The sequence below is a fragment of the Portunus trituberculatus genome, chromosome 36 (assembly GCF_017591435.1).
Source record: "Portunus trituberculatus isolate SZX2019 chromosome 36, ASM1759143v1, whole genome shotgun sequence".
NCBI classification, from domain to species: Eukaryota; Metazoa; Arthropoda; class Malacostraca; order Decapoda; family Portunidae; genus Portunus; species Portunus trituberculatus.
In genome coordinates, this window is record NC_059290.1 from 8,021,594 (window position 1) to 8,084,093 (window position 62,500).

A 62,500-nucleotide genomic window follows, 5' to 3' on the forward strand; every position below is an offset into this window, starting at 1 on the left:
CTTGGAGAGTTGAAGCAGGTGAGATTTACGGGAAGAATTGACGTTATCTGGATTTGGCCTTGTCCTTATTGTTCCGCAGTCATCTACGTCGTTGTCATTTGTGATAGTGGACATTAACTGTGAACTACTGCTACTACTGCTGCTACTGCTACTGCTACTGCTACTGCTACTGCTACTACTACTACTAAATAATAATAATAATAATGATAATGATAATAATAATAAAAATACTACTACTACTACTAATAATAATAATAAAAATAATAATACTTTTCTTTTCTTTCTTTTTTCTACTACTACTACTACTACTACTACTACTACTACTACTACTACTACTACTACTACTACTACTACTACAAAGAATCCCCCTAAACTACACAAAACTGAACATACAAACCCTTTTAACTGTTTCGAAGCAAATGAACCGCGTCTCAACTCAACTGGGACGCGATTCACGGGTCACTTGGGGAAGGAAGAGGCGCTGGTCACTTTAGTTCCCGTGGGCGGCGTGAGTGGGTTGAGAGGCGGTGCAAGGGTGGCAGTATTGTGGCCATGAGGGAGTTACTGCTTCTCATGGTGGGTGGTGATGGTGGTGGTGGTGGTGATAGGACGTATTTGGTGTAGGTGTGTGGGGTTAGTGAGTGTGTTTGCGTTGGCTGTTTGCCTTCGGTTCAGGAGACGCCCTTTGGAAACCGTAAGCTCTTGTGTCCAGCCTCTCATCCTCTTCTGTTCCTTCTTATTCATCCTTTCCATTTTAATTCAGTGGTTTTATGTGTATTTCATCATTTTTAGCGTCATTGTCTCTTTATCTTTCGTGCTTTGTTACTGTTTCAACTTTCTATCTTGATTCTAGTATTTTTTTTTTATCCTTCATCTCATATCTAACTTCATTTTCTTAAACTTTTGTGCTTTATATTCCTTTTTTTTCATCTTTCTATCTTAATTCTGTGTTTTTTCTTCATCTTTTAACTTTTATTCAACTCCTATTCAGCGTCTTTTCATTAACATTCATGCTTGCAATTCTTTTTTATCAAGTTATGCTGCTGCTCCTCCTCCTCCTCCTCCTCCTCCTCCTCCTCCTCCTCCTCCTCCTCCTCCTCCTCTCTTCCTCAGTTATCACCATTGTTTTCCCTTCGCTGATCCACCCCTTCCTCTTTCTCCTCCCTGTTGACTCTCCTTTCATCTCCTTTCAAGGGGGCACTGCGGCGTTTCGTGCTGTGTACTGACTGGAGTGGCTAGTTCGTATCCCGGCAGGTCGTTAGGTCGTGGCAGTGAAAGGAGGCGGTGCGGGTCGTCTCCTCCTTGAGTCGTAAACGTCATGAAAGGATGAAGACGTTTGTGAATTGACCACTATGCGTATCGCGAGTCTGGTCAGGTTTCACTGTAGCTGTAGGGGTGTTGATCCGTCCCTCTCCTGCCCCTCTTCTCTTTTTCTCTCCTCCTCCTCCTCTTCCTTCTATTTCTATCGTATTCTCAGTTTTGTTACCCTTCATTCCTTTCTTCTGTTTCCTTCTTTCATTTTTATTCTTCCTTCCTTCCATCCTCCTTCTCCTCCTCCATTTTATCTTCTATTCTCAATTTTGTAACCCATCTTTCTTCTTTATAATTCCATACCTCTTCTTTTTCTTCCACCTTTTCTTTCTTCATTTCTTCTATTTCCCTTCCTTCTCTTCTTTAGTCTCCTCTTCACTTTTTTTTTCATTCTCTCCTATATTCTTCATCCTTTCATCTATCCTTCCTTCAGTCTCCTTCTCACCCTTCTTTCAAAACTATTCATCCACCTCCTTCCATTTCCCCACTTTTTACCCCCTCCATCTCAGCACTCCACTTCTCTAACCACCTGCAGACCTTTCCTTCCACTTCTCTCCCCTGTAACCTTCCGTCCCTCCACTCCTTAACCTGGTCCATCAGCCTCCAACCTCCTTCCAACACTTCCACCTAGGGCAGGGCAGGGTGGAGGGTGGAAGGGTCATGTTTCTTCGCCTTATTTGTCGGTGAAACTGAATGGAACTCTCGCCTTTTCTTTCTTTTTACGTAGACAAGCCGTGTGTGTGTGTGTTGTGTGTGTGTTTGTGTGTGTGTGTTGGGGGTTGTGTGTGTGAATGGGAGAGCGAGGGAGAGGGGGATGGATAGGGAAAGTTGAGAGAGGATATGTTAGAATGTGAATTGGAGAGAGAGGGAAGGATGGATAGAGAGAGTGAGTGGAAGAGTGTTAGAATGTGGAATGGGAGAGGGAGTGAGGGAGGGATAGGGAAAAAGTGATTAAAAGTGTGTAAAATGGGTTAGTGTTTAATTGAATGTGTGAAGGGATAGAAGAGAATGTGTGAAAGATGAAGTGAAGGATGAAAAAAAAAAATGAAATAATGAAGGAAAACAATGACAGTGTGAACGCGAATGATAAATGAAAAAGGAGGAAGTGAAAGAACGAATGGAAAAATAATAAAGTAAGACTAGAAAAAAAAAATGAAGTAGGAAGTTCTTTAATTTGATGAGTAATCGAAATAGGAAAAGTGAGAAATGATAGAAATTAAGATACAAATACACTAGAAATTCCCTCGAGCCACTTACGATAAGAAGAGAAGCAATAGTTTGGCAGTGGTAGAGCGAAACGAGACTGAAGCTTCGTAAAGAGACTCCAACTACAGTGATATAGAATCTCCTGTTAGCGAAAATGGTGGTTAAAAGTAAGGGCAGCTGCAGGAACCGTTACTAGACAATGAGCTGCTGTTTTGTATTAGCTCTTGTTAGTGATAGTTGAAGTAAGGGCAGCTGCAGGAACACTTAATTAACTTACACGTGGCAAGACTCGCATACTGCAACGCTTTACTCTCGCTACATTAACCTGGTCCTCAACTGTTCCTGTTAATAATGTAGGAATCTTGTTAATCTGTTATGGAACTACAAGAAAACGCATTGAGAAGCCTTGTAACTTTAATTAGAGCCTTTTGAAAGTTACATTGGGAACCTGTGCAACTTAACTAGAGCCTTTTGTTAATTAAAGCCATGCAACGTAAACTATATAGCCTTTTGTTAACTAGAGCCGTGAAACTTTAACGAGATTTGTTAATTAGTCTTAAAAGTAACACTGAGAAGCCTGGTAATTTAAACTAAAGTCTTTTGAAAGTAGCATTATGAGCAGAAGGTGTTTCTTGGTAAGTCTAAACTCGCAAGGTAGTGAAATTTTGATGATCTCGTCACTAACACTATAAAAAGACAAAGAACGCGTGTAACAAACTAGAGCCTTTAGAAAGTGACATTGGAGATAGTTTCAGAGGAGCTCTTTACATTTGGCAAGGCAGTGATGGGGAGGTTATTTCCTTTTATTTATAATTTTTGGAGGGGGAAGGCAGTGATGGGCAGTGAATCAAAAGTACAAGTCTCTCATGGCCAGTGTAGTGACCCACCCCGCCCTTAGAAAATCTGCCGCCCTGTATATTAAACTAGAGCATACGACCACACCTTTGAATCACACACACACACACACACACACACACACACACAGGGCGGCACTTTCGCTCCCCGTGTGTAGAGGACCACCCCTTTTTATCTCCGCGGTGTAAAAAGTGCGCGTTCGTTGTCCCACATTACTTTTAGGACGATAGGTAATGGGCAAGGAAGGCAGGTAGAGCGACAGGTGAGAACGGCTTGAACGACCTTGCCTTCTGAGACCTGCTGCTCCTCCATTTGATGACGTACAGCTGATTCTCTTTCACTCCTTCAGGTATTGCTAACTTGCTCTCCCTGCGGCCTCGCCTTCTTCAGATATTAGTTCAGGTATTGGTAACTTGCTCTCCCCTCCGTCGTCGCCTTCAGATTATTTCAGGTATTGCTTAATTTAACCTTCCCTCCGTCATCGCCTTCTTCAGGTATTAGTTTAGAGATCGAGTTGAAATGCCTTACTACGACTACCACTGTCTCCTTCGTCAGATATCGCTAGCTTTCTCGCCCCTGCTTCTTCGCCTGCTGCAGGTATGATAGACTAGAAAGACCAATATTACCATTATTACGACTACTGCTACGTCTATTACGACTACTACGACTCTATTACGACTACTACGTCTATTACGACCACTATTACGACTACTGCTACGTACTATTACGACTACTGCTACGTCTATTACGACTACTGCTACGTCTATTACGACTACTGCTACGTCTATTACGACTACTGCTACGTCTATTACGACTACTGCTACGTCTATTACGACTACTGCTACGTCTATTACGACTACTGCTACGTCTATTACGACTGCTACGTCTACGACTGCTGCTACGTATTACGACTGCTGCTACGACTATTACGACTGCTGCTACGACCATTACGACTGCTGCTACGACCATTACGACTGCTGCTACGACCATTACGACTGCTGCTACGACCATTACGACTGCTGCTACGACTATTACGACTGCTGCTACGACTATTACTCTTACTGCTACTACTGTTACTACTACTACTACTACTACTACTACTACTACTACTACTACTACTACTACTTATTATCACAAACTGGCTTCACAATCGCTCTAGTTAATGTAGAAATCTCGCTAATCTCATCGGAACTATATAAACACTACCATTCTTCATATATTGTAAACTCACGCCCTTCTTCACCCCCTCCTTCAGATATTGGACAAAATTATCATTCACCTCTGCTACTCCGTCTTCCCCTTCTACAGGTGCTGGCGGTGAGCTCCCGGGGTGTAAGTCTTGCGCTACACCACGCTGTGATACTGGAAGCGAGTCAGAACACTCTTTACGCCCCTGACACCACCCTGCAAGCCCACACACACACCAACGTCTTCGGGTACATCCACCACGCCCACGCCACCACTGCCACCACCCACGACCATGCGCCAGTCAAGCCCGCCAACATCCTAGAGCACCCCGCTGTGGACTACCTAGGGCGTGTGGTGCAGACGCCCTCCCAACCCCCTAGGGAGTCAGTGTCGCCTCCTGCGGGATCTCAAACGCTTCTAGGTGAGGCTGACTGGGTTGGTTTGGTGAGAGGTGGGGTGAAGTTAGGTTAGGTTAGATTAAGTGATTTTTTTTTTTTTTTTTTTCTCAGGTATGTGTTTTTTTTAGGTATGTGATGTTTGTTTTGGGGGTTTGAGGGTTGGGTTAGGTTAGGTTGAGTTGAGTTGAGTTTTTTGGAAGTTAGGAAGGTGAGGTGAGGTGAAGTTAGGTTGAGTGAGTGAGTGGGAGGAGGTTAGGAGGGTTAGGTTAGCTTAGGTTAAGTTTAGTGAGTGTTTGTTACGAGGTTAGGTGAAGATTGGTTAGAAGCTAGGTGGGCATTGGGTTTAAGTAGGTGAGTGGAGCCATCGGTGGATAAAGTTATAGCTTCGGTTCTGCGTTAGTTAAGTGGGTGGGTGTTTGGAGGTTAGGTAAGGAGTTTGGTGGGTGAAGTTAGGTTTAGAAGTAAGGTGAGACTGGGCTTAAGTTAGATGAGGGAAGCTATCAGAGTGGGTAAACTCAGCTTGGGTTCTGCGTTAGGTTAGGTCAGATGGCCCTATACCTCCTTTCTATCCGCCTCCATACAAGTTAGTTGAGGTTCATGAGGATTGTTAGATTGTTAGGTTAGGCCAAATTAGGCTCTATAACTCCTTCTGCCATCCAGGATAGTTAAGTGAGGTCGATTAGGCTTGTTAGGTAAAGTTACAGTATTAGGTGAAGTCAATTAGGATAGGTTAGTTATAGGTAAGCAAATCTGAACCAAATCGTGTACCTCCTCCTCCAGGCGGGTTAGGTAAAGTTAGTTTAATTAGGTCAAGTTAATGATGTACAGGCTGCCCTAAATCCTGTTACCCCTTCGCCCTCTCCCACAGGCAGTGACCCCAACGTGTCCCCTTACTGGGCTGACCCTGATGGACGTCCCCCCTCCCAGCCACCCTCCGTGCTGCCTGACGACCTGCTACCCAACACCCCGACCTGCAGGTAACGCCCCTTTGCACCTGACCCTGCCTCTGCCCTGCCTTTACCCTGCCTTTACCCTGCCTCTGCCCTATCTCTACCCTATCTGTATCCTGCCTTTTGTTTCCCCTATACCCTGCCTATTTCTTGCCTGTGCCTTGCCTCTGCCGTGCCTCTGCCCTGCATCTGCCTTGTCTATACCCTGCTTTTACCTTGCCTATACCCTCCCTGCCTCTGCCTTGCCTGTACCTTTCCTCTGCCCTGCCTATGCCCTGCCTCACTGTATTACCAGTCTTAACACCACTAAGGGCTGAGCGGGATTCGAACGTGTTAAGTCATTTTGCGAGACTCTGTAACTACGTAACATTTTAGTTCTGTTTGTTTATCCATTGTTGCTTTTAATCCTCCTCCTCCTCCTCCTCCTCCTCCTCCTCCTCCAATGTTATCTACTTGTAATCTTCCTCCTCCTCCATTATTAATTCTCCTCTTCCTCCTCAGGGATGTCCCAGTCTCCTGCAACGTCTCCTACAGGTACCGCACGATTACCGGGCGCTGCAACAACCTCCTCAACCCCCACCTGGGCACCTCGGGGCAGCCCATGAGTCGCGTCCTGCCCCCGGTCTTCGGTGAGTATCCTTTACTTGAGTCACTCTTAACACTGAATCATAGAAAACTGTGACTGGAAAGGGTGATTTGTGTATTTCATGTGATTTTCTTTCAGGTGAGTTTTTTATTGTCATATTTTCAGTCAATTGCAAGTTATAATTTGGACATAAGCAAAGAGAGACTTCAGTTTTGTGTTTTTCTAAGTGGTTTGTATATTAAGGAGTGTGATATAAATGAAAGCGAAAAAAAGTGTTACAGGAATTGTTTAACAGTCAGACGATAGCCAATTAAGCTTCGCGAGACAGGTAGTTGTGAAGGAGATCACCAAAAGGCCTAAGCTATGGGAGGCCTATAGATGGCTGTAGATTACTATATAAAGATCTTTAGTGTAGGATAACGTCTTTATAATGCAGGATAACATGTTTCTTATACGTTAACAAACATTACTATAAATGACAGTTTTCGCCTAGAAAGTTTGAAAGTAAGAGTGGAATTAGCAATAAATGACCTTGAGCCCTCCACATCTGTCTAGCAAGCACACCTGTGGCTGCCTTAAATGGTGCGGCCAGGTACAGGTCCCCGGGCAGGTGTAGACAGGGTACAGACAAGGCCACACCTGGATAAAACTGGACAGTGTAACAATTTCACTTTTTCGGGACTTGGCAAGGTCACATTGGGGTGCGGGGCTGGGAGGCGGTGCTTGAGTGTTCATTATAAGCCTTGGAGGGGTGCAGGCTCTTCTATAACTATATTATTAACTGTGTTCATAATAGGTCTCATCTGGTTGAGAGGTTTGGGAGTGAACGGTTGGCCAAGTCACCGGTAAGGGTCTGGCAAGGCGACGAGAGAAAGGGGACAGACAGGCAGGCACGTAGTGGTGACCCAGTGCCGTGCTGACCGCTTTGTTGTAAGGAGAACGTTTTTTTGAAGTGCCAAGTGAGGGGAGGGGTCGAGGTCACCACATAATAACAGGTGTGGACGCTCGGTGCTGCTGGTGCTGCCGCCGTCCCACTCCCAGGACACGTGGTAGTGGTGTTGGTGCCACTGCTGCTGATGATGTCATGGCGAAAACTTTCAGGACTAAGGACTAGATTGAGAAGAGAACCAGATAATGAAGTGTTGCCAGATCAGTGCCTCGCCTTGAAAATAATTTAGGTTAAGTAATAAAGGATGGATAGAATAAATGACGCAATTCTTCCATGATCTGTACTAATGCCGGGAGAAAAAGGAAAAACTGAGCGAAGAATTCCGTAGATGTGACTGACTGACAGACTGACTGACTGACTGACAAAACTAACTGAAAACACCACAGAAAGAATCCTGCTGACTCGATCACAAATAACAAACAACCTCGAACCTCCCATCCCTCCCTCCCTTTTTCCTCCATCCCTCCCACCTACTTTTTTTCCTCCACCCCTCCCACCTTTTTTCCTCCATCCCTCCCACCTTCTTTTTTTTTTCCTCCACTCCTCCCACTTTCTTTTTTTTTCCTCCACCCCTCCCACCTTCTATTTTTCCTCCACCCCTCCCACCTTCTTTTTTTTCCTCCACCCCTCCCACCTTCTTTTTGCCTCGCACCCTCCTTCTCTCTTTTCCTTACTTCCCCTTTCCCTTTTTTCCCCTCACTCCTTCTTTCCCTCCATCCCTCCTTTCTTACCTCCATCCCTATTACCTTTCCTCCTCCTACCTGCCTGCCTCCACCACCCTCTACCGTGCCCGCCATAGACGCTGCATGGATGAGGCTACAGTCAGCGGCCGGGGGTCTACTGCCCAACCCTCGGCGCGTGTCCCTGCAGATGAGAGAGGTGCCGCCCAACCCCTCCACCTCCCACAACCTCCTCCTGATGCAGCTGGGTCAGTTCGTGGACCATGATCTCAGTGTGGTGCCGACGCTCAAAGGTAAAGGGCGCGATGGTGAGGTGTGCAGGTGATGATTGGGCAGGCTTGATTGCGTTAGGGTGTTGTGCTTGTATTAGGGTTGTTGATTTTATTGTTTTCTGTCTGTCTCGCTCGCTTTGTTTCTCTGTTTGTCTCTCTCTGTCTGTCTCTCTCTCTCTCTCTCTCTCTCTGTGTCTCTCTCTCTGTCTGTCTCTCTGTCTGTCTCTCTCTGTCTGTCTCTCTGTCTGTCTGTCTCTCTGTCTGTCTCTGTCTCTCTATCTGTCTCTGTCTCTCTATCTGTCTCTCTCTATCTGTCTCTCTATCTGTCTCTCTCTATCTGTCTCTCTCTATCTGTCTCTATCTCTGTCTCTCTCTCTCTGTCTCTATCTCTCTCTGTCTCTGTCTCTGTCTCTCTCTATCTCTGTCTCTCTCTGTCTCTGTCTCTCTATCTCTGTCTCTCTCTATCTCTGTCTCTCTCTATCTCTGTCTCTCTCTATCTCTGTCTCTCTATCTCTTGTCTGTCTGTCTGTCTGTCTCTCTCTGTCGCATTTTTAAGACAGTTTCTCCTTTCAGTCAACGAGAAATCTTGTCAATCCATCACAAGAACTATACAAATATTTTTACAAACAAGAGTGCCTTCAACTAGAGCCTTTGGAAAGCATTGATGATGAAAGTAAAGCTTAAAGCCCTTCCAAACACATCCCCACCTGCCTTCCCCATGCCCCCTGACTCCTCCCCTCCTTCAGGACGCACGCAGGGCCCAGAGAGGCGGTGCGAGGAATGTGACTCATGGAGGGACCGGCACTGCGCCCCTGTCCCCATCCCTGCAGATGATCCGCACCTTCAGCACCGCGATTACTTCAATAAGCGCCTGTGTTTGCCCTTCGTCAGGTAGCTCTTCTTGTTATTTTTTTTTTTTTTTTCCATTATTTTTCTTGGATTTTTTTTTTTCTATCTTGTTTGTTTATTATGTTTATTGTTTTTATTTGTGCCTGTTTCCCCTTCGTCAGGTAGGTCTTTATTTTTCTTTTCCTTGGGTATTTTTATTTATTTTTCTATTCTTTTATTTATTTATTTTATTTGTTTATATATTTGTTTACCTTTTTTTTTTTTGCGTCTGTTTGCTCTTCGTCAGGTAGGTCTTCATTTTTTCTATTTTATTTTTGTACCCACCCTTTTATTTTCCATTTTATTTTGTATTTATTTTGTCTTGGGTAGCTTTTCATTTATATTTCTTTTTTATTTATCTTTCTTAGGAGGTGTTTTTACTTCTATTTTTCTTTTTACTGTATGTAAGAGGAGAAAACTGACCGAGGGCAACATAAAACGAATAAAAAAAGGCCCCACTTAATTGCCAGTCCCCAAGCAGATCCGATTGAGTTAGGCAAAAGAAAGGGATAAATGTCTAAATCTTAAGGAAGTTCAGATCAGAAGTAGATGGAAATGCAGAAACAGGCAGAGAGAGAGAGAGAGAGAGAGAGAGAGAGAGAGAGAGTTTTTTTTTTTTTTTTACATTACAAGGGCACTGGCCAAGGGCAAACAAAGTGTTGGAAAAAAAAATCCCGCTGGTTGCCAGGCCCTGTTAAGAGGAAAGTAGAAAGAGAAAAACAAAAAATCTAAAAGGAGGGTCCAGTTAACGTAAGAGGTGTCTTGACACTCCTCTTTGAAAGAGTTTAAGTCATAGGCAGGTGGAAATACAGACACAGGTAGAGAGTTCCAGAGTTTACCAGTGTAGGGAATGAAGGAGTGAAGATACTGGTTAACTCTTGCATTAGGAAGATGGACAGAATAGGGATGAGAAGAAGTAGAGAGTCTTGTGCAGCGAGGCCGCAGGAGGGGGAAGGCATGCAGTTAGCAAGTTCAGAAGAGCAGACAGCATGAAAACAGCGGTAGAAGACAGATAAAGATGCAACATTGCGGCGGTGACTTAAAGAATCAAGACAGTCAGTTAGAGGAGAAGAGTTGATAAGACGAAAAGCTTTAGATTCCACCTTGTTTAGTAAAGCTGTGTGTGGATCCCCCAGACATGAGAGCCATACTCCATACACGGGCGGATAAGGCCCTTGTACAGAGCAAGCAGCTGGGAGGGAGAGAAAATGGACGAAGACGCCATAGGACACCTAACTTCTTGGAAGCTGATTTAGCAAGAGTAGAGATGTGAAATTTCCAGTTTAGATTTTTAGTGAAGGATAGACCGAGTGTGTTTAATGTAGAGGAGAGGGAAGTTGAGTGTTATTGAAGAAGAGAGGATAGTTGTCTGGAAGGTTATGTCGAGTAGATAGTTGTAGAAATTGAGTTTTTGAGGCATTGAACAAAACCAGGTTTTCTCTGCCCCAATCAGAAACAAGTGAAAGATCAGAAGTTAGGCGTCCTATAGCATCTCGCCTTGAGTCATTTAATTGTTGTTGGGTTGGGCGTCTGTTGAACGCTGTTGAATAATGCAGGTGGTATCATCAGCATAGGAGTGGATAGGGCATTGAGTCAGATTTAGGAGATCATTGATGAATAATAGAAAGAGAGTGGGTGATAGGACAGAACCCTGTGGAACACCACTGTTGATAGTTTTAGGGAAGAACAGTGACCGTCTACTACAGCAGCAATAGAACGATCGGAAAGGAAACTGGAGATGAAGGTACAGAGAGAAGGATAGAATCCGTAGGAGGGTAGTTTAGAAATTAAAGATTTGTGCCAGACTCTATCGAAGGCTTTCGATATGTCAAGGCCGACAGCAAAGGTTTCACCGAAGTCCCTAAAAGAGGATGACCAAGATTCAGTTAGGAAAGTAAGAAGATCACCAGTAGATCTGCCTTTACGGAAACCATACTGGCAATCAGAGAGAAGGTTGTGAGCTGATAGATGCCTCATTATCTTCCTATTAAGGATAGACTCAAAGGCTTTAGAAAGGCAGGAAATCAAAGCTATAGGGCGGTAGTTAGAAGGATTGGAGTGGTCACCTTTTTTAGGGACAGGTTGAATGTGAGCAAACTTCCAGCAAGAAGGATAAATAGAAGTAGAGAGACACAGATGAAAGAGTTTGACCAGGCAGTGAGCGAGTTCGGAAGCACAGTTTTTGAGAACAACAGGAGGGACTCCATCCGGACCGTAAGCCTTCCGAGAATCAAGGCCAGAGAGGGCCAGGAAAACGTCTTTATAAAGAATTTTAATTTTAGGGATGAAGTAGTCAGAGGGTGGAGGAGTAGGAGGAATATGCCCAGAATCATCCAAAGTTGAGTTGGTAGCAAAGGTTTGAGCGAAGAGTTCAGCTTTAGAAAAGAAGAGACAGCTGTAGAGCCATCTGGATGAAGTAAAGGAGGGAAAGACGAAGAAGTAAAGTTGTTAGAGATATTATTGGCTAGATGCCAGAAATCTCGAGAGGAGTTAGAATTGGAAAGACTTTGACATTTTCTATTGATGAAAGAGTTTTAGTAAGTTGGAGAATAGATTTGGCATGATTACGGGCAGAAATATATAGGGCATGAGTTTCAGCAGTTGGATGGCTACGGAACCGTTTGTGAGCCGCCTCTATCATTGACAGCACGAGAACAAGCAGAGTTAAACCAAGGCTTTTTAGCTTTAGGGTTAGAGAAAGTATGAGGAATGTATAGCTCCATGCCAGAGATAATCACCTCTGTTATGCGCTCGGCACAAAGAGAAGGATCTCTGACATGAAAACAATAATCATCCCAAGGGAAATCAGAATAGTACTGCCTTAGTTCCTCCCACTTAGCAGAGTTAAAATGCCAGAAGCACCTCCGCTTAGGCGGGTCCTGAGGCTGCACTGGAGTGATAGAACTGGTAACGGAAATTAGATTGTGGTCGGAGGAGCCCAACGGAGAGGAAAGTTTAACAGAGTAAGCAGAAGGGTTGGAGGTTAGGAAAAGATCAAGAATGTTGGGCGTGTCTCCAAGGCGGTCAGGAATACGGGTAGGGAACTTCACTAGCTGCTCTAGGTCATGAAGGATAGCAAAGTTGAAGGTTTGTTCACCAGGTTGGTCAGTGAAAGAAGATGAAAGCCAAAGCTGGTGGTGAACATTGAAATCCCTAAAATGGAGATCTCAGCAAAAGGAAAGTGAGATAAGATGTGCTCCACCTTGGAAGTCAAATAGTCAAAGAATTTTACATAGTCAGAGGAATTAGGTGAGAGGTATACAGCACAGATGAATTTAGTTAGAGAGTGACATTGAAGTCTTAGCCAGATGGTAGAAAATTCTGAAGATTCAAGATTGTGGGCACGAGAGCAAGTGGTGTCGTTACGCACGTATGCGCAACATCCAGCTTTGGATTGAAAATGAGGATAGAGCAAGTAGGAGGGAACAGAAAAGGGCTGCTGTCAGTAGTCACAGACAACTGTGTTTCGGTTAGGAAGAGAAGATGAGGTTTAGTAGAGGAGAGGTGGTGTTCCACAGATTGAAAATTAGAACGAAGGCCACGAATGTTGCAGAAATTGATAGTGAAAGTATTAGATGAAGTGTCAAGACACCCAAGGTCGACAGCAGAGGGGCAGTCCGACCTGGGGACATTTATGGTCCCTCCCAGAGGGGACTCTGAGGCAGGGCGTGGTGAAGCCATTATTAAATTTTGATTTGAAGAGAGTGTAAAAGTGTAAGGTGTTGTAGTGTAGTGTAGGAAGTAGTAGAAGTTGTCTTTAGAGGGCAGGCTGCAGCTGCTCAATTGTATAAATGAGACCACAAAGGGAACCGGGAAGAGAGGACACGGGGAATCACTCAGTCTGCAGCACTGCCTACATCCCCGTAAGTACCTCTCCTGGAGTATTCCACCGGGCAGTTAGCGAAGGTGTTTTCGGTGTTTTTTTTTTGTGTTTTTGGGTGTATTTTGGTGTTATAGGTTTAATTAGCGAGGAACGGTGTTATTTTGATGTTTTGGTGTATTTTGGTGTTAGTTTCGGTTTATTTAGCGATGAAATGGTGTATTTGGGTTACTTTGGTGTTTTTGTGTGTTTTTATAGATTTAATTCGCGAGGAGTGGTGTATTTTGGTGTTATACGTTTAATTAGCGAAGAAATAGTGTATTTTGGTGTTTTATGGTGTTTTATGCTGTTATTTTAGGATTAATAAGCTATGAAGGGTGTTTTTTGGGTGTATTTAAGTATATTTGGGTGTGTTTACGTGTATCTCTGGTGTTTTTTGTTGCCATTTTGGTTTAATCGATAGGTATATTGTTTTAGGCTTCCAAGTTTCTCATTATCCATTACCATTTTTTTTTTCATTCATTTTCCTTCTCGCCCTTATATTTAACTCCTCACTTTTCATTCCAACGTTTACTGTAATATTTTCTTCGTACTTTTCCTTTCATTCCCTTTTTTTTTTTTGTCATTTTTCCCAGTCCTGATACTCATCCTCTACTCATCCGTTCATTCCTCATACACCCTCATTCCTTCTTCATTCCTCATATCTCATACTCCTTCCTTCATTTATCATTCCATCGTTTCTTCATTCCTCATACTTTGTCATTCTTCCCTTTCTCATTTTCACTTTCTCATTCCTTCATTCCTCACTTCCTCACTCCTTCATTCGTCATCCGTCGTACTCCTTCCTTAATTTCTCATACATCCTCATTCTTCCATTCCTCATTCCTTCATTCCTTATTCATCATTCCTTCCTTCATTTCATTCTTCATTCTTTCATTCCTCCTACTTCCCCATTCTCCCATTTGGTATTCATTCATTCCTCTTACATTCTCATTCCTTCATACCTCGTACTCCTTCCTTCATTCCTCATAATCCTTCCTTCATTTCTTAATTCCTCATACTCATTTCTTCATTCCTCATAGCTGCATTCCTTCGTTCTTTCATTCCTCATACTCCCTCATTCTCCGATTCTTTATTCCTTCACTCCTTCATTTGTCACTCTCATACTCATTCCTTCGTTCCTTCATTCGTCTTATTCATCCCTCAAAACTTCTTCCTCCATCCCTCATTCCTTCATTTTCATTCGTCATTCCTCCATTCCTCATACTCCCTCCTCAAACGCACATAGACACTGACACCCCATCTACGTAATCCTTCGTCGGCGCCTTCTGCAGGAATACGACAGCAGCGCAGACCCGTCCATCCTCAACGAGTTCTCCACGGCAGCCTTCAGAGTGGGACACACCATGGTGGCTGACGACCTCCTGCTCCTGAATTCCAAGTACCTCCCTGTCGCCTCCGTGCCCCTCGTGACGACCTTCCATAACACCTCAATGGCCCTGCTGGTGGGTGGAGTTGTGTGTGTGTCAAGAGTAAAGCTGGCTAAGGGGTCTCGTCAATAGGGTAAAGCTGGCTAAGGGGTCTCTAAGCTCACGGGTTCGAATCCTGTCCACGAGTGTAAGAAAGGGAGAAACTGATAGACTTGGCAATGAAGGGAGGAATAGGAAGTTAGGAAGGGAAGAAAGGGGTATGTTAAGAATGCATTGTTAGTAACCATTCCTTTTTGTAGGTTGGGCTTCCTCACTCGGGGCAGCGGTGTCCTAGCGGGTGAGCTTTTAGATAGGAGGTACCCCAAAAAGTATCTCCTTTAGCCCATAAATTTCCGTAAAAGCCTAAATGGTATAAAAAAAAGGCCCACTTACCAGTTACGATTTCCCGTGCAGGTCCGAGAGTTGGCTAAAAGAAAGGGATGTCTTGAAGTAAGAAGAGGAATAAAGTAGTAGAATAATAGTAGTAAAAGGAATAAAGGGAGAAAGGGAAGGTAAAGGAGAAGAGTGAAGGAGTGAGGTTTGGTGGAATGGAGAGATTGTGCTTAGGATGTATGGATGGATAGATAGATGGATAGAAGTGTTAGGTTAGGCTGATAGCAAGTAAGATGAAAATAGAGAGATTGGTTGTACCCCTTTCCTTTCTCATTTTGATTTACTCCCATTACTTCTCTCAATTTTCCTCCTCCTCCTCCTCCTCCTCCTCCTCCAGCCGGGAATGTGTGACCTGGTCCTGCGGGGTCTGATAGGGACGGGGCTGCAGGCTGTGGACCTTCACGTGGTGGACTCCCTCACTGACAGACTGTTCGAGGGCCAGCACATCCCGGGGCAAGACCTCATCGCCAGGAACATTGCGAGAGGTACTGGTGGTGGTGGTGGTGGTGGTGGTGGTGGTGGTGATGGTGGTGGGAAAAGAAAGGAGACAAGAGGAATAAGAATAATATTAATATCAAAGTATACGTCAATCAGTGAAATGTTTTTAGTGTGTTTTAAAGGTGAAATGTTTATTAATTACGAATTTTATTGAATGAAAACGGTGATTTATTTATTTATTTTTTTTTTTTTTTTTTTTTTTTTTTTTTAGTAGCAGAAGGTAACGGTGTGAATAAAGTCGTTTAAAGATACAAGTAAAAAAGCTGAAATTTTAAAACGAAGCAGAAGGTGAGGGTCGAAAAATGTCAGCACAAAAATACAAATAAGAAAACACGAACACATTGTGAACAAAGAAAAACTTCAACCACACACGTACATGAAACTCTCACGTACCTCTTCTGTACCAGGACGGGAGCACGGCCTGCCGCCCTACGTCAAATACCGGGAGGCATGCGGAGGCCCTGTTCCCACCACCTTCGATGATCTGCTGAGTGTCATGTCCCGCCAGGCCGTGCACGCCCTCACCAAAGCCTACGCCAGGGTGGAAGATGTGGATTTGTTTGTAGGAGGCCTGGTGAGTGGAAGAGGACAAGTGGAAGGTGGATAGAATAAAACCTTGTGATTTTGTATGTGAAGTTTGTTAGTGTTTGTCATTGATTGGTTTTGCATGGGATTGGTTACGTAGGAGGATTGGTGAGTGGAATAGAAATTGGACAAGTGGAAGAAGGATAGGTGAATTACAAAATACTGATTTATTTTGATTTTTTTTTTTTTGTATTTCGTATTGTTTGAATAATATGTGGATCTGTTTTCAAGTGCTTTGTTTCGTGGGACAAGTGGAGGAACAGAAGTGGAAGGAGGATAGAAGTCATTGATTTTACATTTATTCAGTCTGCATTGTATTTGGATTACTGGTGTTTGTCTTCACATGTACCGGTGATGTGTGTGGCGTGGGCGTGGTGGTAGGCGGAGTATCCAACGTCCGGGGGTATGATAGGACCGACCTTCGCCTGTCTCATTGGGTACCAGTTCTTCAACCTGAGACGAGGAGACAGGTTCTGGTGAGTGTCGGTCTGTTTCCCTCCCCATCTCTTTCCTCCTCCTATCTTCCACAGTCTGCTTCCCTTCCTGTCTTTTCCTCCCTGCTCTATTTATATTACAAGGTAAGAAATTTATCTGTCAACATAATCTATCCTTCTCCTTTTACTTTTTACCTAAATAGTGACAAAAAACGCTACAATTGGAGTTTAAGCATCAACTTTATCTGTATCCTCCATCTTTTACACAGAACCTTCCACAAAATAAACTCCAGAGCATTAAGCCATCTGTATCCCTCTTATCTTTTACACAGACCCTTCTACAATGTAAACTCCAAGAGCATTTAAGCATCGTTATCTTTATCCTCTCCTCTTTTACACAGTATAAACTCAAGAGAATTTAGATATCAACGTTATCTATATTTTTCTTATCTTTTACACAGACCCTTCTGAAATGTAAACTGTAGAGCATTTAAGCATTAACGTTATCAATATCCTTATCTTTTACCCAGTTAGTGATAATACCCACATCTCTCTGCTTCACTCCGTCAGGTATGAGAACGTGGACGCAGGCTTCAGTTCCTCCCAGCTGCGCGCCCTTCGTAGCTCCTCCTCCCTCGGCCGTATTCTGTGTGATAACATGGACGAGAAGAACGAGAGGATGCCCGCTAACATTTTCCAGCGGCCGGCTCAGAGAGGGTTGGTTTGGTTTGGCTTGAGGGTCTAAGCTCCCGTGATCCTGCTTCAAAACTCTTATCCTGTGCTATTTCTTTTATTTATTTATTTTCTTGCCTGTCCTCCTTTTTCCATCTAATAATCTGGTAGTCTCGTTATATTCCTTTATTCGTGTTTTTTTTTTTATCTGCCCTTGTTTTTCTTTATCTCGCTCTGATTTTCATTTTTTTTTTTTTTTTTTTTTTTTTTTTTTTTGCCTGCCCTACTGTTCCCATCTAGTTATTTGGTAGTCTTATTTATTTATTTTTTTATTTCGTGTTCTGTATTTTCTGACAATTTTTCGTCAATATCTCTAACTTTCATTATTGTCTTCACTAAACTATCAAGACCTCAAAGGCAAGACCAAACCGTCCAGAAACTTTAAACTTTCCACTGTATTTGTTCTTCATAACCTTTCCTACCACTTGAGTCTATACAAGCATAGTAGAAATTGATTTGTATTGTAACTTTAAACTTTCCCGTTGTAGTTCTATATTTCATAAGCTTTTTTCCCCCACTGACCATATATAAGCATGGTAAAATAGGTTTTGCATTTTAGTTCCTTCACTCATTCCTCCGCACCTTTTTCAGCATACTGTTAAAACTCTTAGCCTTTCTTCCCACTTGAGTCTCGAGAAGCATGGTAGAAATAGATTTTGTATTGTAATGTTCCTCCACTCGCTTCTTCGTTCATTTTAGTATACTGTTAAAACTCCCAGCCTTCACACTGAGTCCATCTAAACAAGGTAGAACTAGATATTGTATTGTTAATGTTTCACTATTTCGTACGTTTCTCAGTATACTTTTAAAACTCCCATCCTTCCCACTGAGTCTATCTAAGAAGGTGGAACGAGATATTGTATTTTTAATGTTCCTTTGGTCCCTCCTTCGTATATTTCTCAGTATGGTGTTAGAACGGTTTCCTTCCTCCCTGACAGGAATCCTCTGGTGCTTTGCAATCACTTAACGCCCCTGGATTTGGCGCCGTGGAAGGAGTACCCCATCAAGGAGGAGGTGGACTGCCTTTACCTGGGCCACACCTACACCTACGGGAGGCCGGCTCACATCTCCCCTTGCCTCACCTGTCGCTGCCACGATGAAGGACTGGTAACGCCTTCAGTTTTCCCTCAGTTTCCTTTCACTTTCTCCTTTATTTTTTATGGAAGATGGGAAAACTTTTTAATGCCGAGAGGAACATAAAGGGTAACAAAAACGAACAAAATGGCTCTCCCATATGCCAGTCTCCGAGAGCAGTGGTTCTCAAACTGTGTTCCGCAGAATCCCAGAGTTCCGTAAAGACCATTCAAGGGTTCTGTTTCAAAAATCTGTTGATAAAACTTTACCTTTATTTATTGATGCAAACAGAAGTGAATGAAATCAAATATGAAAGGGATGGAATCCTTTGCATTTTGAGAGAGAGACAGAGAGAGAGAGAGAGAGAGAGAGAGAGAGAGAGAGAGAGAGAGAGAGAGAGAGACTGAGAGAGAGACAGAGACAGAGAGACAGAGACTGAGAGAGACTGAGAGAGACTGAGACTGAGAGAGAGACTGACAGACAGACAGAGAGAGAGACAGACAGAGAGAGAGAGAGAGACAGACAGAGAGAGAGACTGACAGAGAGAGAGACTGACAGAGAGAGAGACTGACAGAGAGAGAGACTGACAGAGAGAGACTGACAGAGAGAGACTGACTGACTGAGAGAGAGACTGACTGACAGAGAGAGAGACTGACTGACAGAGAGAGAGACTGACTGACAGAGAGAGAGACTGACTGACAGAGAGAGAGACTGACAGAGATTGAGACTGAGAGACTGACAGAGATTGAGACAGAACCACTGCCCTAGAGAGTTAGCCAAAAGAAAAGGATGTCTTAAAGCCTTCCATCTGCTTATCCCTGCTTCATCCCCCCGGGGGCCCCCCCTTTCAGCAGGCGTGTACATCCTCACGCACTGCAGCATTTCAGTCAGTCGTCTGTACACCGCTGCGGCGTCACACCCTGAGTCTTGTTTCTCTTGTCAGCTGCGGTGCCAGCCTCACCTGTCCGGCTGCCAACACCCCGAGCATGACGAGCACTGCAGGGTGGTGTGCTGAATGGGGACAGTTGCACGGGGCGTCGTGGAGAGAGCACCAGCGTGTAACGAGGATTGAAGAACACCGCGTTATAACTAAAATAATGAGTGGCAAGCATGGCTGTAGTGTCAAATAGTAAATGTAGAATATTATCAAGAAAAGTTGTTAAAATTTAGATAAAAAGTGAGAATGAGCATCAAATCTTGAGCTTGTCAAGATTAATACTAAAACAAATTAATATTTTCAGAAGTAGTGAGCATGAAGATAAAAAGGTCAGAATGAGTAGCGAATCTGGAGGTAGTGTTAAAATGATTACTATCGAAGTCAAAGTGAGTCGATAATGTTAAAATGATTACTGTCAAAGTCAAGACGAGTATCGAACGTGTATCTTGCCGCCAGGAAGGTTGTGTGTCACAGTAACGTTGAAATAAAAGATCTAATTTGAGTGTCCATGTACATTTGTAAGAACGATTAAGTTTAGAACTTGTGCATTATTAGAACTTGATTCTAGCTGGTGTTTCTGTCCATTGTTATTAAGTTTGTAATAAATACTGTTCCCGTTTACGTGTGTTTAAGACGGGTGATGGCGTGGATGACGGGGGGAACTGACAGTGGGGAGACAGAAAAGCAAGGGAAGAGGCAGAGAGAGAAACAAAGTGGGAAGACACGGAAGGAAGAGACAGGAAAGGAAACGGTGGAAAGACGGGGAAAACAGAGACGGGGAAAAACAATGGAAAGACAGGGGGAAGGAAGAGACTGGAGGAAACGATGGAAAGACGGAAGGAAGAGACGGAGGAAACGTAGTGGAAAGACTAAGATAAGGGACAGTGGGATGAGGAAGGATGGTTGTTGTGACTAGTGTTGAATGAAATAACACTAAATCAAGATGGAAGTGAATTGGTTTAGTGGGAAAACTTGTGAAGATCAAACCTGAGTAGTGACAGCTTGATCATTGTGGCGCCGTCAAGTAATTCTCAAAATCGCTACTTTTGGAGGGACTTGCACCATCGATAGGATTTTCATTAGGAGGCCCCTTGAAATATTCCTTCAACACTAGATATCTATTGCTACAGGTCTGCTTTTATTTCACTTCACAAACACACCCTATCCCAACCCTAGGAGGCGGGGGGGAGGGAGTATGGAGAGAGAGAGAGGAAGGATGAAGTCTTTAGCCAATGACCGCTGCCAGGAACAAGGAAGACAGATGCCACTTTTTGTTGGAAATGTAAGTAAGAAAACTGCTTCATCAAGAGTAGGAGCCGACAGTAGTACATCCGCTCGTAGTAATGAGAGGATGAGCAAAGCTTCCCTTAACCCCTTCAGCACTGAAACGCACTTCTATCGAGTTTTGTGTGTGATTACACGATTTTATTGACATTAGGAAAGGTCTGGAGAAGATTAATGGACACAGTCTTCTTTATTTTATTCCTTGCATGAGTATCTGAAGCTATATGAAATCCCTAAATTGTAAGTAGAATGAATAGAAAATCGCGTCATGGTACTGAAGGGGTTAAGAGTACCATTAGCGCCGCGCCGCGAGTCACTGGAGGGTTGATGGTTCTTTAAAACACTTCACCATGGTTCAAACGTGCTGCTGAGCGTCATTAACACAAAATACATCAAGCTCCCCTTCGCTTTGTTAGTAGAGACGGCGGTATAATAGAGCCATTGAGGGTGAGAAGATGGTGGTGGTGGTGGTGGTAAAAAAGACTTCATCGACTGAGAGACCTGCGCTACGCCACTGAGGTCATATGGCTCCACTTGTGTTAAAAGAACTGAGACAGTGTGTTCATGTTGCCTCTGCCACAGAGTGTAACCAGCGTGTCAAAGATTAAGCATTAGCGAGCACTCCGCATTAAGAGGGCGTTGCGAACTCCTCATGAAGAACGTTTGTCAGCAGCAGCAGTGCCATGGAGGAAGCAGGAAAGGTGTGGCACAGTGTCAAGCAGGGAGTGGTGAGGAATGGTTTGTTTATGCTGCGGATTCCCTGATAAACGAAGGATTCTGGGCAACGTGGTAAGTCTGAAACTAGGAATTGCATTTTGGATTATTGATTAGTTAACGTCAAGAGAGAGACGTGGTGTTTGGGCTGCTTCCTCTGCTTTATGAGGACTTACACTTGGAGAAAGTGGAACTTTATGCCATGTTCCATTAAATTCAAGACAGAATTTGAGTAATTGTCACTGTGACCAAGAAGGAACTCACTGTGTGATTCTCAGCGGTGGCGTGACCAAAGAACCACCTCATTGTTGAGTGGTGAACAGACACCTTCCTGGCAGGACTTGATTCGCCTCGTCTTTTGAACCACCTCAGGAACATTGACTTGAAGTTCAAAGTACAAGTACAGGGCAATGTGATTTCATGGCATCAAATGAAACATTCCTCTTCAAAAGATCATATGGATAAAAGATCAGATTTGTTCCTAAAGGATAAACTAGAAATATGAGTAAAGAAAAATCAATTGATGATTGTCAAACACAGTAGAAATGCTGCGTCTGTCGTGCACACTCACGCTGTGCTGCAGCGCTGCCACCTCAGAAACCCGACCGTGTCAGGTGCACACTTTGTTTGTTGCCAAAATCAGTTATTCTTCATCTTAAAAATGTGCATTATTAATTAAACTGAATCTTGTCCTACAGAATTTGTAAAGAATGTAAGAATGTCACGGTGTGTGTATCTCCTCTAGTCAGCGTTGGTTCAGTGTGGCGGTGGTGTGGTGTCCATGTGTTAAAGGTTTGGTCAGTGGTTCAAGCCCGCCATTCAGAGCTCTTCATGCTGCCGCCAACACTGTCCTCAAGGTCCGCAGATATTGTGATTACTTTTTTTTTTCACGCAATGGCCTATAGCGCCTGTAGGTAACTTGAAGAATATAGAAAGCGCCGTTCAGCTCCCGCCCATTAGTAGCGCTGGCAATTGTTAAGGGTCTTTTTTCACTGATGATACGGCAGTTTTTAAAGCATCATTAGAATCATGAACACTCGCTTGACACCCCCAGTCCAGTGACATCCACTCGAGCTGTTATAACGAGTCGAGAGAGGGCGCCGAAACCTTCGCGAATGCTGCCCCGGCTCCCCTGACTATCTCACCTCCTGACTCGATGACTCGATGAGCGGCTGGCCCCGGTGGCAGGCAGGCAGTGGTAGTCTGGCTTGCGGCGTGTGTTGATCTACTGGTTATTACTGAAGGAGGGACGGGCTGTGTCATTGACAACGTGATGGTCCTCTTGCACCTGGTGAGTGTGTGTGTGCAGGACTGTGGCAGGAGTGGTTTGTGTGCTTTGCGTTTTTAAGTACAGATTATTTTTTACTTACTTTTGTTTTTTCGGTTGAGGGTGGGAGTTGTGTGGATGTGTTAGTGTGGTGGTATGTTGTGTGAAGGAGCAATTGTTTGTGGGTTATATTATGTTGGTAACCGTGGGTGTGGGGGGGGGAGGGTGTCCATACTTATAATACTGGTAATTGCCTTTAATTGCACGATCAGCCAGTTTACAGTGTTGTCCAAAAGAAGTGTCATGTCTCAAGCCACTAATGATTTGGGTTTTTAATTAGTTAATCTTCCACTTGTTATCCACTCAGGTGGTTCTCCTCAGCGCGTGGTGGTGCCCTGCCGCCCCCGCCGCGCTGCCTGTTCGCTCCGCCAATGAGACGCCGCCCACCGCCAGTGCCTTCGTCAATGACTCGCTCGTGAGGCATGAACGCTCCAAACTGACCACTTACGGTGAGACGTGGTGGTGGTGGTGGTGTTGCGCCGAGTGTTGGAATTTGTGTGATTTCACTAAAAGGAGACAACACCTGTCTTGTTATGAGTTGTAAGTTTATTACACGTGAAGTTGTTTGGAAGTTAACTCCTTTATCTTGCTCCCCTCAGGTGGCAGCGTGGGCTTGTCACCTTATTACGCCGACCTGCAGAACCTTCCCTCGCCCACCCCGCCCATGCTCACCACCGAACTCACGCCGCCGCCTCCGAAGTGCATGTAAGTACACCACACTACACAAGTGTCTCCGACAGCGCGGCCCTCCACACCCCGCAGCCACCACGAGAGACACCCATGCAGTAACAGCTGTTGACAATAGTAACTGAATGACATGGCGCAGTCTGTGCACTCAAAAAAAGAAAAAAAAAAAGCCCATTCAAAAGGTTATCAATTTCTTTTAATCGCTGCAGACGGGAAAGTTTACACCGACGTACATTACATAACGATCTATTTGTTAGATTATAATTGGTGAGTCATTGGTGAGGGTGACGATAGCTTCCCCTTCACTCCACAGGGACAAGGAGACAACATGTGACCCGCAGGCCCGCTACCGCACCATCTCCGGCCGCTGCAACAACCTGCGCAACCCCAACGACGGCACGCCTGGCCAGGCCATGCACACCCTCCTCCCACAACGCTACGGTCAATAACGCTCTTACTCTTTCTTATTAAATCTTTTTGCTATTCATTTATTCAAAGTTTCTTTATAGATGTTCTCAACTTCTCAGCTTCCTTATAAATCATCACTTTCTTATCAGATCATCTTGCTTTTTTTTTTTTCAAATAAGCTCACTTGTTCACCTTTATAAATGTCCTTAACTTTTCAATTTTTCTTATAAATTCTTCTCCCCTTTTCTTTAACGAATTTTCTGACCTTTATTAAATAATTTCGCATTCCCAACAAAATTTACTTTTCTTAATCGTCTCGCTCTTTAAAAATGCTCTTAAATTCTCACTTTTCCTTACAAGTTCTCGCTATTTTTCCTTTCTTAAATTTACTGACCTATATTAAATAAATCCTCGCATTTCCTAATAAATCTCTTCATAATCTCGCGCTTTATGAATTTTCTGAACTTTTCATGTGGCCTTAATAAACTCGCTTAACTTGTCACTCTACCAATATGTTCTCACTATCTCGTCTAAAACCTTTATTAAGTCCTCTCCTAATAAAAATCACTTCTTGATCGTCTTGCCCTCAGACTCCCCCGCAGTGTTCCGGATGAGGGCAGTGGGCGGGGGTCTGCTGCCTAACCCCCGCCACGTCAGCCTGCTCATGAGTCTCGCCCCGGAAGGCTCCACAGTGCAGGCGAATTCCTTGTTTGTGCAAATGGGACAGTTTATTGATCATGACTTCTCGATCACCACCACCGTCAGGGAGAAGACGCCCGCTGGTGAGTGCTGGTGTACACTAATGCTGCCTCTTGCTATTGCTGCTATTCCAAACTATTTCCTGGAGCTATTTACTATTTCATTAACTATTTCCTTGTGCCATTGTTACCATTTCACTTCATCCTATCGACTATTTTTAATTATTTCCTGCTGCCATTGTTACTATTTGTTACCTATTCATAATTATTCACTAGCTATTTATAACGATCAATTACCGTTTCCAACCGCTGTCTATCCCACTGCCTATTTTGAGCCCTTGTTGGTTGTATCATCAACCATTTATAAATAACTATTTAAGTAAACTACTGCTACTGTCATTGCAACTGTTACTACTACTACTACTACTACTAACCAACTTCGCTTCCTTTCCACTATTACTTTTTTTTTTTTCCCATTCCATGTAAGCTTAACTTCCTATGTAAACTTCAGTTCATTCCTCCACCCCACACAATGAACTTTCTCCTCTTCACTCTCCCCCCTTTCCACCAACCCCCTCACCACCCCCACCTTACCAGGTAAAAGCGTGGAGGCGGACTGCAAGGCGTGCTCCTCATGGCACAAATCAGCCTGCGCCCCAATCCCTGTGCCGCTCAAGGACCCCCGCCAGCCCACTCACCTGCCAACGGGCGAGCGCAGGTGTCTCCCTTTGACCAGGTAACAGGACCGTGCTTTAATTGTATTTGTTGTTTCTCTAACGTATATAAATTCTCTAACGTATATAAATTCCCTAACGTATATAAATTCTCTAACGTATATAAATTCTCTAACGTATATAAATTCTCTAATGTATGTAAATTCTCTAATGTATGTAAATTCATAGCAAGACCACAGCATAAAAATAACTATTGTGTGTTTATTTTGCCGTACTGGAAATGACAAAGAATTACTGTAGTGAAACAAGTGAAGAAATTATTAAGGCTGATCTTTCTTTTTTTCCCACATATTTCCGGCCGTTGCAGGAGTGTTGGGTATCTCGTGAAGGACCACCAGGGGCGTCGCGTGCTCAGTCAACCTAATTTTAACACTGCCTTCCTCGACTTGTCCCCGGTAGGTCCTAGTGATATTTTTTTGTGGCCTATAGCGCCTGTAGGTATATTTGAAGAGTATGGGAAGTGTTGTTCAGCTTCCACCCATTAGTGGCGTGTCTGTGTGTATTTGTTCAAAGACTGATAGTGGTGGAAGTTTTTTTTTCCCCGCTCTGTCAGTCAATCTGTTAGTCAATCTATCGAGTCGATCATTCAGTCACTCGATCATTCCATCCCTCCGTCAGTGTCCTCTCCCCAGGTGTACGGCAATGACGAGTGCACGGCTGAGGACATGCGCCTGCACCGTGACGGATTACTGGACTTCGGAGAGAACCACATGCTGACAAGGCGCCCTGCTGAGGACTTCCCGCTGTGCATGACTGAGGCGAGGTACTGCCTCCACTCCGGCGACAAGAGGTGACTAACCTTGCCTGTGTCCGTGGTGCGTGTGACTAGCCTTGTCCGTGGTGCGTGTGACTAGCCTTGTCCGTGGTGCGTGTGACTAGCCTTGTCCGTGGTGCGTGTGACTAGCCTTGTCCGTGGTGCGTGTGACTAGCCTTGTCCGTGTGTCCGTGGTGCGTGTGACTAGCCTTGCCCGTGTGTCCGTGGTGCGTGTGACTAGCCTTGTCTATGTGTCCGTGGTGCGTGTGACTAGCCTTGTCTGTGTGTCCGTGGTGCGTGTGACTAGCCTTGTCCGTGTGTCCGTGGTGCGTGTGACTAGCCTTGTCCGTGTGTCCGTGGTGCGTGTGACTAGCCTTGTCTGTGTGTCCGTGGTGCGTGTGACTAGCCTTGTCCGTGGTGCGTGTGACTAGCCTTGCCTGTGTCCGTGGTGCGTGTGTGTCTGTTTGCAGTGCTTGTCTTGGTGTTTGAGCCAGTCTGTGGTGCTTGTCCCTGTTTGTGCTGCTTCGTAAAGTTGAGTGGCTAATGACTTAATGTTTCCCCTTTTTGACATTGCTTTGTCCTCGTGAGGCAGAGTGAACGAGAATGTGGGCTGACACTGGCCCACACACTGTTCCACCGCGCCCACAACCACCTGGCGGAGAGGCTGAAGGTGGTCAACCCGCACTGGGACGACGAGAGGCTTTATCAGGTACCAGTAGTGAACCTAATCTTTCTGACGACCTTGCCCATTAGTGTCCATTAGTTTTCTGTGCAATAATAAGTTTTTTGCCTACCATTAACCAAAACCGTGTCTACGTCAGGAGACACGCAGGATCAACATTGCGCAATACCAGAACCTCGTGTATGGGGAGTATTTGCCGCTGCTACTCGGCTACAACACCGCGGCCAAGATGCAGCTCATGCCCAACCACGGGGACTACTTTCTGGTGAGCTGGGGAGTGACGGAATAGCGTGGAGCAGAGATGAATGGCGGACATAGTGGTGGTGTTTTGGAAGAAATGGAGTGACGAAGTGGTGGTGTTGGGAGTGCGGTGTTGGTTGAGTGTTAGTGGAGATGGACGGAGTAGTGGTGTTAGAAGTGGGGGTGCATAGTTGAGATGGAGGGAGTGGTGGAGTTGGGGGAGAGAAGGAGTAGAGTCGGACGGAGTGGTGGTGTTGGAGAAGAGATGGAATTCCTGGGCTGGTGGAGTGTTGGAATGATGGAAGTGGCAACGTATAGGAGTGTGGTGGAGTGAATAAATTGTTAGTGAGTGAGATGGAGTGATAGATGCTTATATGTAGGATGGAGTTAGAAGTTTAGAGCGGTTAAGTGTTGAGAACATGAAATAACACTTTCCATCCTTCTTAATATTGTTCGTTGCTGTGTTTTTGCTTCAACCAACCACCAACCCGTCATCCATCATCTATTTTCCTGGTAAAGCGTTAGAAAGATTATGTTCTACTTCCTTTTCTTCCTAAGGTGGAGTAAAAATAATGCACTGTTCTATATTCTACACAAAAAAATTCTTGCACCTTGTCCCTCTCATCCCTCTGTATCCCGGAACAACCTTATGACCTAACACCATTGCCACGTTGTAAATCCGTGTCTCCCCGCGTCATCCTCGGCCAGGGTTACGACGCTTCCGTCAACCCAGGCGTGTACAACGAGTTCTCCACCGCCGCTTTCAGGATGGGCCACTCTCAAGTCCCCAAGCACATCACCTTCATGAACGAGAACTACGAGGTCACCTACCTCACTGCCCTCCACCACGCCTTCTTCAACTCTACCCTCCTCTCCTTGGTGAGTGTTGAGCTGGTCTGTTCATTAAAAGGCTGGTTTGTTTTGTTGTTCCAATGGAGGGTTTTTTTTCAATGTTATGGCCTATAGCGCCTGTAGGCATACTTGAAGAGTATATGTGGGAATCGCTGTTCAGCTTCTGCCCATTAGTGGTGCAGGCAATTTTATCTATAGCGGTACACATATTTACTCCCCATATCACCACCTAAGTGCATCTTTGGTGTAAACTCTTATGAGGTGGGATTCCAACTTAGGCGTGGACGTCTGCCCGATCCTACGCTCACCACCTTGTCCACTACGCCACCGCCTCCCTTTCATGAGAGGTAACCGGTCTTGTCACCTTACCAGACTCGGTGTTCTTTCTTAGCCTCTTTGTATCTCTTCCACCCAAGTTTCCCACTCTTTGAATATACTTCATCAGTCTAACCATTCCCCTCCTCCTTGTATTCTTAATTTTTCGTTTTTTTTAGACTTCGTGGTGAGTTCTTTTGTCCTGTTTACACATTTCATATTTTCCTACTATTGTTTGAATCATCAGCTTTCCTACTACTGTTTGCATCATTATTTTCTTACTATTGTTTGCATTATCAGTTTTCCTACTACTGTTTGCATCATCAGTTTTCCTAGTACGTATGTTTTCGTTGTCTTCCGGTTTCTATTCCCTTGTTCATCTCCCTCCGAGTGTCTTGTGTCTACTTCCTTGTCCACCTCCTGTCTCTGCCTCCCGGTTTTTGTTCCTTTGTCTGGGTCCCTCTGAATGTTTTGGAGTCTACACTATCCCTATCTCCCTACCTATCTCCGTTTCCTCTCCTCCCACAGCCTAACGTCTTTGACCCGCTGATGAGGGGGCTGATGGGAGTGGCGATGCGTCCAACTGACCTCAAGCTGGTCGATAGTCTCGGCAATAAACTCTTCATCGAGAAAAACGACCCACTCTCCGGCCACGACCTCTTCGTCCTCAATGTTGCCCGAGGTGAGAAGTGGTCACGGCGATGTGCGAGCTGTGTTTGGGTTTTGTTTGTGTGTGTGTGTGCGTGTGTATTGTTGGTTGTCTTGTGTTGCCATCCCTGGTGATTCGTAAAGTAAGGTGATCAGGGAAGGGTCCTTTCATTGCGTCACTGGCTTTGTGGATTAGTGATCGTTCTCTGCCAAAGGTTTAATCAACCGATGGTGCAAATCCTCTCGTCTCTTCGGCATTTTATTTTTAATGGAAGGAAGGTAGAACAAAATAGTGATTTCTTAAATACTAGTTACGATATTTTTGATGGATTCAGTTTTTAACAAATTTTGTTTGCGATACTTCAGTGGGAACTTAAGTGTTGCCCTTAGAAAGCAATTCCTAGTAGAGAAAAAAAATGTTAAGATTTGAAATACAAAAACTGACTCAGAATCAAAGTCCGCGCCACGTGACCTTGATGTTGCGACGCCAAACTTGACACCAAATCTTACGTGCATTCTATCCTCCTTGTGAAGGTCGGGACCACGGGCTGGCGCCCTACGTGGAGTACGTGAAGCTGTGCGGAGTGAAGGAGGGGGTGTCTTCCTTCGCTGACCTGGCTTCTCTCATGCGGCCCGAGAGTGTGGCGCTGCTGACCAAGGCCTACAAGGATGTGCGGGACGTAGACCTGTACTCCGGTGGCTTGGTGAGGCGGGCCGGGTCACGCTGTCTGTTGCCAGGTCCAGTGTGACGAACTTTGAGAGGGAGATTTCAAAACGCATAACCAATTCTTTTCTTGTCTTTATTTTGTTCCTCGATTTTGTTTTATACTGCTTAGGCTTTATCTTCCCTTTTTTTTTTTTTTTTTGGTTTTCATGATGTTTGTTCTCCATTACGTGTGCCCTTGCATGAAAAGTAACTCCCTGCTGCTGTTCACGTTTTTTCCAGCATGAAAAGTGACTCTCCCTGCTGCTGTTCACGTTTTTCCCTTTTTACATATCCTTGTCACGCATTTCTTCCTGCATCAACAATACAGGAAATGGTTTCGACAAGGAAGAAAAACTTGAAAGGATAGATTATAGCAATTACTAGCTGTGGTAATGGATGGAGCTGACTAGACCAAGGAAGAAACGTTGATAGTTTGATAATTTGGGAAAGCCTGTCAAATACTGGGAATAAAAAATAAATTAAAAGGATAGATGTAGCGATAGACGTAGCGATCAATGCAGCAATTGCTAGCTTGGAGATATATAGAGGAAGAAAAAATGTTCAAGTTTAGTAATCTAGGAAAGCTTGTTATGGTGTGAATGATTTCAAACCTAACTTAACTCAACTTAACCCCAATGCGTGATGTTGTGTTCTGAAGGCCGAGGTGCCGCTGCCCGGGTCACTGGTGGGGCCGACTTTCAGCTGCATCATCGCCAGGCAGTTCCTCATCCTCAAGATTGGCGACAGGTTCTGGTAAGCACTACAGAGACCAACGCGGCGAATAGGTGGCACTACAGAATGCACTACCTGATATTACACATTTTCTTACCTTCAATCACACTAAGTCAAGCATACACTACTTATGTTCTCGTACGTTATATTTTTTCTTACTTGCCTCTTCAATCTCGGTTATATAGAAAATGCACAACCTTATACTCTAGCACGTTCCATTTTTCATCCTCTGCTGTATGTCCTTAACTCTTTCAATACTGGGACACATTTTTGCCTTGATTTTGTGGGGAAGTGTTTGTTGAGGTCAAAAGTTTAGTGGCCACAGTCTTCACTATTTTAATCCCCAACAGAAGTTTTTGAAGCTGTATAAAATCAGCAAATAGTAAGCAGAATGAATATTGAAAGGCGTCATGGTATTCAAAGCGTTAACCATATTAAAGTCAAGAATATTTTTTTTCAAATATTCTAGCACATTACATTTTCCTTCTCTTTACTCCTTCAGTCTCACTAAAGTCAAGGATACACTACTTAATATTCTAACAAGTAAAATTTTCTTCTTTACCATTCCAACCACATTAAAGTTGAGAATACACTTGATATTCCAGTAAGTTACTTCTGACTTCCCTTCACCCTTTCAATCACATTAAAGTTGAGAATACATAGTTGCGAACAAACTACTTAATATTCTAGGAAGTTACATCTTTCTTCCTTCACCTTTTCAATCTAAAATACTTAATATTCTAGTAAGTTACATCTTTCTTCCCTTTATCTCTTCAATCCAACTTAAGTGGAGAATACACTACCTAACATTCTAACACGATACGTTTTCTTTCCCTTGTTACTTTCCTTCAACCTCACGTTTTCTTTCTCCTGCTTCCTTCCTAGCAAGAGCTTCCTGCCACACCCCTAGAGGTTCTTAAGGAAGGAAAACCATACCAATATTCATTCACGTTACGACTGTATTTTTCCTTCCAGATGGCCGCGTTTCAGAAGTTCAAACTAAGCAAGAAAACTGTACTTAACGTTCTTTCACATCACTCCTTTATTTTCATTTTATTTCATGCCTTCTATTTCTTTTTATCATTACTTCATGCCTACTATCTTTCTTTTATCTTGCCACTTTATTTATCTTTCTTAATCTCAAGCCTTCTATACCTTTCTTTAACTTCTCCCTTTTATTTTTTTTCCTTAACTCCTCCTCCCTTTGTTTTGACCTTAATCCACCTCCCTTTGTTTTGATCTCCCCTTATTTTGACCTTCTATTTTAACCTTCTCATCCCTTTATTTTGACCTTTACTACACAGGTCTTGTATCTTCCTTCACTCCATTATTGCCTTACCAAATGTCTTGTGCCACTATTCACAGGTTTGAGAGCCCCACAGCAGGCTTCACCCACGCCCAGCTGCAGTCCATCCGCCAAGTGAGGTTCGCCAGTGTGATCTGTGACGTGCTGGACCAACACAACCCACGCATACCCATACACGCCTTCCAAACGCCGCACCCCCAAAGGTGACACAATTCATGTATTAGTGTTTGTTTTCTTCATATTTTCTTCGTTGCTTTTTACTCTGTACTCGAATCCTTGTCTCTTATGCTCGTGTTATATTCTAGCTTTTTTTTTTCCCCTTTCTCTGTTATAATCCTCTTTGTAATTAGTTGATCCCGTTTTTATTAACTTTTGTATATTAACCCCTTCTGTAATCCCTTAACCCCTTCTGTAATTATTTAAATCCTTCGGTAATCCGTGTGTAATCCTTTAAATCACCTGTATTTCATCTTTTCTAATCCCTTGAACCCTCTCTAATCCCACTCACATCCTTAGTAATCCAGAACGAAGGTGCAATGAACTCCCGAAGGTGGACGTGGAGCTGTGGAGGGAGACGCCCCACAGCTCCCCTTCCCGGTGCATCTATCTGGGGCAGAGCTACCAGGTGGGCTCCTTGGTGCCGGTATCCCTGTGCCTGACGTGCGTGTGTCAGCCCGGCGGGCAGGTGAGGGTTGCGTGTTTGTGAGGGCTGGGGTGTTTGAATGCACGTGTTTGTTGTGGCAGTATTAAGGACAAGTATTCAGTTGCTTTGTTCACCTTTTCTATCTCAAAGCTCTGTTTTCAAAGATCGGAGATATAGTCAGTGTTTTGTCTTTTCACATAACATGATTGTAAAACTCGCTAGAATCGTGAAAGTACTCTTAAAACGACTACTACAATGATGAAGGTATTGGTACATCATGATAAAACTCGCTAGAGCATGAAAGTAATCTGAAAAAAAAACAAGCTTTCACTGGAACCCGTTGAAAATGTGGAGGCGTTGTTAAACTCATGATCAGAAAGGCACTCTTCAAATCTTCACCACAAGACCAAGTTGAAATCCCTAAAACGCTTCCAAATACTATAAAACATTTCCTAATACAAGATGTTGAAATCCTTAAGATGTTTCCCCTAATACGAACTTGACCAGGTTGGAATCCCTAAATCGTTTCTTAATACTCGTACTTGAAATACCTGGAACGTATCTTATCTTAATACTAGAGATCCTTAAAACGTTTCTTAATACTTGAAATCCCTTAAACGTTTCCTAATAGACCATCTTGAAATCCATAAAACGTTTCCGAATAAAGGACGTTGAAATCTTAAAAACGTTTCCTGATGACTTGATCATGTTGAAGTCCTGAAACGTTTCCAAATACTATAAAACGTTTCCTAATAATTAGACCATATTGAAGTCCCTAAAAAGTTTCCCAACAACTAATCAAGCACTCCTCCACTACAGCTGAGGTGCCAGTGTGACATGTCTGGGTGCACGCAGGAGGAGGCACCGGAGGACTGTCACTGCCGAAGGGTCTGTGGTAACTTCAAGCCGCCTCTCAGTTCGCTGTATCGCTAGTGACCACCCATCGTCCTCATTTAGTTTTTTTTTTTTCCCCCATTTCTTTTTTTCATTCAGCTATTTAGTAATGTTTTCGTTTTGTAAGTGACCACCATCTCGTCCTCATTCTTAGTTGTTGTTTTTTCATTTTTTTTTTTTTCATTCAGCTATTTAGTACTATCTTTTTCTTTGCTGATTCTTCTTATTTTCCTCTTTTTTGCTGTTTTGTTTTTTCGTTTGCTTGTCATTTTCTTTTTCCTGTTGATTCTCGTTAATTTCTTTTCTTGCATTTTTTTTTTTTATTTAATTTATCTTGTATATTCTCCATAATTTCCTCTTTTGCTGGTTTTTTTTTTGTTTGCTAGCTATTTTTTCCCTTTTCTTATTTTTCTCCTTTTCCTCGTTAAGTCTTATTGATGTCCTCTTTTTTACCGTTCTTTTTTTTTCCCTTTTGCCAACTTTTTTTTCCCTTTTGTCAACCACTTTTCTGTTAGCTATTTTCTTCCCTTTTCTTATTTTTCCCCTTTTCCTCGTTGAGTCTTATTGATGTCCTCTTTTTTACCTTTTTTTTCTTTTGCAAACCACTTTTCTTTCTCCTTTATTCTCCTTGATATGTCCTTGAATTTATTGTGTACTGGTGACTCTTCTATATTTTCTACATCTTCAGCGTCTCTTGTTTTGCATCATTCAGTAACTCGTGACTAGAGGAGACACTTCCAGACTTTACTTGTTGAAACTTGTGAACTTCGACTTGTTATAAAGATCCCTATGTTGTCTGTTAAGGAGGTCTGGCCTATGTAAAGCTATAACAATAAAGTAAAGGCAAAATAAAGACTCGTTTTGGTGTGTGTGAGTGCTGATCAAGAGCGCTGGCTAAGGGTGAGTGGTGGTGTGTGTGATGGGCGTGTGGGCAGTACAGAATGTGGGTACTACTAGAACACGAAACAAAATTATATGAACGCAAATAAAAAAAATGGTACAAGTAAAACGAAATAATTATGGTCGCGTTGTGTTGTAACGTATTAATCCACCTTGGTGTGGCACTCAAGATTCGCTGATGATTAGTTCAATTCTATACAAACTGGTAGGACAATATAAAAATAGTCGTGTAACCATCAGTGCAGAGATCGGATACAAGAACTGCAGGCTGAAGTAAAAGACTGAGCTAGTGAAGGAAATTAAGCAGAAAAAACGGTATCTTCCTCGCTTTTACAAAAACTAATTAGAGAAATATAAAGGATACGCATTTCTCTTGAGAACTTTAACTAACTTTGATTTAGGTAGTGTAGAAGGCAATTAAAAATCGACTTCAAATGTCGGATCCCTTCAGCGTTTGTGCACATAGTTGTACATGCCACTTGGAGCCGGGCAAACATTCCTCTACATCCCCGTGATGGTGAGGGAGGCAACTGCCCTCCAGCCCGGAGACCGAGTATGATGCATTTACTCTGGGCTGCAATCGAGTCGTCTCTGGCTAGCAATGTGCACTGGCTCATTCCTGGACCCCAAAATGAGCTTTTCGTACCTCAAAGTCGTCTATATGCCTTTCTTTTTTTTTTTTTTTTTCTCTCCTTTCGTTATCAACTTTCTTTTATGGAATGTGTTACTGTAAGATGAAACAAGCGGACAATGACAATCTGTGGCCTGGTTAAGACATTCGTGATCAAAATATCATATAGTTAATGCGCTCGTTCCCGAGTGAGGAACCAGCAGGATTCACATAAGTCCTTGTATCATTACTATTACTACAAATTTAAGTACAGGACAAGTTATACTACCAATCTATGTAACAGTATCAATATCACTCTGATAGCAATCTTTTTTTCAAATAAGAGGCTCGTTAATAAGGTAACTGTTGCTACGCTGCTCCTTGGCAACTGAGCCGCACTCTCCCGCAGTCCTGCCTCGGCCTCACCCTCAGACTTCAGTCCTTTTCAGTGTTTTGTGGCGGTAGAAGGTGCTCGGTTTGGCAGATATTTTACATTTAAATACCTCTGCTAGAATTGACATAGGATTTTAAGAGTGCTTCTAGGATTCTAGTGACATATCAACAACATTTGTACTCTCAAAAGGTTCTGGTTAAAGTGACACTACTGGATTTCACGAGTATTTTTAAAGTTCGTGACAATAAGACTGCGTTGGTGTTTCCACACGTCTGCAAGTCATCTTATTACTGGACTAAAGCTACATTACCCAACCACAGAGGCAAGACTACGTTATCGAAGTGAGTGACAGAGGCCTTACCTTGTCTCTTGGTCAGTGTTTATTTACGTGTATTAAGGAGAGTTACAGCCAAGGGACTACTCGGGAAAATTCATCAAATGTCTTCCGTACCATTTTTAAATGTTTGGGCCGAGGAAATTAAGTTTTATTATTCGTTGTTTGGGTATTTCTTATGCTATTTGTTATCATTGAGCTTTTTGTATTGATATTTGGCTAATTATTGATACAAAGCTACCGACTTATCCCTATTTATTGACATAACCTGTCTTATGTCTCACAATTATAGGCCTGTCTTGCCTCATCATGCAGCAGTGTCACTAAGTTTTCATAATACTGTTCAGATACAACCGCCATGGCCAGGTTAAACTTGGTGAGGATTCTTATGTGATGTAGAGGGGGAGTGTCCACCCACCAACTGACCCCACCGCCATCTTGAATCCCTTTCCAATCATATCTCTCACTAATATAGGTCTATCTTGCCACAACATGCAGCTGCGTTACTAAGCTTTCATATCAGCTGTTCAGATACATTTGCCATGGCCAGGTTTAAGTTTGGTGAAGATCTAAATAAGATACAAGAAGGGTCGATCCATCTCCATTGGCCTCGCCGCCATCTTGGATATACGTAGTGCCTACCCCAGCCCGCCCAGAATCCAAGACTATTTTCCTTAATTCCTGGACTGTTTATTTGGGCTCAATAGTAAGATCTGATGCTTTCTACAAGTATTTTGTTGTGTTTGAAGCGTTTTCCATGCGTGTGTGGGATGTTGCATGTTGTGTTTGGCGTTGCTTTTGTGTTAAATAAGAGTGTTTTTGCGCCAAATTTTCAGCAGCGATTAGGGAAATTTTTTGTTTGAGTCAGTATTAAGTTCTTATTGTTTTCAAAAAATATTTGATGCGTTTTAAAGTGTTTCGCTTTCCTGATCTATGAAATTAGTTGAGAGTAGAATTGTTTCCTTATGGTGTTAATGTTCCAACAATAGTTTTATTGTTCCCCTGTGAATTATTGATTTCTGGCTGTAACTCACTTTAAAGGATTGGAAAAGACTGTTCATACATTTTAAGTGTGTTTTGTTCCTTTGAAGTGAAAATGGACGGACATTTAATTTTTTTTAAGTAGGGGTCAAGGTTCCAACAATTTATTCATAGTTCTTTTGAAAAATCTTAAATACTACTGGGATTTGGAATCTCTTTATATTTTGGTTGTTAGTTAAAGTTTGTACCAAGTCCGAATATGTAAAGCATTTGGGTCTGGCGGCGTTTTTTTAAGGGGTCATTTTCAAAATTATTTACGTAAAGGAAGAAAAGCCCGCCAAGCCAGGCCAGGCCAAGGCCGTGACGTCATCAGTCCACCGGGCCAGGCCGTGACGTCACGATGGCGGGAGCCTCCCACCTGCCTTCCCTTCCTGGCTCTCTTCGTCCATATGTAGCTTCATTTACTGTGTTATATCGCATGTGAGTGTGTGTGTGTGTGTTATTCTATTTTTCGTTGTATACATTGTGATGCAATGTGTGTGTGTGTGTGTGTGTTTTGTTTTATTTTTCATTGTAGTCATGCTGATGCAATGTGTGTGTGTGTGTGTGTGTGTGTGTTTTTTGTCTTATTTTTCATTGTAGCCATGCTGATGCAGTGTGTGTGTGTGTGTGTGTGTGTGTGTGTGTTTTTGTCTTATTTTTCATTGTAGCCATGCTGATGCAGTGTGTGTGTTTTTGTTTTTTTTTGTCTTATTTTTCATAGTAGTCATGCTGATGCAGTGTGTGTGTGTGTGTGTGTGTTTTGTCTTATTTTTCATTGTAGTCATGCAGATGCAGTGTGTGTGTGTGTGTGTGTGTTTGTCCTGTTTTTCGTTGTATACATGCTTATGCAGTGTGTGTGTGTTTTGTGCTGATGGGGAGGACAAGAAAGGCACTGGCTCCACAACTCATGGCTTCAGTTTGCCCAGGCTTGCCACTACTCTGAAACACTTGTGCCGTGCTCCTCCACTACTTTAAAAAATCTCAGCATCAATATAGGTACACGAGCTCTCTCTCTCTCTCTCTCTCTCTCTCTCTCTCTCTCTCTCTCTCTCTCTCTCTCTCTCTCTGTGTGTGTGTGTGTGTGTGTGTGTGTGTGTGTGTCTGTCTGTCTGTCTGTGTGGTTTTTCACCACATACAATATTACACTAGCTTCTACTGTAGCTGCTGCTGATGATGATGATGCCACTGCTGTTACTGCCGCCGCCGCCGCTTCTGCTTTCTTTATGGTATGGGGCAATTTTTATTTTGTATTCAATCAGTGGGTATAAGTGAGAGGTGAGGCGGAGAGAGGGAGAGCGAGTGAAAGAAGAATGCCTGCAAAGAGGGAGACTTTTAGTGTGGTTTTATTTAGTTTGGTGTTGTGCTTTATTTATTGTTTTGTTCTTATTTTGCCGGTAGTTGGGAGTGAGAGATGAGGCTGGGAGAGGGAAGAGGATGCAGGGAGAGTCGGGGGGGTAAAAACTTCAGTTGGCCTTGAATTATTCAGCGTGGAAGGGAATAAAAAACGAATTTAGAATATAAAATCAATAGATTCGAAGCCTCGTGTCAAGTTTGGTGCTGGTTTGTTGGAGCAGTGTTCGCGTCAGTGTGGTGCGAGTGGTGATGGCAGGACGTGTGTCGGCGATGTGGGGCGCTGGGGTGTGCTTGTTTATGGTGGTGAGTGAGAGGAGAGGCAGTGGTGGCGTGTACAGGATAATCGGTGCGGATGGCAACAGTGACGTGTACTGAAGCATACGGAGAACTGAACTGATTAAAGTCTTTGGATGACTGATAGAATTATGCTTTACACGGGTATTAGGACACGTGCTTGTTAAATGAGAACATAAGAAGAATAAGGAAAGCTGCAAAAAGTCATTAGGACAACACTGCGGCCTCTGTATAAAAGATACTATTTCCATCAGACATTTCCATCGACTGTTCTTTGAGTTATTTCAGTTTTTTTTTTTTTACGTCTTCAATACCATGGCGCGTTTTCATATTCATTCTCTTAACTATTCGATGATTTTATACAACTTCAGGAACTCAAGTGAAGATTAGAATACTAAAGACTGTGACCATTAATCTTCTGACCTCCATAGACCCTTCCTAATGTCAATAAAATTATCTAATCGTACACAAATCTCAAGGTAAATGTGTGTCCTAGTATTGAAAGAATTAAATAGTGTTTATTGAGCAAATGGTTTCAAACCCTACCTCTCCCTTCCCGCACCCTCACTAGGGTATAAGGCAACCAGCAGTGTTCTAGAGTATGGGGTAACGGTGCGTTGTTCCCCGCCAGGCCACGTGGGGGCGCACGGCGGGGCAGCTGAGTCACTGTCCAAACGGCACTTCGGCCACTCCGCCAGGTATGGAACGACCTCAAGAATGTGTGTTTATTGCTTGTTTGTTTTAGCACCATCCATTCGTCTCGTTATATTCTAGATGCAATTGGAAGATTCTATATATTTTTTTTTCACTCAAAATGTCTCATCCGCTACAGTATAATATTAAATTCGTTGAGTATTTATAGATTACTTGTAGTGCTGAATGGTTTAGCCGAGACAATTATTTAATGACTAATTGTATTTTTGTTTGCTTTGTATCACTTGATCGTTCATCTTGCGTGGCCATATCAGATCTATTATAGTGATTTGGCCTCAATAAAAGAACTAAAGTGTGAATCAGTGGTTCAGTTTGGTTTTTCTAGAGAGTACCACGTCGCCTTACTGGGGTGACCCTGAGGGGCGGCGCCCTAATACCATCCCGAACATGACATCCACCAACCTGCACGCGCCGCCCCGGGAGTGCAGGTGAGCGAGTCTCGGCACCAAGGCCCTGTTGACTTGAGAGTGAAGCATTGTCCCGAAACAGTCCGCTTGTCTTCCCTCATCCACATCACATCCCGTAGTCAAGCATCCATTGTTGAAACAGACGATAACAAAACAAACCTCTACTCTCCATTTTTGACCCCAGCTGGCTTCCTTCAGTGCAAATTTATCTAAGTACCTTCTCCTCCTTAGTAGCTTCTCTTCCTCAGACTCCATATTACACTCCATCTTAATGCTTTCTCTTCTTCCCCTTAGTGCCTCAATGCCTCTTCCTCTTCCTTTTAGTGTCACAGTGCCTCTTCTTCTCACTCTTAGTGCCTTTTCTTCTCCCTTTTAGTGCCTCAGTGCCTCTTCCTCTCCCTCTTATTGTCACAGTGCCTCTTCCTCTCCCTTTGAGTGCCTTTTCTTTTCCATCTTAGTGCCTCTTCCTCTCCCTCGTAGTGCCTCAGTCCCTCTTCCTCTCCCTCGTAGTGCCTTCTCTTCTTCCTCTTGGTGCCATTTCCTCATAGTGCCTCATTGCCACTTCCTCCCCTTCTTACCTTTTCTCCCTGATCGATTTCCTTGCCTCTGTTCCCCACGTCAGCGCCTTCCTGCAGCCGTGTGACCCCAGTGACAGGTACCGCACCCTCACTGGACACTGTAACAACCTCCGCCACTACGTCCTGGGCGCCGCGGACACTCCTGTAGCCCGCTTGCTGCATCCTGTCTATGGTGGGTGTGGAGAGAGAGAGAGAGAGAGAGAGAGAGAGAGAGAGAGAGAGAGAGAGACCTTATTCTGTAACACTTGTCTCCACACCTCAGCTACTATCAGAAGGCTACTAATTGAAGTCACACAAGTATTCTTTTATTGACAGATTAATGATGTTTTTACGCTATTGATAGGATGAAGAGTCTGTTGAACCCGGCTGGTCATCTTTGCCGTCTTTGAAAATAGTCGTGGTGAGAAAGAGCACAGCGTTTCAGAATATGTTGAAAATGAGGTTAGGTTTCTCCATTTTCTTCCTTTTTTTTCCCCTTCATTTGTTGTTTTTCTCGTACTTTTTATTCTTTTTTTCCCTTTTCATTTTGTTTTCCTTGTACCTTTTCCCTTTTTTCCCTTTCATGTGTTTTTTTTTCTTGTACCTTTCTTTTCTTTCTATCCCTTCATGTGTTTTTCTTGTACTTTTTTTCCTATTTTCCCTTTCATTTTGTTTTCCTTGTATTTTTTTCCTATTTTCCCTTTCATTTTTTTTTTTGTACGTTTTTCTTTCTTTCCCTTCATGTTTTTTTTTTCCTTTCTTATCCCCTTCGTGTTGTGTTGTTTTCCTAGTACTTTTTTCCTTTCCCTTCATGTGCTGTTTTCCTAGTAACTTTTTCTTTTTCCCTTGATGTGTTTTCCTTGTACCTTTTTTCCTTTCTTTTCCTTATGTGTTTTCCTAGTACCTTTTTCTTTTTTCCCCTTCGTGTCCCATTTTCCTTGTACCTTTTTATTTTCCCCTTCGTGTGTTTTCCTTGTACCTTTTCCTTTTTCCTTTTTTTCATTCATAACTCCTTCCTCCGGGACAGACGAGGCGTTGATGAGGACCCGGGGCGTGGATGGGTGTCTGCTACCCAACCCTCGTAATGTCAGCCTGCACATCCGCCACGTGCCCGCCAAGTACCAGCGTCTCTTCTCCACTCTCTTCATGCAGATTGGACAGTTCATTGACCACGACATCATCCACACTATGACCGTGGAGTGTGAGGGGGCGTGGAGAACTGCTATTAACCCATTCAGTACCATGACACGTTTCCATATTAATTCTGCTTACTATTTGGTGATTTTTTACGGTTTCAGAAACTCATGTGAGGGATTAAAATAGTAAAGACTGTAGCCATTAATCTTCTGACCTCCATAGATCCTTCTTAATGTAAATAAAATGGTCTAATCACACCCAAAACTCAAGGTAAAAAATGCGTCCCAGTACTGAAGGGGTTAGCTTTCCATGAGGTGTTTGTACTGTTAGTCAGTGGACAGCGGTTTAACACTATTTGATTGTCTTTAGGATGTTGAATACGATTTAACACTTTATGTGAGTGGGTTTGTTTATATTGTAGCAGAAAGAAAACATTACTTCCTCCTTTTCCTTCTCTTCTTCCTCATCTTTCACTCTTTTCTCCTCTTACTTCTTACTTCACCCTTTCTTTCGTTCTCCATCTCTTCTGTTTATCTCTCTCGGTCCTTCCCTTCCAAACTTCATTCCTCCTCCTCCATCTCCTCCTCCTCTCTTTTCTCCTCTTACTCATCCTCTCTTCACCCTTTCTTCGTTCTTCATCCCTTCTTCTCTTCCAAATCTCACTCCTCCTCCTCCTCCTCCTCCTCCTTTCTTTTCTCATTCCTTACTTCATCCTTCCCTTCTTTCCCCATACTGTCCCTTCTCTTCCAATCTTCACTCCTCCTCCTCCTCTTCCTACTCCTCCTCATCTTCCTCATCCTTCCCTCTTTTTCATCCTTCTCCTCTTCCTCCTCCTCTCACAGCGGCAGTCAAATCCCGCGAGTGTGGTGACTGCGAGGCGTGGACAAACCCGATCTGCTTGCCAATACCCATCCCGCCAGACGACCCCTTCATCCCACCCACCTACGCAGAGACGGGCAAGCGCAGGTGTCTCCCGGTCGTCAGGTGAGGGACGGGCAGGTTAGAGAATTCAGGTGTGTGTGTGTGTGTGATTGTCACTTTTTTTTCATGTTGTAAGTTTGTTTTTCTTAAGATTTAGTTAAGATTAGCTTCTCCTACATCTTCTTCTTCTGCTTCTGCTTCTGCTGCTTCATCTACTTCTGCTTCTACATCTACTTCTACTTTTGCTTCTACTTCTACTGCTGCTTTTACTTCTTCTTCTTCTTCGTCTTCGTCTTCTTCTTCTTCTTCTTCTTCTTCTTCTTCTTCTTCTTCTTCACAGGTCGCTGGGCAGATGGCTACCGGACAGAAGGAACCACAACGCTTTCCGCCACATTAACCTGAACACCGCATTTCTCGACCTGTCCACCGTGAGTGATTATATCGATCCCTCTTTATTACGAACTTCCATCCCTTCATTCACCCTTCCTCTATTCTTACATTTGCTTATTTCCTCATTCTTCCTTCCTTAGTTCTTGCTGTCAGTATTTCTTGCACACTTTTATCCTTTCTCTTTTCCTATGCTTGTCTATTTCCTTCATTCTTCCTTCCTTTATCAACACTCTCCGTAATTCTTGCACATTTTCATCCTTCCTCCATTCCTCCATTCGTCTATTCCCTCATTCTTTCTTCCTTTTTCTATCTCCTCATTTTTCCTTCCTTTATTACCGCCGTCTGTGTTTTTTTTTTTTTTTTTTTTTGTATTTTTGACGGGTTGTTGTATTCCTCCTTTTTTCCTTCCTTTCTTCCTTTATTACCCCAGTCAGTATTCCTCCTTTGTCTAGTCTTCCTTTTTTCCTTCCTTTTTTTTATAGTAGTATTTTTTCCTTTTTGTCTAATTTGTTTTTATTTATTTTATTATTTTTTACTTTATTTTAGTTTGCTATATATTTTTTCATTTATTTATTTTTTTTTTTTATTTATTTTTTGACGCGCAGGTGTATGGAAGCGATCCGTGTAGGGAGAAGGAACTGAGGACAAGAACGGGCGGGCTGCTGCGGGAGTCTCACCACGCCCTGCCGCCCCTCGTGAACGCCAGTCGCTTCGTGGAGTGTCGCACTGAGATGGGGCAATGCTTCCTGACGGGGGATGACAGGTAGTAATAAGAGAGGCTAGGTGTGTGCGATCAGTGAGGTTAAGCGACGGTGGGGCTGGTTAGTGCTTGGATGGGTGACCGCCTAAAGTGTGTGTGTGTGTGTGTGTGTGTGTGTGTGTGTGTGTGTGTGTGTGTGTTTCAGTAGTTCATATCCTTAACTCCTTTCTTTCCCTTCCTCGTTCTTTCCTTCTCAATTCTGATCCTTCCCTTTTCAATCTTTAATTATCCTTTTATATTCATTCTCTTTCTTTCACCATTCCTCTCCTCCTCCTGCTTCTCTCCTCCCTTCACCGTTCCCTTTCCTCACTAATCCCTCCTGTCCTTCCTGATCTTTTCCCTTTCAATCTTTTCTTCTCTTTACTCTTTTTTGGTTTATTCCCTCCATCACCATTCCTACCTCTTCTTTTACCTCCTCCACCCTCCTACTCTCCTCCCGTCACCGTTCCCTCTTGTCTTTCTTTGATCCTTCCCCTTTCAATCTCTCCTTTCCTCCTTACTCTTTTTGGTGTATTCCCTCCATCACCATTCCGTTCCTCTCCTCTTGCCTCCACCCTCTTGCTTTCCTCCCTTCTACCCTCGTCTTGCTCGCTCATCCCTCGCCACGCCTGCAGAGCCAACGAGCACCTGGGCCTAGTGGTGCTTCATGTGGTATACTTCAGGGAACATAACCGTATTGCTCGATCCCTCGCCTCCATCAACCCTCACTGGAACGACGAGCGGATCTTTCAGGTAACGGCAGGCTCTTCTTATCACCTGCTGAGCTTCGTAAGGCTTCATAGATCATGCACTTAGACCTTCTTGTTATGCAGTCACCCTCAGATATTTTTTACTTGATTTAGATAACGAAATATGTTCCTTTTTATGCTTATTTTTTTCTTGTGGGTGCTCATAAAGATTCTGTACATTGCTTGCGGTGTTGTGAATGGCTGGGTCTCGCAGGTAAAGGATTAAATGTGATGAGAAGGTTATATGAGGGGGATTCAGTATTATTAGTGTACAGAGTGTGGTTCCTGTTATTTCCTAGTGAAGGGGAGTGACTAAAGGAAATGCTTTAGATGTTTCACTGGCTTATGTCCGTTTCTCTCTATCGCTTTCACTCCTCTCGTTCTCCCTCTCCTTCTCCCTTCCCCTCCCCTTCTCCCTTCCCCTCCGCTTCTCTCTCTCTCTCTCTCTCTCTCTCTCTCTCTCTCTCTCTCTCTCTCTCTCTCTCTCTCTCACACACACACACACACACACACACACACACACACACACACACACAGGAAGCGCGCAAGATCAACATAGCGCAGTATCAGAAGATGGTGTACCACGAGTTTCTGCCTCTTCTGCTGGGCCGCCAGAGGGCCAAACAGATGGGCTTCAACAATCAGACGGAAGGATATTATGAGGTACGGTCGCCGCCAAATGTCTGTTCACGTGCAGCTTTCCTTTTAATTAGTATGAGGCTGTTGTGAACGTGAGTCTTCTGTTGTGTTGGCTGGTTAGTTAGTTAGTTGTGGTTAGTGTTGTTTGGGTGTGTTGAACTGGGTCTCGAAAATATGAATGGATGGGAGAATGTTCGTTTGCCAGAATGTCAAGCAAATTTACTAAAGAAATATACAGAATAACTCGAAAAGAACAAAAAAAAAGTGAATGTAAGGGATAGAAATGAAAATGAATGTACTATCTATCCATATTACAGTTAGCAAGTTGGTAAAAGATTAATTGTAGTAGAATCCATTAATTTTCCCCAAACGTTCGGACAATTTCGAGGCGTCATCATATTGGCCAACGAAAACAGTTTGCCCAGACCCGGGATCGAACCGGGGACCTTTAGATCTTCAGTCTAACGCTCTCCCAACTGAGCTATCTAGGCGGTGACAACGAAGGAAAGTCAGTATTAATTAAACAAAATTTATAGTAATTTTTATGATATTGGTTATTAGTAAGCTAGGAGTTAGTAAATAGTTGGAAAATAGAAGTAATGATGATATGAAACTTATTTATGAATGTGGAAATCTTGCGTGACTCTCTCTCTCTCTCTCTCTCTCTCTCTCTCTCTCTCTCTCTCTCTCTCTCTCTCTCTCTCTCTCCAGGGGTACGACGCCAACACGGACCCGAGCCTGATGGAGGAGTTCACCAGCGCAGCCTTCAGGGTCGGGCATGCCATGATACCCAACCACTTACTGCTGGTGGGCAAGAACTACCGGCCCTTCACCGCCATGCCCCTCGTGCCCACCTTCCACAACCCGGGGGACATCATGCAGGTAATGCCCCCCTACTACTACTACTACTACTACTGCCACTACCACCACTACTACTACTACTCTACTACTACTACTACTACTACTGCTACTACCACCTACCACCACTACCACCACTGCTCACTGCTGCCACCACCACCACCACCACCACCACCACCACCACCACCACCACCACCACCACCACCACCACCACCACCACCACCACCACCACCACCACCACCACCACCACCACCACCACCACCACCACCACCACCACCACCACCACCACCACCACCACCACCACCACCACCACCACCACCACCACCACCACCACCACCACCACCACCACCACCACCACCACCACCACCACCACCACCACCACCACCACCACCACCACCACCACTCACACCACCACCACCACCACCACCACCACCACTACCACCACCACCACTACTACTACTGCCACCACCTGCCACTGCTACCACCACTGCTGCACCACTACTACCACTACTACCACTACTGCTACCACTACTACTACTACTACTACTACTACTACTACTACTACTACTACTACTACTACTACTACTACTACTACTACTGGTACTATTCTCTCACCTACACCTTCAGGACGGTATGTACGACCAGGTGCTGCGGGGCATGATCCGGGCACGACTCGAGGTGATAGACTTGAAGCTGACTGACGCCATTTTGAACCACCTCTTCCAGCTTCCTGACGACCCCTTCTCCGGCCAGGACCTCATGGCGCTCAACATAGCCAGGGGTCAGTCTCGGGGTTGGGTCAGATCGGGTTGGGTTGGGTTCGGTTCGGTTAGGTTAGGTTAAGTTAAGTTTAGTTGGGTTAGATTAGGTTTAGTTGGGTTGGATTATGTTAAGGTAGGTTAGGATAGGGTAGGGTAAGGTAGGTATAATGGGATTTAGAGCTTTGTGTAGTTTTTCTATTACATGATTTTGATTGATGTCCTAGTGTCCTTGTATTGTGTGTTTGTGGTCATAGTTTCAATGAGTGAGTGTTTGTTGTTGTGTCGAATCTTTGGGGTACTTAACAGGGATTTAACGACTGTGTTTGTGTGTGCGAACTAATGTACATGTTTGTTTAGGTTGGGTTGAGTTGAGCTGAGTTAGGTTAGGTTTGAGTTGGGTTGAATTAGGTTAAGTTAGGTTAGGTTAGGTTAGGTTAGGTTAAGGTGTTGTGTTGTAGTGGTGTTGGGAGAGTGGAAGGGAGGGTGTTGTATTAAAGTGGTGTTAGGAAGGATGTTGTATTATAGCGGTGTTAGGAAGGGTGTAGTACTGTAGGTTGTAGAAGGTGTATGGTATGGTGTAATATTGTAGTGGTGTTAGGGAGGGTGTTGAGTTGTAGTGGTGTTAGGAAGGGTGTTGTTAGTGATATTGTCCTTTTCTCGTTCTTTTTATTATTTCTTCTGTATTCTTTTGTTTTGCTTTTTTATTATCCCCTATTTTTTCTCGTTTCCTTCTCCTTGCTTCTGTTTTTCTACCATTTCTTTCGAATTCTACTTTTTCTATGGTCATCTCTCTCTCTTCTTTTCTATTTTTTCCCTTTTTATTCTCGTATGTTACTACTACTACTACTACTACTACCACCAGGCCGCGACCACGCCATAGCGCCTTACGTGGAGTATCTCAACATGTGCGAGGGTCTCAACGTCACCACCTTCGAAGAGCTGGAGGAACGCATGAAACCCGAGCCGCTACGGAACATCCGCGACGTGTACCGGGATGTGCGGGACGTGGACCTCATCGTGGGCTCGTTGGTGAGTGGATTAATCTTCTGGCTACTGTTTGGTACATTTTTTCCTTAATTGTTGATGTTATTAAGTGTTTTTAATCAGTTTTTTTTTTTTTGTGGGTTTCCTGGTGATTTTTGATACATCCTTTTCTTAATAACTGATGGTTAGTCTAGGTGTATTTAGTACCTCTTCTTAATTAGCTAACTACTCGTATTAGTCTCCTTACTTGTTTCCTCAGGCGGAGAGCACCAGTTCCAAGGTCAAGACCATGGTTGGCCCCACGATGCGCTGTATCATTGGCCTGCAGTTCCTCTACCTGAAGCGAGGCGACCGTTTCTGGTAAGCCTTAAAAAGAATTAAGGAGAAAAAAAGACAGAGGCCTTCCCACAGAAATTAATAGTGAAAAGTAGATGAAGTATTGGTGTTAATTATCATGTCCCCTTTTTCGCTTCCAGGTTTGAGAATCGCATTGCGGGGTTCACGCCGGAGCAGTTAACCTCGCTGCGACAGTCCTCCCTGAGCCGCGTGGTGTGCGACAGCTTGAACGGCACGGACGCCACGGCCCCGCGCAAGGCACTAAAGATGAGCAGCAGGACGTAAGAGAGAGAGAGAGGGGGGGGACGGACAGGTAGAAGCAGACACAAACAGATTCTCAGCACTATGCACCCTATCAACCCTTCAATACTGGGACACGTTTTTGCCTAGAGATTTGAGTACGATTAGACCATTTTATTGACATTAGGAAGGCTCTATGGGTGTCAGTAGATTAATGGCCACAGTCTTCACTATACTAATCCCCACATACGTTTCTGAGGCTGTATAGAATCACCAAATAGTAACTAGAATTAATATGGAAACGCGTCCTGGTACTGAAGGGGTTAATAACGTAGCAACTTTATAAATTTACCACTAGAACGATAAAAAAAAAACACACACACACCTTTGAAAACCCGAGGAACTTCAATAATAGCCTTTTGAAAGTAGTGCAGGTTCAGCGTAGGAGTTCAGAAACCTTCATAACTACGGGAGACAAACATTGCATCTTCAGTAACAGAGCCAGGAAGTGCAGCGATCTGACGGGCACGGACCTGGAGTTGTGGAGAGAGGAACCAGGGAGCCAACCGCACAACCCCTCGGCGTGCCAGAAGGACCTAGTGTTTAAGTGGCAGGAAGGCTGGGTGGAGGAGGGCTGTACCTGAAGGCGTGAGTAAAAGACACTGGGGTACTGAGATGGTGCAGGGGTGAGCGAGTGAATGAGTGAGCGAGTGAGTGAGTGGTTTATTGTTGGATACTGGATGTAAGTGTAGAGTGTGAGTGAGTGAGTGAGTGATTCGTTGATGAATACTGAAGATGATGTTAGTGTAGAGTGAGAGAGTGACAGCGAGTGAATGAGTGAGCGAGTGGTTCATTGATGGATACTGAAGATGATGTAATTGCAGAAAGTGTAGAGTGATAGCGAGTGAATGAGTGAGTAAGTGGTCCATTGTTAAATACTGGAGATGATGTAAGAATAGTGAGTGAGTGAGTGAGTGCTGACGAGTGAATGAGTGAGTGACTAGTTCATTGGTAGCTATTGGAGATGATGTTACTATAGAGAGTGAGTGGGTGAGTAATAGCTGTTGTTGCTACGAAGATCTACATTCTTGTGAGCCCGTGGAAGTAGTAGCTAGTTGAAAAAAAATAAATCAGTTGAGTAATTGTGAGTAACTGATTTATTTACCTGATCAACTGAATTACCACTCTTAGAAAAGTTATGTATTATTATTTTTAACTAGAAATAAACACACTCGAGATTGGTTAGCAGAGATCACATCCATTAAACCCGCTTCCTATTTTTTCAGACTGTCACGCGACCAGTGGTTTCGGAGAATAAGCGACGCCCTGTTTGTGTGTGTTTTAATTTCAACTTTTCCAATGTTTCACTATTACAAAACAAAACCGGTTCGAGCATGTGAGTCTTCGTTTTAGTTGAGTTTGTTGTCAGTTGTTGCTTTTATAATAATGATGATAATTGTTTAACGAGTGGTTTGCTTTATTCATCCTTAAGGTTCGGTATTTAGTCTTAATTCTAGCCACCTTCGTCTTGGGAAAAATCATACTAACATTTCACACGTCCAGAGAGAGAGAGAACAATTTAGCTTCCCTCTCCATTTAATTCTTTTTATATTTTCTTTTCTTTTCTCAACATTCTTTTCCTATATTTTCTTTCTCCGTGATATATTTCTTTGTATCAACTTTTCCTTTCTTTCCTCTCCTTTTCTCCCTTTCTTCCTTCTTCTCCTCCTATCCAGTTCACCGCTATTCTTTAGTATCTTTACACGTTGTTACAATGAATAAACTAATATTTCTTCTCTTTCTCTTCCTTTTATATATATATATATATATATATATATATATATATATATATATATATATATATATATATATATATATATATATATATATATATATATATATATATATATATATATATATATCTTTCTTTTCTTTCCCCTTCCCTGTTTCTTGTATTTCTTTACTCTTATCCAATTCACCGTCATGCTTTACACATTAAGCTACAATGAATAACTTAACATTTCTTCTGTCTTTTTCTTCTTTTCTTCATATACTTTTTCTTTCCTTTCCTTTTTTCCGTTTCCTGCATTTCTTCTACTGTTATCCAATTCGCCACCATTCTCTACACGTTTAGCTATACAATGAAGAGATTGATATTTCTTCTATCCTTTTCTTGCCCTTTTCTTTATATATTCTTTCTCAGTTCTTCTCAGTTCTTTTTTCCATCGTTCTTTACTCTCCTTTTCTCCCTTTCTTCTCACCTCTACTCTTATCCAATTCACCGCCATTTTCTACACGTTAAGCTACAATGAATACTGATAAATGCATTTCGATCAATCCTTCGCAGTTAACAAGACGCAGGGGTTCGCCCGGTAGTAGTAAGTACAGGGATGACATCACAGACGCACGTTTAGGCTTGAGGGCGCGTGGGAGGGGCGGTGGGAGAAGGGTGAGGGAGTCAGGGAGAGCACTGAAAATAAAACTACACGGGTGGTGGCAGAGACAGCTGGGGAGGAAGGGCGGAGAGCGGCGGAGACTGCACACAAACCCCCTTCAGTGCTCCTCTGTCACTGCTTCCGTTACCCGCCCCGCCCGCCACTCACCCGCTTGCTTGCTTGCTTGGTCTTCGTGGGCAGAAAACCCGCACACACCTCAGCCTTAAGTAAGTACATTAGTGCCTGAAGCTTACCTATCAGTGCTGTGATTGTATATTCCAGCTTTGTGTTCTTGTCTTTTCGTTTCTCGGTTTGTGTAGATGGTTAATGTGTATTGTAAGGTTGTGTTTAACCCTTTCAGTACTAGAAAGCATTTTTACTATGAGTTTTGTGTATGATTACTGACGATTTTATTATGGAGGTCGAAAGGTTAATGGCCAGAGTCTTCACTGTTTTAATCTCCACACAAGTTTCTGAAGCTATATAAAATCCCAAACAATAAGCAGAATGGATATGAAAACGCATCATGGTACTGAAGGGATGAAGGGTGTAGTCTGGGATGTGAGGGTGAAAAAAAAAGTTTGTGTTTATCTGTTTTACTTGTATGTTCAGCTTTGCATTCTTGTCTTTTTGTCTTTTCGTCTCTTGGCGTGGATTATTTATGGTTAGTGTGTACTGAAAGGGTGTTTTAGGGTGTGGTCTGCTGAGTGAGGGTATAAATAGAGAGGTTTGCTTGTTTCTCCATGTTTTGACTGTATATTCAGCTTTGTATTCTTGTCTTCATCTCTCGGTGTAGGTGTAGATGGTTACTGTGTATTGCAGGGTGTGTTAGTGCGTGGTGTGTTGTGTGAGGGTGAAAAATAAACAGGTTTGCATATTTCTTCCTGTTTTGATTGTATATTAAGCTTTGTGTTCTTGTCTTTTCGTCTTAGTGTGTATTATTCATGATTGGTGTGTATTGCAGTGTGTTGGGGTGTGCTCTGGTGTATGTGGGTAAAAATAGGAAAGTTTGAATGTTTCTCCTGTGTATGTGGTGGAGATGGTGTGTAGAGGTGTGAATATATATTGCAGGGTGAAAGGGTGTATTTCAGGGTGTTCGTTGTTAGATAGGTATGTTAGGGCGGTATTATGATTTCATTTGCTGTGTGAAGGTTAAAAACATGAAGGTTTGTGGCGTATATGGGTGTAAACTGGTGTATTTTAGAATGTAGAGTGAATAGATTGTTAAATATTATGATTTCAGTGTGATATGTATGAAGAGTACTAGTTAATGGGTTAAGGGAAGTGTGTATGGGTGTATGTGGTTGGGTAGGTGTGTTCAGTATTACGATTTCAATGTGATATATAGTGTAAAGACTTAATAGTTAATAGGTTAGGTGTGTATGCAGTTTTCGTCATAGTTAACCTCTTCAGTACTGGGACACATTTCTAACTTGAATTTAGGTGTGATTAGACGATTTCATTTACATTAGGAAGGATCTATGGAGGTCAGAAGATTAGTGGCCAGTCTTCACTAATTCAACCGCCACATAAATTTCTGAAGCTGTCTAAAATCACCAAATATTAAGCGGAATAAACGTGAAAGCGCGTCATTGCACTGAAGGGGTTAAAGGAGGTGCAGGTGCAGTATTAGAATATGAAGGAAGTGCAACCATGACAACAGTAAATCGTTTCCCCTGTTTGAGATATCGAGTAAATCTTTGCTGTCTGTCAGTGTGTGCTGTGATTCCGGTACGGGTGTGAGGCGAGGCAGAGGCTGTGTTGTTTGTGCAGCTGCTGGTCCTAAGAAGGTCTGTGGCGCCAGCTGATATTCTCGAGTTCATTTTTTTCTTCTTGTTTTTGTTTGTTTATATGTGTTGCTTCCGTCACCACCTACTGTTTTGTTCTTGTTTATTTGTGTTCCTTTGTGTTGTCTCCTCCTCTTCTTCTTTTCTCCTCTTTTTCTTTGTGTTTCATTGTTTTACTCTTCCGTTTCCTCTTTACTCTGCTTTGCTTTCCTTGTTTATTTGTGTTTCTTTGCGTTATCTCTTCTTCTTTTCTCCTCGTTTTCTTTGTGTTTCATTGTTTTACTCTTCCGTTTCATCTTTTCTCTGCGTTGTTTTGCTTGTTTCTCTTTGTTTCTTTGTGTTTGTTTGATCTCCTCCGCTTCTTCTTTTCTCCTCGTTTTCCTTGTGTTTCGATGCTTTTCTCCTCCGTTTCATCTTTTCCTTGCTCTGTTTTGCTCGTTTCTTTGTGTTTCTTTGTGTTCCCTCTCCGTTTCCTTACACCACCACCACCACCACTACAATGCCACTCTCCCCCAGCAGCACAATGCGTCAGGAGCCCACGGTGGGGTGGAGCGCAGGGGCGGGGCGGCCTACTGTCATCCAGCCCTCCGTCTACAGGAGTACTACAACAAGCGAGGGGATCAAGTGTTGCTGCTGCAACTGCTGTACTTGCGTCAACCTCAACTTCCTTAGAACGAAACCCGGGCTACTCAAGGCAGGAGAGATGGTCAGTGCTCCTCCTCCTCCTCCTCCTCCTCCTCCTCCTCCTCCTCCTCCTCCTCCTCCTCCTCCTCCTCCTCCTCTCCTCCTTTGCTATCCTTTTTCCCTAGCATTAGTTTAGATTGAGTAGACCACAAACAGCCTAGTAAGAACCAATATAGGCCTGCTGCTGTTTGTTTCTTTGTATTCGTTTGTATTCCTCCTCCTCCTTTTTCTCCTTTCCTTCTTTCCGTAGGGTGAAGTTAGCGCCACGAACAAGTCTCCTAAAGGTTTTTTTGTTCCTTGTATCTTCTCTTGACTTCATTTTACTGTATAGCTTCTTATTCTTCTACAAACAGCTCCCCGCCAAGATGTCTTCCTCTAGTGACTATGCAGAAGCGGTGGTTGCTTTTCTTTAGACGTACCGGAAGAGTCAACAGGAAAGAAAATGCCTGTCTTCTCCTTTCCCGGTTTTCCTACAGAGTGAAGGGGTTATTATTTAATTTTTTCTTGTTTCTTCCTCTCTCTAAGCACTCCATCGCCGTCTTCTATAAATCCTGTGCGCTGTTTACACCTTGCTTCTTTTCTGATTTCGCTTCTTTGTACTTCTCATTCATTCTCCCTTTTCCCATTTTCTTCCTTTACCTCACCTCTTCGTCGCCGCCTTCTGCAGATCCTGTCAGCCATCTGCCTAACACTGGTGCTGGACTACGGTCTGCCCTACAGCTCCACCATGGGCGAATCCTTCACAGTGTTCCTGCTGACGACGTGTGCCTGCCTCCTGGTGGTGAGCCTTCTCCTCTTCTGCTACATCATCTCGGCCAACTCCTTCAACCTCATCCGATCCTCTGTGCTGGTAAGGGAGGCGCAGGGAACACTCCAAAGGCCACCGTATTCAGAAATGCTTTGCTCTCTCACCTTAAATTTCCAAGGCCATAGAAATAACAAGCCGGGTTCCCAGTTTTGTTTATCCCGTCAACCTCTTCAATACTGGGTCACATTATTTATCTTGAAATTTATGTACGATTAGACTATTGCACTTCCTCACTCGGGGCAACGGTTTCATTGCGGGTGGGCTTTGAGATAGGAGGTACCCCAAAAAGTATCCCCTTTTGCCCATAAATTCCCGTGAAAAGCCCACATGGTATAAATAAATAAAAAATATATATATAGCATGGGTCTATGGATGCCAGAAGATTAATGGACAGTCTTCACTACTTTAATCCCCACATAAGTTTCTGAAGCTATATAAGATCACTAACTAGTAACCAGAATGAATACAGAAACGCGTCATGGTACTGATGTGGTTAATAATGTAGAAGTCTTGTTAATCTGTCAGTAGGATCATGAAAAATATCCTTAAAAACCCCGTGGCACTTCAACTAGAGGACTTATCATTTCTTATCACCACCAGGAGACGGTCTTCAACACTCTGGCTTGCGTGTTGTATCTCACATCCTCCTCCTACCTGTCCTGGTCTGTCTACATCTGGCTGCTCCCTGGCTACCGCATCACGCCACACTACACCGTCTACCCCGCGATGTCAGCAGCATATGTGAGTGTTCAAGCCAAAACATCGACTTTTTCTGTTGTTTTGCTTTCTTATTCATCTGTTTGTTTACGTGAGTGTTGTTGAGGCCAAAACTTCATTTTTTTTTTTTTTTTTTTATGTGTGTTCTTTTTAGTTAGTTTGTTTATGTGAGTGTTGCAGACGCTAAAGTTAAGAGTTCCTGTGTGTTTCATTGAGTTATATTGCTAGTTTGTCCATCAGTTTGTTTATGCGAGTGTTGCAGAGGCCAAAACTTTGACTTGTTTTGTCTATCAATTTGTTTATGTGAGTTGCAAAAGCCAAAACTTCGATTTCTTGTGTAGTGTTCCTTTTTTTTTTCATTTATCATTTATTTATTTTACTTTTTTTTCAGTTAGTTTGTTTATCTATCAACCGTTCATTCCTTTCCTTCGTTCCTCCACTCAGCAGCCTCCTTCTTATCCCCTCCTTCAGATCCTTGGCTTCGTGTTGGGCGTGGTGCATGGCCTGGACGCGTGGACCTCCTACCGCCACCTCAAGTGACGGCCGGGCATGTAGAGGGTGCTGGTGGTGTTGGTGGTGTTGGTGGTTGTTGACGCTCTTATCTTATATGTAGGTTTTTATTATGCTTTCCTTAATAAAATATTCTGATTATTTCTCATCGTTTTCTTTGTTTGTTTCAGAGCCTCGTCCTTCATTTGTTTTGGTGTGTGTTTGTTCACCATGAGATTTGTAGCCCTATTCAGAAACGCTTTGCACTCACGACGACTATTTCCTAGAACTCTAATTGAAGGTACTCATGTTTTTAAGGGTATTTTTATGGTTTTGGTGATGGATTAGCAAGATTTCTAATTGATCATAAGGAGAAACTGTCATGAAAACCCAGCTAGTTGTCTAAATGGGACTTGAAAAATTGTTATGGTAAAAAGGCAAGGCGTTTCTGATTAAGGCCGTTGGTTAGAGAAGTGCGTGGATGATGAGTGGCAATAGATCCTTCAGTTTCTTGCTAGTTCTGTGTGTTCTTTTCTTTACTTTAATTTTTGTATCTGTTTTCCTTACATCCAGCAAGAGAAAACGAATATTAGGATAGATTTTTCATAAGGGAAAGACGCAAATTCTCTTCTTAAGCGGAAAATGTAGTTCATGTGCACCATTTTTCGAGTCAATGAATTATGTGTGTGTGTGTGTGTTCGTAAAGCCTGAAGCAGATGATGAAGCGTTTCAATTCAAGTGAGACTGACTCGTATTGTCAACCACCTCTGTACTTCACCTCCACTATTTCAAATGGGTTTACTTAAATTTACACCAGTTTTCTAAGGTATTTTTACGGTTCAAGAGGTAGAATGACAAGATTTCTACATTATTAACCGGAGAAACACTTGAAAACCTCGCTAATGATCTATGTGGCCTTGGAAAATAGTCGTGTAGAGAGAGCAAAGCGTGTCTGAATACGGACCGAACAGTGAACCTTTCGGAACAGTGGAGAAGTGAGGGCCGCGGTGTGAAGGTGTGTGGATGTGTGGAGCGCTGTAGGGAAGCTCTGGAGGTGAGTATTGCCTTGTTTTTCTATTTTGAGGCAGACGTGGAGTGTTATCTGACTATGCCTTGGTGTGGTGGGGGCTCTGATAGTGATGGTAAAAATAGTGATGACGTGATGGTGAAACGAGGCATCATCTCATATTTACTATAGAAAACGATGATTCAGATTGTCAAAGTTTCCAAACTCTTTATTCACTTCCTTTCTTTCCTTTATCACTATTCCGCTCTTCTTTCCTCTGTAACTTACTTATTTGACTTCCCTATCACATCCTTTCCTTATCTCCTCTTCGCTCACTATCAAAACATTATCCTCCCTCCCTTCTTTCCTCTCCACCACCTCTGTCCACACCTCACTTCCTTTTCCCAGAGAGAGAGAGAGAGAGAGAATTTTGTAAAGAAATGTATAGAAGGAAGATGAATAGCATATAGATTGATAGATATAAATGGATAGAAAAGAAACTAAAACTAAAGAGAGAATGGATTGATAGATGAAACTTTACAAAATAGAGAAATAAGAGAATATATAAAAGTGGAGAAAAAAGAAGAGATAGATAGGAAAGAAAAAACTGAAGATTGAATGAAGCTAAGAATGAAGATTGAATGAAGCCAAGTGACGTATTCAGAAACGCTTTGCTCTCTCACCACGAGTACTATCCACGGCCACAGAGATGATTAGCAGGGTTTCCTAGTGTTTCTCCACCTAACCCCTTCAATACTGGGACATTTTTACCTTGAGATTTGTGTGCGATTGTACCATTTTATTGACATTAGGAAGGATCTATTTAGGTCAGAAGGTTAATGGTTTCAGTCTTCACCATTTTAATCTCCTACATAAGTTTCTGAAGCTGTATAAAATCACCAAATAGTAAGAAGAATGAATATAGAAACGTGTCACGGTACTGAAGGGGTTAATAATGTAGAAATCTTGTCAATTTGTCTTAAGAAACGCAAAAATACCTTAAAAAACCGCCGTGGTACAGTGGAACCATGCGTGCTTTGGGGTCCGAGGGGTCTCCAAACGCACGGATTCGAATCCTGTCCACAGTCCGAGTGTAGGCTGGGCTTCCTCACTCGGGGCAACGATTTCCTAGCGGGTGGGCTTTCAGATAGGAAGTACCCCAAAAAACATCCCCTTTAGCCTATAAATTCCCGTGAAAAGCCCACATGGTATAAATAAAATAAGTATAGATTTAGATAAAGCCTTTTGAAATAGTGGAGGAGAAGCACAGAAATGTTTTAGAATACTTACTGGTTCTCCTTGGAAAAACAAACGATGGATTATGGAAGTTTCTCTTTTACTTGTGCAAACTTCAACAGAGAAAAGTGAAGTATTTGTAAAGAGAATAATAGTTTTGGTGTCTTTTCACTGTTTACTCCTTCGCTTCTTCTCTCCTCCTACTATTCTTCTATCACTTCATTCCCTTATTTTCTTTTTTTTTTAGTCACTCCTCTTTGTCCTCTTTGTAACCTTCATTTTCCTTCGTTTTCTTTTATTCGTCCTCTTTTCCGTTCTTTCACTTCGCCTCTCACCTCATTTTCTCTCCATTCTCTCTTCTTATCCTGTTTTTTTTTCTTCCTATTCTCTCTTCTCGTCCCGTTTTCTTCTTCCCATTCTCTCTTCTCGTCCCGTGTTCTTCCCATTCTCTCTTTTCGCCTCGTTTTCTTCCCATTCTCTCTTCTAGCCCCGTTTCCTCTTCACGCTTCCACAAATTCTTCCGTTTTCTGTTGTCTCTGCCTCTTCACCCTCTCACTCCGCTCTCCTCTCCCTTTACGAGTCCAGTATTTCCAGGGACTCGTCATCAGGGGGCGGGGAGTTGGGCAAGTAGTCGTCCAGTCGTCTGTCGAGGTCGTCTAGTCGTTCATCCTGCGTGAAGTCGTACTCGTGGCTTGGCTGAGGCACGTCCGGGAACTCCTCACTGTGGGGGAAAGAGGAGGAGAGGTGTTAGGAGGAGGAGGAGGAGGAGGAGGAGGTGTTAGCGGGGAAAGGAGGAAACGGAGGAGAGTGTCAGTAAGGAAGGAAAGAAGAGGAGGAGGAGGAGGAGGAGGTGGAGGAGGATGTTATCATATAGGGAGGAAGAATATGATGAGGATATTAGCGAGGAAAGGAAGAAACGGAGGAGGGTGTTGGAGGAGGAGGAATGTGGTGTCAGTATAGGGAGGAAGAGGAGAAGGATGTTAGCAGGGAAAGGAGGAAGAGGAAGAAAGTGTAAATAAGGAAGGCAAGAGGAGAACGAGGGTGTGAGGAGGAGGAGGAGGAGGAGGAGGAGGAGGAGGAGGATATAGTAGCATGTCAGTATAAGGAGGAAAAGGAGAAGGGTATTAGTTGGGAAAGGAGGAAAAGGAAGAGGAGAAAGAGTGTAAGTAATGAAGGGAAGAGGTGGAGGAGAATGTCATTAAGGAGGAGGAGGAGGAGGAGGAGGAGGAGGAGGAGGAGGAGGAGGAGAGAGTGTCAGCAAGGAAGAAAGGAAGGAGGCGGTGTTCGAGAAGGAAGGAGAGAAGGAGGAAAGGAAGAACAGTAAACAATGAAGGAAAATAAATGGAAATAGAGAAAGGGAAGAGAGGAAAATAAGAATAATAAAGGGAAACGAAAGGGGAGGGAAAGATAGAAACCAAGAAAATACGAAAAATAATGAGTCAACACATCAATCTTCACCTGTCCTCACCTGCCCTCATCCTTACCTAAGATTGCGGTAGAGGGAAGGAGAGGGAAACAAAAAAGAATTATATAGGAAAAATAAAGGAGAGGAGAGAGAAAGAAACCTAAGAAAAGAAAATTAGCACATAAATCTTCATCAGTCCTTACTTGCCCTCATTCCTACCTGAAATGGGGAAGAGGAAGAGAGGAAAGGTAAACAAGAATAATAAAAGGAAAACAGGAGAGGAGAGAAGGAAACTGAGAAAAGAAAGAAAATTAACACATCAATCATCACCTGTCCTTACCTGCCCTCACTTCTACCTAAAATAGGGGTAGAAGAAGAAGAAAGGAAAGAAAAAAAGAATAATAAAAAGGAAAGCAGGGGAGGAGAAAAATATACGAAGAAAAATAGGAAAGAAAAGAATTAACACATCAACCTTCACCAGTCAGGTAGTTCAACATTGACATACGGAAAGTACTTAGCGTAGGTAGAGGAAATCCACACACTACACGATAAACAATGAGGCCCTGGTAGGTTCAGAATATGAGAGTTAAACCGAAGACCCTAAAAAGAGTTCTGTACAGTCTTTGGTTAAACGTTCTAGTTAGGTTCGATCTTGGTTCAACTCCTTCATTACTGGGACGCTTCTTTACCTTGAGTTTTTTGGCACGATTGGACCATTTTATTTACATCAGGAAGAGTCTATGGAGGTCAGGAGATTAATGGCCAGTCTTCACTATCTTAATCTCACAAAAGTTTCTGAAGTTGTATAGAATTGCCAAATAGTAAGAAGAATGAATATGAAAAATGCGTCATGGTACGGAAAGGGTTAAGTATTCACCTGCCGTCATTCTTACCTGAGTCCTGTTGCATTCCACACTTTGATGGTGTTGTCATTCCCCCCAGAGACAATCCACGTGAAGACCTCTCCCTCCTGCTCCTTCACGCACACCACCATGCACGTCACTCCACTGTCATGCCCCTTAAACTTCCTCTTGAGAGCGCCACTCTTTGCATCGAAGGCCCGCACCAGTCCGTCATTGCTCGCTGTGTATACTGAGGGAGACGCAGAAGAATGTTAGTAGGAGAGGAGTGTTGGTGAAGTATTACTCTCTCTCTCTCTCTCTCTCTCTCTCTCTCTCTCTCTCTCTCTCTCTCTCTCTCTCTCTCTCTCTCTCTCTCTCTCTCTCTCTCTCTCCTCCTTTTCATTCATTCTCTCATTTTTCTCCTCTTTTTCTTGTTATTCTTTCTTTCTCTAACTTTTTTCCGATATTTTCTCTTTTTTCCTCCTCCTCCTCCTCCTCTTCCTCTTCCTCTTCCTCTTCCTCTTCCTCTTCCTCCTCCTCCTTCTCCTTCTTTCTCACGTAATTCTTTCTTCCTATACCTTTCCCCATATCTTTTCTCTCCTCCTCCTCCTCCTCACCCTTTTCTTCCTTTCACTCCTCCTCCTACTTTTCCTCTCCCATTTACACCATTCCTCTTCCTCTAATTCCTCACTATTCTCTATTAACTTGTCCTTCATTCTTCCATTAATTCACCCATTTATAATTCATTCCTCGTTCCTCTTCATTTTTCACTACAACTAGTACATGTCACCACCACCACCACCACCACTACTTACGTATCCCATTATGAAACCTCGCAGTGATAACAGAATCGGTGTGTTCCTTGTAGGTTCTCGTGTTCTCCAGGCCCTCCCTCACCCAGCACTTGGCGGTGTAGTCTGTGCTGCACGTGTAGGCAAGCCGGTTCACCACGCGTAGGTGCAGGATGGCCCCAGCGTGAGCATCGTCTACTCGCTAGTTAGGGGAAGGTAAAATAGTGAAGAAGAAGAAGAAGAAGATGATGAAGATGAAGATGAAGATGATGATGATGATGATATTGTTAAACTCCAGTATTGTATAAAAAACAGCTATGAGATAAGAAAGCAATTGTACATAACTGCAATAGATTTTATGAGAAGCTTTGAATTATGTAAGCCATGACAAGTGAGAAAGGACATGTCAGGAAGCACCTCACCTCACCTCACCTCACCTCACCTAACCTCACCTCACCTCACCTCACCTAACCTAGCCTAACCTCACCTCACCTCACCTCACCTCACCTCACCTCATCTAACCTAACCTCATCTAACCTAACCTTACCTTAACTTATTGTCTTACAGGAATAATTATGTTTTTTGAGGAAGTTGACTTGAAAAAACTTTAGTAAATAGGTAAAGTGCGTGGCAGGAAGGAAACGTGTGTGTGTGTGTGTGTGTGTGTGTGTGTGTGTGTGTGTGTGTGTGTTCATGATGTGTCCCCTGGCGATGTCCCAAGCAATGATGGCCTTGTCTTGTCCCGCCGTGTACAAGATGGTGCCTTTGGGATCAGTGTCCATGCAGGTGATTGGCATACGGTGTCCCTTCAGCACCTGAGGGAAAGGGTTAATTGAATTATCATTACTACTTTCAAAAGACTATAGTTAACTCTTTTAGTACCATGACGTTTTTCCACATTCATTCCGCTTCAGAAACTTGCGTGATGATTGAAATAGTGAAAACTCTGACCATTAATCCATTAATCTTCTGACCTCCATTGACCCTTCCTAATACCAATAAAATGGTCGAATCGTACACAAATCTCAAGGTAAAAAAATGCATCCCAGTAATGAAGAAGTTGCATGGGGTTTTTAAGGGTGTTTTTACGATTCAAGTGACAGATTAACATGATTTCTACATTATGAACAGGAGAAACACTCTTGAAAAACCGGTAAGTTATCTGTGTGTCCTAAAAACAGTCCCACGGCTTTTCTGTGTCCAACATCTCTTCCCTTCTCCCGCTATCAACACTCTCTTCCTTCTTTCATTCTCGTCTCTCTTGCCTGTCTCTCATTATCTCTTCTTCTCTATGCTAATCTCCCTTGACTTCCTCTTAACATACTTTCCTCCTTTTCTTCGTCTCCCTTTTTTCCTCTTCCCGTCTCCCTTGTCCTCCTCTGAACGCTCCTCCCTCTTTTCACATTTCTATTGGCTTCCTCTTAACATCCCTTCCTTTTCTTCCCGTCTCCCTTGCCTTTCTTAACACCATCTCTTTCTCTTTTCCCCTTTTCCCTTGCCTACCTCTTAATTAACGTCCCTTCTTACTCGTTTCCTCATCATTCCTCTCTCTTTTCTGTTGTTCTTCCTCTTAACATCCCTTTCTCTTTTTCCCGTGTTCTTTGCGCTTCTTAACACCACTTCTGTCTTCCTCCTGTCCCTCTTGCCTCTCCTTCCTCCTTTCCTGTCTCCCTTGCCTACCTCCAAGCACGACTTCACTCCTCCTCCCGTCTCTCTCCATGCCTCTCACCTTCAAGCAGATTCCAGTATCGAAGGACCAAACTCGTGCTGTGTTGTCGAAGCTGCCAGTGACCACCTTGTCTGTCGGGTTGATGTTCATTCCTTTCTCGTCAGGAATGCCTATTGAGGTGCCGGGGACGAAGATTATTGGTGAGACGACTGAGGTGTGTCCCTGTGTAAGGATCTTGGATTAGGGACTGTTTGGGGAGGTATATGTGCGAGTGAGAGGTAGTTTGGGTGAAGTATATTGGAGAGGGATGTAGATGCGTGTGTTAAACTAACGGAAATAATACTGGAGTGTGGAAAAGGAGAAAAGAAGGCATTGGAGAAGTGAGGAAAAGAGAAAAGAAAAGATTATGTAACTGAATGATAGAGAAAGGATTGCAGAAGAGAAGAAAGGACAAAAGAAAGGATTACAAAAGCGAGGAAAAGATAAAGGAAACAATTAGATAAGTGAAGAAAATGGAATGGATAGGATTACAGAAGTGAGGACAAAGGAAAAGAAAGAATTACAAACCTAACTCAACCAAACCAAAACCAAACCAACCAAAGCCTAACCAAACTTGCTCACCTCAAACGTCCTTATGCATGCATCGCTCGGGTCCTCCACGTCCTGGGTGTCAAAGAGCCACGCCCTCGCTGTCTTGTCGTGGGATGTGCTAAAAATAAATTCCCCGGTGCAGATGAGGCGGTTTATCCTGTTAGTGTGTCCTGAAGGAGACGAGTGGGGAGTGAAAAATTAATCCCACTTCGATACTGTGACGCATTTTTATCTTGATGTTTGGGTGTGATTAGACGATTTTATTGACATTAGGAAGGGTCTATGGAGGTCAGAGATTTAATAGCCACAGTCCTCACTATTCTAATCTCCACGTAAGTTTTTGAAGCCGTATAAGATCACCAAAGAGTAAGGATTAACTCTTTCAGTATTGGAACGCATTTTTATCTTGAGGTTTTGGTATGATTAGACGATTTTATTGACATTAGGAAGAGTCTATGGAGATCAGAGGTTTAATGGCCACAGTCTTCACTATTCAAATCTCCACGTAAGTTTTTGAAGCTGTATAATGTAACAAGATAGTAAGCAGAATGAATTTGAAAATGTGTCCTGGTACTGAAGAAGTTAAAGGTAGGACTGCGCTTGAATATGTGAAGATACGAGGTAGTCAGTGAATGAAGGAGTTGAAGAAGTATGTATCCTCGTAAACTTCATTCTCTCTTTGTCTCTGTAAACTCAAACTAATGTAAACTCACCCTCGTACGTAAACAAGCACTCCATCGTACCCATGTCCCAGAGTTTGAGGGTGGCGTCCTTGGAACCCGTGATGACGTACGTGTCGTAAATAGTCACGCACTGAATGAAGCTTTGGTGGCCCCTGCAATGACAACAGT

General features: G+C 43.3%; 5 protein-coding genes and 1 non-coding gene across 9 annotated transcripts in view; 4 read left to right on the forward strand and 2 right to left on the reverse strand.

Moving 5' to 3' along the window:
* Positions 1-15,308: 15,308 nt before the first annotated feature.
* On the forward strand, positions 15,309-18,510 carry LOC123513465 (peroxidase-like protein 3). Its single transcript, XM_045270628.1, has 6 exons — positions 15,309-15,450; positions 15,871-16,037; positions 16,430-16,524; positions 17,053-17,199; positions 18,153-18,321; positions 18,493-18,510. The coding sequence occupies exons 1-6, from the start codon at positions 15,309-15,311 to the stop codon at positions 18,508-18,510; spliced, it is 738 nt and encodes a 245-aa protein (XP_045126563.1).
* Positions 18,511-22,496: 3,986 nt separating this feature from the next.
* LOC123513466 (heme peroxidase 2-like) lies at positions 22,497-32,888 on the forward strand. Its single transcript, XM_045270629.1, has 19 exons — positions 22,497-22,514; positions 22,858-22,999; positions 23,150-23,255; positions 23,291-23,335; positions 23,551-23,678; positions 24,236-24,427; positions 24,941-25,079; positions 25,385-25,472; positions 25,710-25,867; positions 26,007-26,190; positions 26,424-26,540; positions 26,653-26,778; positions 27,462-27,632; positions 28,449-28,602; positions 29,103-29,272; positions 29,933-30,027; positions 31,372-31,515; positions 31,829-31,997; positions 32,775-32,888. The coding sequence occupies exons 1-19, from the start codon at positions 22,497-22,499 to the stop codon at positions 32,886-32,888; spliced, it is 2,460 nt and encodes an 819-aa protein (XP_045126564.1).
* A 1,933-nt stretch (positions 32,889-34,821) lies between these two features.
* On the forward strand, positions 34,822-48,653 carry LOC123513677 (chorion peroxidase-like). Of its 3 annotated transcripts, none has more exons than XM_045271016.1 (17): positions 34,822-35,094; positions 38,389-38,455; positions 38,797-38,899; positions 39,501-39,628; positions 40,463-40,636; positions 41,415-41,556; positions 41,834-41,921; positions 42,489-42,646; positions 43,258-43,375; positions 43,909-44,034; positions 44,722-44,892; positions 45,496-45,649; positions 46,492-46,658; positions 46,873-46,973; positions 47,090-47,230; positions 47,683-47,837; positions 48,476-48,653. In XM_045271016.1, exons 3-16 carry the CDS (start codon positions 38,859-38,861, stop codon positions 47,831-47,833), a joined length of 1,860 nt encoding a protein of 619 aa, XP_045126951.1. In that variant the 5' UTR covers positions 34,822-35,094; positions 38,389-38,455; positions 38,797-38,858; the 3' UTR covers positions 47,834-47,837; positions 48,476-48,653. The 3 variants fall into 3 exon arrangements, with proteins under 3 accessions (XP_045126951.1, XP_045126950.1, XP_045126952.1); XM_045271015.1 differs by lacking the exon at positions 34,822-35,094 and adding an exon at positions 37,701-37,766; XM_045271017.1 differs by lacking the exon at positions 34,822-35,094 and adding an exon at positions 37,725-37,766 and having other exon boundaries at positions 38,329-38,455.
* On the reverse strand, positions 44,429-44,501 carry Trnaf-gaa. The gene has a single exon. It is a non-coding gene; the product is annotated as a tRNA-Phe (tRNA).
* A 1,012-nt stretch (positions 48,654-49,665) lies between the features above and the next one.
* LOC123513678 (protein singles bar-like) lies at positions 49,666-54,273 on the forward strand. 2 transcript variants are annotated; one of them, XM_045271018.1, is made up of 5 exons: positions 49,666-49,851; positions 51,931-52,117; positions 52,763-52,945; positions 53,504-53,644; positions 54,092-54,273. In XM_045271018.1, the coding sequence occupies exons 2-5, from the start codon at positions 51,935-51,937 to the stop codon at positions 54,158-54,160; spliced, it is 576 nt and encodes a 191-aa protein (XP_045126953.1). In that variant the 5' UTR covers positions 49,666-49,851; positions 51,931-51,934; the 3' UTR covers positions 54,161-54,273. The 2 variants fall into 2 exon arrangements, with proteins under 2 accessions (XP_045126953.1, XP_045126954.1); XM_045271019.1 differs by having other exon boundaries at positions 49,677-49,851; positions 51,928-52,117.
* Positions 54,274-56,434: 2,161 nt separating this feature from the next.
* The window catches only part of LOC123513737 (WD repeat-containing protein 86-like), a 9,617-nt gene continuing 3,551 nt past the window's right edge, over positions 56,435-62,500 (reverse strand). Inside the window, exons 3-9 of the mRNA XM_045271127.1 lie at positions 62,363-62,484; positions 61,680-61,819; positions 61,119-61,280; positions 60,081-60,204; positions 59,414-59,593; positions 58,650-58,848; positions 56,435-57,072 (exon numbers count right to left, since the gene is read on the reverse strand). Of these exons, the coding sequence (XP_045127062.1) occupies positions 56,925-57,072; positions 58,650-58,848; positions 59,414-59,593; positions 60,081-60,204; positions 61,119-61,280; positions 61,680-61,819; positions 62,363-62,484 (1,075 nt within the window). The 3' untranslated portion in view covers positions 56,435-56,924. The remainder of the gene's footprint in view (positions 57,073-58,649; positions 58,849-59,413; positions 59,594-60,080; positions 60,205-61,118; positions 61,281-61,679; positions 61,820-62,362; positions 62,485-62,500) is intronic.

What these genes read in the sequence shown, in the direction of transcription:
- LOC123513678 (XM_045271018.1), top strand. Translation starts at nt 51,935, where the DNA reads ATGCGTCAGGAGCCCACGGTGGGGTGGAGCGCAGGGGCGGGGCGGCCT. An exon ending in TACTCAAGGCAGGAGAGATG is followed by an intron (nt 52,118 to 52,762) that starts GTCAGTGCTCCT and finishes CGCCTTCTGCAG; the next exon opens with ATCCTGTCAGCCATCTGCCT. An exon ending in TCATCCGATCCTCTGTGCTG is followed by an intron (nt 52,946 to 53,503) that starts GTAAGGGAGGCG and finishes TATCACCACCAG; the next exon opens with GAGACGGTCTTCAACACTCT.
- LOC123513677 (XM_045271015.1), top strand. Translation starts at nt 37,713, where the DNA reads ATGGCAGGACGTGTGTCGGCGATGTGGGGCGCTGGGGTGTGCTTGTTT. An exon ending in GCGCCGCCCCGGGAGTGCAG is followed by an intron (nt 38,900 to 39,500) that starts GTGAGCGAGTCT and finishes TCCCCACGTCAG; the next exon opens with CGCCTTCCTGCAGCCGTGTG. An exon ending in ACCTCATCGTGGGCTCGTTG is followed by an intron (nt 46,659 to 46,872) that starts GTGAGTGGATTA and finishes TTGTTTCCTCAG; the next exon opens with GCGGAGAGCACCAGTTCCAA.
- LOC123513466 (XM_045270629.1), top strand. An exon ending in CTCCACTCCGGCGACAAGAG is followed by an intron (nt 25,868 to 26,006) that starts GTGACTAACCTT and finishes GCGTGTGACTAG; the next exon opens with CCTTGTCCGTGTGTCCGTGG. An exon ending in AAGATTGGCGACAGGTTCTG is followed by an intron (nt 30,028 to 31,371) that starts GTAAGCACTACA and finishes CACTATTCACAG; the next exon opens with GTTTGAGAGCCCCACAGCAG.
- LOC123513465 (XM_045270628.1), top strand. Translation starts at nt 15,309, where the DNA reads ATGTGTGACCTGGTCCTGCGGGGTCTGATAGGGACGGGGCTGCAGGCT. An exon ending in CGCCAGGAACATTGCGAGAG is followed by an intron (nt 15,451 to 15,870) that starts GTACTGGTGGTG and finishes CTTCTGTACCAG; the next exon opens with GACGGGAGCACGGCCTGCCG. An exon ending in CAGCGGCCGGCTCAGAGAGG is followed by an intron (nt 17,200 to 18,152) that starts GTTGGTTTGGTT and finishes CCTCCCTGACAG; the next exon opens with GAATCCTCTGGTGCTTTGCA.